General features: G+C 33.7%; 4 protein-coding genes across 5 annotated transcripts; 2 read left to right on the forward strand and 2 right to left on the reverse strand.

Annotated features, from left to right (window-relative positions):
- Nucleotides 1–8,457: 8,457 nt before the first annotated feature.
- LOC104906111 (cytokinin hydroxylase) lies at nucleotides 8,458–14,926 on the forward strand. Its single transcript, XM_010694829.4, has 5 exons — nucleotides 8,458–8,832; nucleotides 8,976–9,202; nucleotides 9,404–9,645; nucleotides 10,218–10,596; nucleotides 14,288–14,926. The coding sequence occupies exons 1-5, from the start codon at nucleotides 8,556–8,558 to the stop codon at nucleotides 14,705–14,707; spliced, it is 1,545 nt and encodes a 514-aa protein (XP_010693131.1). The 5' UTR covers nucleotides 8,458–8,555; the 3' UTR covers nucleotides 14,708–14,926.
- A 13,210-nt stretch (nucleotides 14,927–28,136) lies between these two features.
- LOC104906099 (RNA-binding KH domain-containing protein RCF3) lies at nucleotides 28,137–39,486 on the reverse strand. 2 transcript variants are annotated; one of them, XM_010694822.4, is made up of 8 exons: nucleotides 39,229–39,486; nucleotides 38,140–38,798; nucleotides 36,350–36,820; nucleotides 35,935–36,180; nucleotides 35,627–35,842; nucleotides 33,163–33,218; nucleotides 32,978–33,077; nucleotides 28,137–28,867 (listed from the first exon to the last, which is right to left on the reverse strand). In XM_010694822.4, exons 2-8 carry the CDS (start codon nucleotides 38,752–38,754, stop codon nucleotides 28,469–28,471), a joined length of 2,103 nt encoding a protein of 700 aa, XP_010693124.2. In that variant the 5' UTR covers nucleotides 38,755–38,798; nucleotides 39,229–39,486; the 3' UTR covers nucleotides 28,137–28,468. The 2 variants fall into 2 exon arrangements, with proteins under 2 accessions (XP_010693124.2, XP_010693120.2); XM_010694818.4 differs by having other exon boundaries at nucleotides 38,140–38,759; nucleotides 39,229–39,485.
- Nucleotides 39,487–41,647: 2,161 nt separating this feature from the next.
- Nucleotides 41,648–44,287, reverse strand: LOC104906092 (LOB domain-containing protein 41). Its single transcript, XM_010694809.4, has 2 exons — nucleotides 43,857–44,287; nucleotides 41,648–42,512 (listed from the first exon to the last, which is right to left on the reverse strand). Exons 1-2 carry the CDS (start codon nucleotides 44,044–44,046, stop codon nucleotides 41,845–41,847), a joined length of 858 nt encoding a protein of 285 aa, XP_010693111.2. The 5' UTR covers nucleotides 44,047–44,287; the 3' UTR covers nucleotides 41,648–41,844.
- Nucleotides 44,288–61,065: 16,778 nt separating this feature from the next.
- LOC104906053 (ribulose bisphosphate carboxylase small subunit, chloroplastic 1) lies at nucleotides 61,066–62,804 on the forward strand. The gene is made up of 3 exons (XM_010694757.4): nucleotides 61,066–61,315; nucleotides 62,163–62,297; nucleotides 62,395–62,804. Exons 1-3 carry the CDS (start codon nucleotides 61,139–61,141, stop codon nucleotides 62,623–62,625), a joined length of 543 nt encoding a protein of 180 aa, XP_010693059.1. The 5' UTR covers nucleotides 61,066–61,138; the 3' UTR covers nucleotides 62,626–62,804.
- Nucleotides 62,805–72,089: the final 9,285 nt, after the last annotated feature.

Here is a 72,089-nt window from a genome sequence, read left to right on the forward strand (position 1 = left end):
AAATTAGTATCTCTTTATGAGACTCAAACCCTTTTATGGGGTTTTTAGTTTCTGTTTTGGAAATCTCCTTCTCCCATATGGGAGTTGTGAGTATGGTTTTTTTGTTTTTAGGTATGAGAAATTATTCTCATTGGTTGAAGTTCGAGATTCAACATGAAGAATTAGGGTTTCACAACTTCTGTAAAATTATGGAAGACTATTGGAGTACGTTCATCCCAAAATTTCCGCATATGCAGATCGTATGCCGAACCAGAGCGAACTCACAGATTGCATTGCTTCAGATGAAGATTTTTATTAAGGCAAAATTAAGACAAATCTGCGATGTTTACATTTTTAGGGTGATATGTATTTCTATTAGAATTTTATGTTTTTAAGAAATGACTTGTAAGTGCCGTTTGGCGATATATTAATGAAATCCGTTTTTCTTTTTTTTTAAAAAAAAAAGTTTAAAAAATTGAAATCAGCACCTACGAGTCAATTTTTAGTCAACTCCCATTTCATTTTAGCTACCAAATCAGTAATAAACTCAAAAGACTTGCGATGCTCTCTTGTGCGCTCTTAAACACTTAACAGCAGTACTTTCTTTTTATAATGTTTAGCAAATTTTCTATTTTGGTCTCTTTAACGCTATCCTTAAAAGTTTCTATATTGGTCTCTGATTGACAATTGACACTGTCGCTTCTTTCAGCGGCCTGAAGAGCTAGTTTTGATTATTAGATTTATATTATAAAATACAATTTCATAATATTAACGTAACAACTCATAGATTCAAAACATCAACTTTAAGTTATTAGGTTTTCAGCAGTGAATGCAATTATCTACTCCAAGTTGGTAAAGTGTTAACCGTCCTTTGAATTAATGGTAATAAATGATGATGACGACAATCATGCATTAACGGCCCGTTTGGTAGTCGTTAATAAATTGTGGTAATGGGAATGAATTTTTAAGTGTAATTTTATTAGGGAAGCACTCTTAAAATTTTCATGGGGAGGCATTTTTTTCTCCATGGGCAAGCAATCTCACCCCTAAACTTGTGTTTTTGGCTCCAAAGGGAAGCAATTTTCATTACCACTCATTACCACCTACAAGGTGGTATTGGATGGGAATGAAAATTCAAGAAGGAAAGTGGACATTTTATGATAAATTAGCATTACCATGGGAATGGACAATGATATTTTCCACAAATTTATACACAAATTCATTCCCATTACCATCATTTATGACCAACTACCAAACGGGCCAATTTAGTTTTCCTTTGTTTTCTTTTCTTTCGTTTGTACGTTTTCCAAATCAATATCCATGGTAATATAATGCTACTCTATTATAAAACAACTATTTCATCCGTCTGTGAAATTCTACTCGACTACTGTAGATATACTTTAAAGCAAATTGAAGAAAACGGGTTAAAACTGGGTTCACTTGGTTTCCTTACTATAGTATCTTTTAGTGAGGAGAGGGAGTGTGTGTTTATTATATTCTAAAGGACACAAAGAACATAAAAAGAGGTGTAGGTTAAGGATGAAAATTATTATATATTTTTTGTTAAATGAGGAATAAAGTAAAGTGAGTAAACTTTTACAGAACAAATAGACTAAAACGGAAAATGAGTAGAACTTCACAGAACGGATGAGGTATTTAATTAATTTATTACTAAATTTTTCATTATCATCAACTAACACTTGGGAATATATTTTTTTATGGTATTGAGTGCTAATATAAATTTATGAAGAAAAACTACAAGTTTTGAGATAAAATTTTATTATCATGGATATGAATATGAAAATTTTAATTTATTACAGAATCACACTAAAAATCATGATCATTACCACTTGTTATGACCACTAACCAGACGAACCGTATGAGTAATAATCAAAGTTTGATACATGCGCCAACCCGGTAAGATATCTACTAGAAATAAATAATTAGTGCAAAATTATTAGTGACCATATATTTATTTATTTGAGAATCATGTTAACCATCAAGGAACTAAACACATAGAGATGGATATACATTTTGTTTGCGAAAAAGTTGCTCTTGGACAGGTTTGTATTTTACTTGTTCCATCTCGTTACCAAATTGTCGACATTATTTTTACAAAAGGTCTTCTTTTGGTCCTTTTTGAAGATTTTCTTGACAATTTAAATATTCGTGAACCTCCCGCTTTGCATGACGGGGTATGTTATAATATGTAGAACTAGAATTTTTTGCACGCAATGCGTGCTTGAATTATAATATGTAAATATGTGAAGGATTTAATTGTTATCCTTTCATATCTCTTGTAATTAGGTAGTTAGTCATTTGTTTCTTTTATGTAGCTAACATTTTGTATATCTTAGCAATTTGGTAATTGAATGAATCAAGGAAAGTATTCTTTTTCTTGGTATTTTCTTTTAAAGGTGAATCTTAGCGAGCGCATGATAGTGCGCAGATGTGTGTTAGAATTTGTTTACAATTCACTTTATAAATTTGTTTAGCTTGGTGTTTCCCCTTTGTAAAAAAAAAAGTATTCTTTTTATATAGAATCAAAATTTGGAGACTTTTTTCTTCCAAATTAATTACATATGATCTCATTATCATTATCCAAATTTAGTATGCGGGTCTCAAGGCCTTAACCAGAGATTGAATCCTCAGGAGAACATATGTTGGGGGTTGAACAAGAAGGCTATGGGTTGAGCTCTTAAATTGAGATAGGTGGGCCTAATCTAACATTCCTGAACCAAAAAAAAGTTTAGACATGAATCTTAGTGATTATTTGGTATACATAAAATTATGTACTCCGTAATCATTAGAAATTCTCGTGATTTTTTTTTTTGAGTTGTTGTTTGGCCTGGTTAACAAAAAGAGGGAAAAATAAAGGTAGTCAAAATTCATGAGAATTTAAAATTTCTATAAAATGTAGGAATTGATTTACCTATATGCTTGGTCACTCACAATACCTACATAAATTCCAATGTATTACAACTTACCTTATGAGTTATGACTACCAAACAACTTAGACTAATTCCTAGCAATTTCATAAAGGAAATAAATTCCCACAAATTATAAATTGTTATGGAAAAATAATTCCCATTGCAACCAAACAAGCACTTATACTATAATTTCATTTAAAGAATACTAAAGGTAGTGAGTGTTTCAGAATTTTCAGGTTGACGTCATGTATATGATCTTCTCTTATAAATAAAATATCAAGATATTTTAGTTATTTAATTATTTGCTCAAAATATTTGATGCATATACCATTTTTAATTTGCTTAATTAGAATGACAAGTTGATATGAGAAAGGGTTGTCAAATTATTTTCTTTTGTAATTTTTTTCATTCCATCAGATTATTATTAGTATTTTCAGAGGGGTACACCATCTTCCTCCCCTGTACCTTATATAACTAGCACTATATGAACGCGATGCGTGCGACAGTGTATTATCTTGTATTTGGTAGATAATTCAACAACTCTCCCTTTAAAAAATTATCTATGTTATTTTTTATTTAAAATACATATATTTTATACGCGTATTTTATGAGTAGTAGTTCAATTTGATTTCATTGTGTAATTGAGGTTTTAAGCATATTATGGTGAATAGTGCTTCAATAAAAAAAATTCTAAATTGATTTTATCAAATGATGTATGTTCATCTCTTTAATTATTTTTTTGATCTCAACTAATTGTGAGCTTCAAAAAATGAATATTCTCTAAGTTTCTCAATTTGTTTATGCATGTTATTTGAAACTGTTATTAGTTCAGATAGTAAACAAAATTTGTAAATCTTTATTCTTATAATTGTTTGAAAATTGATTTAGTCATCAGTTTATATTTTCAATTGTGTGTTTCCCCTTTCTACACTTTTTTATCTATGTCTTTTTGGTAATGTAGAGCTTTTCTTATTACTATACCCATATTTGTAAATAAGAAAAGAGTTAAAAAAAAATCTTGTCTTTATTATTTATTGTGAGATTAAGGATATATAAGTCTTTTTAAGGGGGACACCATAGCTCCCCCCTTGATTTATATAATAGAGATAGAGATAATAAAGGTAAATCTACCACAAATACAAGAATAATTACATAAATATACATAATTCTAACAATGTGAATTATTAAAAGAAAATTAAATGTTGTACCAAAATCCTTAGGATTATGTTTTTTTTTTTTTTTTGAAAACCAATATCTACTTCTCTTTGATTTGAAAACCTAAATAAGTACTTTATCTTCAATATCTATCTACTTTTCTATGATTTGAAAATCTAAATAAGTATTTGAAAAGCAAAATCTACTTTTTATTAATTAAAGGGAAAAGCTATATGCAGTCCTAAGGGATGTATATAAGAAGCTAAAAATGAAAATAAGTTGCATTAATTGATCATTTAGGGACTGTTCTCTTCGGCTTAAAACAGCTGAAGCTGAACTGAACTGAACTGAATTGAATTGAATTGAATTGAATTAAATTAAATTGAATTAAATTGAATGCAATAAATATATAAATAATATTTAAACAATAATAATATGAATATTAAATAAAATATAATGATAAGTAAAATAATGAATAATAATAATAGTATTTGGATATTTTTAAATGATAGTTATAAATAAATAATATTAATAATCATAATTAATAATTAATTAATAATAATAATGATAATTAATAATAATTAGTGTATATTATTTGTATTAATATATTAATACTCGATGATGATATATATATAATAACAATAATATCTAAGAAGTAAATTAATATTACTATTTGAATAATTGGATCTAATAATATAATAATATTTAGTAATAAAAATAATGATTGGGTTGGACCGCGAAAATTACATCATAGACCGTCTTGAAGCGATTTGATTGGTTTATGGGCTAAAAAACGTGGGTTTATTTGTGCTTTAACCTAAACCATGTTGATCCTAATAATAATAGTAATAATAATGAGTAAAGATATAATAAACAAAACGGTTTTTTCACCATATACCCCTGACAAATTTTTTTTTGCACCGTATACCCTTTCGACTTTTCAAATTCATCATATACCCCTCACATTCAGAAAAATACATCAACTTACCTTTTGACTAACGGCGTTAGACTTCCGTTAGTCATTAACCCCTAATCCCCTCTAATCCTAATTAACTAACCTAAATTAAATCCTAATCCTAACCCTAATCTAATACACTTTAACTAACCTACTGCCACATAACCCCCCACTGCCACATCACCCTCCCCCTTACCTCCACTGCCACGTCACCCTCCCCCTTACCCCCACTGCCACATCACCCCCACTGCCACATCACCCCCTCCACCCCCACCCCAACCCCACACCCAACCCCACCACTGCAGTCCCCCACCCCACCACCCCCGAAACCCCTGAAACCCTTCCTCCACCTGCATCGCCGCACCCCCCCCTCTTCCGCCACCCACAACACCGTACACGCAGCACAAACTCGCGAAAAATCCGGCAGCCACAATTTAACTTGCACAGCACTGCAAAATCCGGCAGCCGCAAGTGAAACTCGCACAGTAGCCGCAAAATCCGGTAGCACAAACTCGCGCAAACTCGCGTAGCCACAGGGGAGGGGAGTTGCGAGAAAAGGGGAGGGAGTGTTGCGTGGTCAGGGATGGCGGAAAGGGGGGAGGGGGTTGCGTGGTCGATGATGGCGGAAAGGGGGGAGGGGGGCTGCGTGGTCGGGGATGGCGGAAAAGGGGAGGGGGGCTGCGTGGTCGGAGATGGCGGAAAAGGGGGAGGGGGATGCTGGTCAGGGATGGCGGAAACAGGGGAGGGGGCTGCGTGGTCGGGGATGGCGGAAAAGGGGGAGGGGGCTGCGTGGTCGGAGATGGCGGAAAAGGGGAGGGGGGATGCGTGGTCAGGGATGGCGGAAACATGGGAGGGGGGCTGCGTGGTCGAGGATGGCGGAAAAGGGGGATGGGGGTTGCGTGGTCAGAGATGGCAGAAAAGGGGGAGGGGTTGCGTGGTCAGGGATGGCGGAAAGGGGGAGGGGGGCTGCGTGGTGGGGGAAAATCCGGTGGGGTGGGTGGGGTGCGAAAATCCGGTTAGGGTGGGGGTGGTGGCCTGGTGGGTGAGGTGGTGGTCAAGGGTGGTGGGCCTAGGCATGGGTAGTAGTGGTGGGTTGGGCTGGTGGGCTTTTAGGGTTAGGTTTTTGGGTTAGTTAAGTTTAGGGTTAGTGTTAGTGTTAGGGTTAGGTTTAGGGTAGTTAATTAGGATTAAATTGGGATTTATGGGTTGATGACTAAAGGAAGTCTAACACCGTTAGTCAAAAGGGTAAGTTGATGTATTTTTCGAAATGTGAGGGGTATATGATGAATTTGGAAAGTCGAAAGGGTATACGGTGCAAAAAAAAATTTGTCAGGGGTATATGGTGAAAAAATCGTAAACAAAATAATATATAGAAACAATAATAATAATAATAATAATAATAATAATAATACTTAATAGTAATGATATAAAAATAAATAATAATAATAATTATTATAATAATAAGAGTAATTAGTAAAATAAATTATACCAATATTATAATAATATTTAACAAAATCGTTATAAAAGAAAGGAGCTGAAACGAACCGAACCGAACTGATTGGAGCTGAACAGAACTAAACTGAACTGAACTGAAAATAAGATGGGGAGAACAAACTCTTAGGGCCTGTTCTCTTCGGCATAAAACAGCTGAACTGAACTGAACTATAGAGCTGAACTGATCTGAACTGAACTGAACTTATCTGAGCTGAACTGAACTGAACTGAACTGAACTGAATTGAATTGAATTGAATTGAATTAAATTAAATTGAAATAAACCGAATGTAATAAATATATTAATGATATTTTAAACAATAATAATATGAATATTAAATAATAATTATAATGATAAGTAATAATAATGAATAATAATAATATAGTATTTTGTATATTTTAAATGATAGTTATAAATAATAATATATAATTATATAAATTAATAATAATAATAATAATTAATGATAATAATGATAATTAATAATAATTATTTTATATTATTTGTATTAATATATTAATACTTGATGATGTATAATAACAATAATATATAAGAAGTAAATTAATATTACTATTTTAATAATTAGATTTAATAATATAAAAATATTTAGTAATAAAATAATGATTGGGTTGGACCGCAAAAATTACATCATAAACCGTCTTGACGCGATTTGATTGGTTTATGGGCTAAAAAAAGTGAGTTTATTTGTGCTTTAACCTAAACCATATTTCTCCTAATAATAATAGTAATAATAATGAGTAAAGATATAATAAACAAAATAATATATAGAAACAACAACAGCAACAGCAACAACAATAATAATAATAATAATAATAATAATAATAATAATAATAATAATAATAATAATACTTAATAGTAATGATATATATTTAAATAATAATAATAATCGTAAGAGTAATTAGTAAAATAAATTATACCAACATAATAATAATATTTAACAAAATGATTATAAAAGAATGGAGCTGAACTGAACTGAACTGATCTGAACTGAACTGATCTGATCTGAACTGAACTGATTGGAGCTGAACTGAACTGAACTGAAGAGAGCTGAACTGAACTGAACTGAACTGAAAATAAGCTGGGGAGAACAGACCCTTATTACATCGGTTGATGCAAAGTGTTTCCATAAATTCACAACTTATTTCCATTTTAAGTAGTGTATTTATGTCTTATATGCAATCCTAAAGGCTGCATATAGCATAATCCTTAATTAAATTGTGGTTTATTCAATTACCTCAAAAAAAAATTGTGGTTTATTCGATATCATTTGTTAAGATTTAATATTTTTCTTATGTGGCGCTCTCAAAATCATGAAAAAACCTCTGTAGTCACCAAATTAAACTTATATGGCTCAAAGTCTCTATGATCTTTGATTAAACTATCATTTATATAGGAAAAATTGACAATAGAGGTCTGAACTTTGGGTGATAATTTTTAAAAGGTCTGAATTATTGATTAATCTGTGTAGGTCCCAACTTTAGGGGGTCTTAACTTTTAGCGGGCCTCGACGACTTAAAATTGAAGATTTTTTTTAAAATCTCACCTAGTTCCCACATCCCTCCCTCAATTAACCCTTCTTATGTGACCCAAGTTTTACAAGTGATGACCTATTAAGCCAATTTTAAGTCACTAAGGCCCGCTAAAAGTTAAGACCCCCTAAAGTTGGGACCTACACAGGTTAATCAATAGTTCAAACCTTTTAAAAATTATCACCCAAAGTTCAAACCTCTATTGTCAATTTTTCCTAATATTAATCATAGTTGATAGTCAAAATCTTGACAAACATGAGATATTATACATTTATAGAAACAAATCAAGTATTATTATTCCTTTTTAATTCTGGATTTTTTTTTTCCTTTTGATCTCAATTTCCCCCCTAATTTTTTTAATATTTGAAAAAGGGCCCCACATTCTTAGCGCATGTTTTCTATATATATATTGCCAATATAGTTTAGTTTTTGCAAGAATCCATCTTTCTCTCTTACCCTCACTCTTTCTCCTTCCTCTCTCCAATCCCACCAAAACCATGGCCTTTGTAATAACAGCTTTCATATTCATATTTCTATCTTGGTTTATTAGAGTAACTTATGAAACCATCTCATTTTATTGGCTAAGTCCTAGACGCATCAAGAAAATAATGGAAAAACAAGGATTGCGTGGGCCTAAACCACGCCCTCTTATAGGTAACCTCTTAGACATGGCTTCCCTTATTGCATCCTCCACTTCTAAGGACATGCCTACCATCTCCCATGACATCGTCGACCGTCTCCTTCCCCATTACCTTCTTTGGTCTCGAAAATACGGTAAAATAACCTAATATCTTATCTGATCTTAACTTATCTCGGAAAAAAAAAAAAAAAAACTCCCGGCACAAACCGGGAGTATTAAGTATTTAAGTATATTATATCTCTTGACTTATTATATGCCTTTTTTACACAATATGCAGGAAAAAGATACATATATTGGAATGGATTTGAGCCTAGGATGTGTTTAACAGACCCTGATATGATCAAAGAATTGTTGACAAAATACAACCCTTTATCAGGAAAATCATGGCTACAACAACAAGGTTCAAAAAATTTTATAGGAAATGGTTTACTTATGGCTAATGGAAATGCTTGGTACCATCAACGACACATTGTTTCCCCTGCTTTTATGAGTGATAAACTTAAGGTATATAAATTATAAAGTGGTATAATTACCAATAGTACAACTTTTAGAATCCAAATTTTGTTTAATTTGATTGGTTTCTTTATCACCAATATGATGCCCCATTATCTTATCTTGTTCCCTTTCTTTTTGTGGATTGTATATAGTATAGTAGAAAAAATTAATCTAAGTGATAATGATATATAGTTTGAATATTTGATGCAGAGTTATGCAGGGTATGTGGTGGAATGCACTAAAGACATGCTCCAATTGCTAGAAAACACGTTTGAATCTGGTAAAAATGAGGTTGAAATTGGGGAGTTAATGACTAGTCTTACTGCGGATATCATCTCAAGAATTGAATTTGGGAGTAATTTTGAGAAAGGCAGCAAAATTTTCAATCTCCTCAATATTTTGCAAAAAAAATGTGCACAAGCTAGTAGGCATCTTTGCTTACCCGGAAGTCGGTACGTTAAGGCCTAAGGGCTTATTTGCTATCAATTCCAAGTTTTCCGATTTCGAATTTTCCGATTATTACACGAATTACAATGATTATTACACGTAAATATCATACTACAATTTTAATTTTTCCGAACAAAAATTGAAAATCGGTAATGATTCCGAATATCTTGAGAGGCTATTAGCAGTTATTAGTGATTCTATTCTCATTGACAAAATCTACCCTTTCTTAAATCAGAGGAAACGAGAATCTTCTTCTTTATTGTGCTGTATTACAATGATTATTACACGTAAATATCATACAACTTTGATTTTTCCAAACAAAAACATAAAAGTTGATAATCGTTCCAAATATTTTGAGAGTCTATTAGTTATTAGTGATTCTATTCTCATAGACAAAATCTACCTTTTCTTAAATTAGAGACAGCGAGAATCTTCTTTTTCATTGCGCTCTATTCGATTTTGTGATATTATTACACTTTAATCTTAGTTATTCCATGTATGGTCATTCCCATCACTCTTAGCTAGCTACTTTGCATCTACATTGATGCTATAATTAACAAATTTTCAAATTTTATAGGTTTTTCCCTAGCAAGTACAACAAAGACATAAAATCTCTAAAGACGGAGGTGGAAGGACTATTAATGGAGATAATTGAGAGCCGAAAGACGTGTGTTGAGATGGGTAGAAGCGAATCATATGGCAATGACATACTAGGGATTCTAATGAATGAGTTGAAGAATAAGAAAAGAGATGGATTTAGCTTAAATTTGCAACTTATTATGGATGAATGCAAAACTTTCTTCTTTGCGGGACATGAAACTACTGCCCTTTTGCTCACTTGGACTATCATGTTGTTAGCGAGTAACCCTGAATGGCAAGAAAAATTAAGAGAAGAGGTTGCACAAGTTTGCAATGGTGCTACTCCTTCCATGGATCATCTCCCTAAGCTTCGCTTGGTAAGTAGTACTAATTAACCAATTTCCTTATGTAACTTCTACTTTGGTCGCAAAATTATTACTTTCTCTTCGTATATCAATTCAAATATTGAATTCTCGTGAGCAGCAGGTGATAGCCTAATTAATGGTTTTGGCATCACCTCCGGTCTCAGATGTCAAGGGATCGAGTCTCACCTTTTGCAGGGAGGGATCCCCAATTTCCTCCTTTCTTTACAAGGGACATCATCTTACCTTTAAAAAAAGTATTAAATTCTCGTATAATACTATTTTTTTTTTTATATACGTTAAATCTTTCTAAACTATCCTTAACTAGAACATGTCTTCTAGTGATTGTAAAATCTTATTTCTCTCTTATGACTGAGGTTTAATTTCGATCCTTAGTAAGAAAAGGAAATTCTCTTTGTCTTTAAAATATAGTATTATTGTAGTGAGAATGAGTTGATTTACTATTCTCTTGATGGGATATGGACTATGGAGGCAGGAAAAAAAAATGAGGTACAACTGCCACTACACATTGTTTTAAGGCATACATAATCATTCTAATTTTTTTAAAAATATAGTCGTAGTTAGCTTTTTACTTTTTTAGCTTGGTAGGCCAAAATATGCCTTTTATTTATAATTATATAGTCAAATCTACTAAGAAAAAGGTTAAGACATTATGATATTGACTAAATAAAGTTAAAACAAAAAGATGACCTAAAAAAATTAATTTTTGCACACACAAAAGGCCAAACTCGTCAAAATCTAAGTTTTGACGGCTAAGGCGTTGACTTCTTGGGTAAGTGAAATTTCACTTAGCTCGATTCCAGTATTAGTGTAGACTGCAGTCTGCAGTACACTGAATTTTAAGGTCATTGGTTTTGGACATTATTTATTGTGCACTTTTCTTCCAAGAATCAACGTCAGAAAATTGTCTGTTCATTCAGTATTTTTCGCACGCTAATATTTTTTTCTCATTAATTATTCATCAATGTTATAAAAAAATTAATTTTAACAGATATTTATAATGGTTTTTCATTTTCTTATTATGTTTTTCTTAAATAAATGTTTTATTGATTTTTTAATTATTTGTTCATCATTATTTAAATATCTATTATATAAATATAAAGCAAAAGAAAGCTTGCGCTGAAATAAAGTGAAAGAAATTTGTGTATCAGATTCAAACGTTTAATATTAGCAAAGTGGAAGAATTTGATTTATATAATAGAGATTACCAAATATTAACCAACATTTAGGTATTAAAATATTATTAGTATAATTACTTATATGAAATTTAAGTTTTTAATTTTTTGTTCTGATTGTGTCATTCAAGTTATATTGTCAATTTAATTTTTGATTAGAGATTTTCCACACATTTAAGGGCATGTTTTCTTCGACATAAAAAGCTGAATTGAATTGAACTGAAATAAATAGTGATATGTGAGAGTAAAAGTATTGTCCAAAGCTGAACTGAACTAAACTGAACTGAATTGAACTGAAAATAAGTTAGAGAAAACAGGTCCTAAGAAGAGAAAATCAATTCCTTAATCTAATACTACCTCCGTTTCAAAATAAGTGCAACATAGAGAAGTGGCACACAGACCAATGTTCCTAGAGAGAGAAAGTTGGGGACCACAATAACAAAGAGTTAGGCCACTTAATTGAATAAAATATCTACCCATAACCATCCAGTAATTTTATATACCAACCCCTTTCATTTGCCATACACCACAACAACACCACCACTGACCATCGCCACCGCCACCGGCTTCTGCCGCCGCGCCACCACCACCAGCAGATGATTTCTTTCCCTCTCTGGCACCTCTGCCCACCGGAAAACACCCATTTTTCCTCCCCCACTCCCGAAACCAACAACTCCCCTTCGAAACCACCCCCAAATCACCACCATCTCCTTCGAAACCACCCCCAAAACACCAACATCATTTTGAAACCACCCTCGAAATCACCATCATCCCCTTCAAAACCACCAAAACCACCAAACCCTTCGAAACCACCCCAAAATCGCCATTTCAACCTCAACAACCACCACCATCGTCATTTTCTCTCTCTACCCACCACACCATCGTAGCAACATATCACAACAACAAAAAACCACCAGATCTAACACTACCGTCGAAGTGTTGAAATCAAACGTCGAATTTGGGGAAAGGTGAGGGAAGGAGAGGAGTTGGAGGAAAAGAAGGAGAGGAAAGAGAAAGAGAAGAGGATAGTTGAAAATTCTAGAAAATAGAAGGCAATACCGGTAGGTGGTGGTGCCGGTAGGGTGGTGTTGGTTTGGCGGTGGCGTCGGCGGGTTGTGTCGTCGGCCAGGTTGGTGCTGGTGGTGTTGATTTAGTGGGTTGAGTTGACAAGAGTGGGATGGGTTAAGGAGAGAAGAGGTGATGGGTTAAGTTGAGGAGAGAGAGAGAGGGTGGTGGGGTGGCTGAGATGAGTGAGGGGTTGGGTCATTTGGGTGGGTTGATTAATTAGTTGATTAATTAGTTCTATTTAAGTTGGTAAATGATAAGTTGATTATGTTGTTGGAGAATTAAGTAATGGCAATTCTGTAAATAAAAAGAAAAAATCTTTCCAATTTAAGCTATGTTGCACTTATTATGACATTTCCTAAAATGGGAAATGTTGCACTTATTTTGAAACGGAGGAAGTATGTGGTAAGTAGGAAAAAGAAAAGACCATTTTAATATAATGATATTTTTTATTCATTAAGAGTATATTAGACTTTTTTGTAAGAAGATACCATTTTCCTCCCTCTTCACTCATATAATAGATATTTATGATGAGTGACGAGAAATAATGAAGATTGGTTTTTCACTAAATTCGTAAGAGGGATAATTTGGAAAATTCACTTAATATATATAAATCTAAAAGAATTTTTCGTATTCACTAGTAAAATTGTTTTTCATAAACCGTCTATTCTTTGTCTTTCATATTACAATTTATGGACTAGCACTAAATAGAGATCGGTTTCTTAATAAACCGATATAAGAAAAGGAAATTTGATACTTATAAAAAAGAGAAATTCACAAGATAGGGTCCAACTATTACCCATTTTCTTTTATAGGTCCCAACTATGAATTATTCTTTAATTTGCAGGTCCTAAGTTTACCATATTGTGATTTTTATAAGTCATGAATTAATTATAAACGATTTAAAAGGTAATATTTTTAAATGTTCGCCCCATTTTATAGGACTTTGTCACTTGCTGAAAGTGTTCGAAGATGGTAAACATTTAAAAATCTTACCTTTTAAACCGATTATAAGTAACTCATGATCTATAAAAATCACAAGATAGTAAACTTGGGACCTGTAGGGAATAATCCATAATTGGAACTTATAAAAGAAGATGGGTAATAGTTGAGCTCTCTCTTGTGATTTTAAGATAATTCGATAAATATACGTATAATATAAAATCAATTTTTTTCTCTCTCGTATTCACCGATGAACTTGTTCTCCCTATATAATTTTATTATATTCAAGCATGTACAATTCACCTTATTCATCCCCTTTAACTTGTTTTGCACAAACATTGGATTTATGACAACCATATATCTAATGCATATTGATACTTTTTTAATCACCTTATTCACTACTATGTCCAAAACAATGTACTTAGCTTTAACTTTTTTTCTAGGGGAAACAATGTACTTACTTTTCAAATTCAACTAATACAACTTGTTAATTGTTTTTACAGTTAAGCATGATCATAAACGAGTCATTAAGATTGTATCCACCAGCCACACTTTTGCCTAGGATGGCTTTTGAAGACATTAAGCTAGGTGATCTCCTAATTCCAAAAGGATTATCAATATGGATACCAGTACTCGCAATTCATCACGATAAAGAATTATGGGGTAATGATGCAAACGAGTTTAATCCAGATCGATTTGCTTCAAAATCCTTTGTTTCGAGTCGTTTTTTACCATTTGGAGCTGGCCCTCGAAATTGTATAGGACAATCTTTTGCAGTTATGGAAGCCAAGATCATACTAGCTATGTTAGTTTCAAAATTTCGGTTCAAGATTTCAGATAATTATCGGCATTCACCTGTGGTAGTTCTTACCATCAAACCTAAGCATGGAGTTCAAGTTTGTTTGGAACCATTACATACATGAGCTTACACAATATTTCAAGCTAAATTTGATTCTTTGAGACATTAAATTTTCTTGGTAGATGTTCATGGGATGAGGTTTTTTTTTGGTGCAATGTGTTAGTTTGCACTTAACCTCCAATTTTTGTAGATGGTGGTTGCTTTCACACAAAGAAATGCGTACTTTAATTTGTATAAATGAGTGATACTCTTTAAATAAAATTACGAAGAGTTTAAATCTTTATTTTCGGGAAATATATACATTTTGGTTGATTCGACATAATTTTGACCTAATTCAATAAGTTTAATTTGCGTGGAGATTTTTTTTTTCAAAATTGGACCAAAATTTTAGGGTGTTGTATAGATTAGAACTTTGTCAAGTTCGGCTCAATATCAAGTGAGCTTCTCATTTCTGTCCAACCGAGCCAATGATCAATTTTGTCAACTTTGATTTTAACATAAATAAAAGTAAATTCTTCATAATATACACTAGCTACTAAGTAGAACTTGGGTTGTATTAGTACTTGAATAGTTTTCCTTTCTCCTTCGTGCTCTATGACCTCAAGGAACAAAATCGAGTGCTCTCTAGTTTTCAATTCGAATAGTCGCTTATAAATAATAAGATAAATTTGCGTAGGGTCAAGAGTTTTATTGGCTAAGATACTTAGCTGCTTGTCACTTTCTCTTTTCTCCTCGTTTTTCTTTTGTTATATATTTTTTTATAACTGCCTTTAATCTGAAGATCAATTGATGTAGTTGAAATAACTTAATTTTGAGCTATTCGATCAATAAGAGTTTGTAGAAAACTACATAAAAATTTATTTTTATATAAAGCCCTCTGTCGAAAAACAAAATTAAAGATAAAGCGTTATGCTTTCTGCTACCATTCCATTTATATATACTTTGTTGTTTATGTATCGTTTCATTTCTCTTCTACTTAGAATAATTTGTCAAGAATTATCTTATAAAATTATTTTTTGTGAAAAACTAGCTTTGGGCAAATTAATTTCGACAATTACCAACTTTTCCATTATTGACAATCTACATTTTTTGCTTCTTTTTTTTTTTTTTTTGATTGGGAAATTAAGTCAGCCCAAGGGCTAACCCCTAGTCAGGCTACTAGTCTTGTAGGAACTACCAGCGCATTGGCTGGTAAAGCATGCAATGCATGCCAAGGAAATATCCCAGTATAATGCTGGGGGTAAGGATCGAACCCCTGACCTCAGAGATCAGAGGGGAGTGCTCTACCACATGAACTAGCTCCTTATCCTTCTGCATTTTTTGCTTCTTTCTTTTCATGCTTATTTTCATCCAAGTTTTTCATTATCCTTTGAGAATTGATAGTAGAATGTGGTTACTTGGCAAATTTCTATGAAAATGATCGGGAAAAAGGTGAAAACAAAACGGTTAGCGCCGAAAAAATGATCAGTAGGTAGAATCTAGCCAACAATGACATCTTACAACGGTTTTGCTTTGAATAGTAGCTTCTTACAACATTGTCTTTATGATCAGATAGTTTTTCAACAATAAAGTTCTGCTTAGGTGGTTTTTCACAAATTTTAGTTTTACTTACCCTTTCAAAAAGAAAAAAAAAACTTGCTTTAGTTTTAAATTGGTAACATGTGTTTTCCCTAATTTCTTACTTTTATCTATTTATTGAAGCTACTCTAGCGTGTCTTGCATATGGTCATCTCATTTTTTTTCCTAAAATATTCATTTTTCCCATTAAATGATTTTTTAAATTAAATGGGTCACTTTTAAACAATGGGTGACCTTACACCTTAAACGAGTCACATCTACCAGAAGTTCTCCTCGAGGAAAAATGTTACCCCAACCCTCTCTTATCATAATTCATGATAAGATTGGTCTGCTATAACATTTTGTGGAGCGAATTAATCTTGCATTCCATCACAAATATATTCTCTAAAGCACAAAGTATCAACTTTTAGGCTTTCTCTCCTACTTTGATTTTATTGCTACAATAAATACAAGGTATTTATGAACAAAACAAGTAGACACGGCCACAGGTCAGTCAGGCTCGGTTCTGTAGTGGTTCAGCTCATCATGAACATGAACCGAACTACTTAGCTGGCATGTTCAGTCCGATCGATCATGTTCAGGATTGGATTTCCTCAAACCCGAACCATTTCATCCCGATGCAGTCTGGTCTGGGCTCGGGCTGGGCCAGTTCAGGTTTTTTTTTTTAGTATGTTTAATTTCCCGATGCGTGGAAAATTTAAAAGAACATTAATAAGTTGGGGTGAATAGGCCATTAGAAAAATAGTTTTCCTTCAGATTTAGAGGAAAATGTTTACAGAATAGATGAAAAAACTCTTTAATTTTCCTTTCTAAATCCTTTGTCCAATCAAATAACGAAAGATGAGAAAAAAAATTGCATCTGAAAAACGTTTTTTTTCCAAACAAATAGAGTTTAGAGAGTATCGACGTCATGCACATATTACTTTATGTGGATCCCCCACATATATAAAAAGATTATCCTAAGATCTTACTCATGATTAATTTAAGTATATAACTAAGCAGGATCATGGCTTCTCCCTATAAATACCTTTTCTTTCTAGTGCACGAGTGGATGTAAGCGACTGAAAAGCAGATCAAACATTAAATATATACTCCTAAGATCAATTGCAAGACCCTTGGCTCTTGCTATGGCCAAGGTGGGGTTACCCTCGACATGAAGGACAGAAGTTGGGTCAAACTGATCGATGACCCCTATAGTTTTAATTGAAGCAACTTCCACTATGATCATTTATAATTGCTTCTTGATAGCATTAATTAAGAGTTTAAACTATCTTCAACCAGATGTGTGATGGGAACTAATTATGTCCCATTATGATCACAAGCTCCCCACCATCGCTCTTAGCCACGCTAATCTCCTCTCCAAACATGATTAGAACAACTAAATATGATTAGATCAAATATTAACCGTTCATGAGAAAAGTATACTTTATATTCCCTTCGTATTTTTTTTAGATTGCTTAAATGAAATCTTGACGCTATTCAAAATTAGAGAGAATTTTCTGAATTCTTTCGAAATGATTTTTTGATAGATTCAACTTATTGGATACCAAATATACAAGTATTATTATTTCTTCTTAGTTTCGAAATTTAAAATACTTAAACTTGACAAATTAAAATATATATTATGAAAATAGTGCTATGTTTTACTCAAAAATTTTGTCTAATACTATAAATTAAGTAAGAGAATATCTTTTAATATCTTTTACTCTTTGCTGTTATTTTCATCTAATATATCTTGTGTGTTAAATATAATTTGCAATTTTATCAAGTTTTGGACTTTTGTGTTGCCTGAAGGATTGGGACATTACTAATAAATTTAAATTTATAACGTCCTATAAAAAAACTAGTAAAGAGTGTCTACTCTTTGTTCGATGTACTTCCAAGTTGCACATCGTAGAGATTGAAAAAAACTCCAAAACAAATCCGTGCGAATTTAATTTGACCTGAATAGGACAAAATATCATACTAATGGCAGAATTATGAGTGAACTCATGGGTCCTACATTCTATAAAGTGGAGCAAAAAAAAGATTTTTTTGGGAGGGTTAAAATGATATGAATTGATTAGAATCAAACAAGCAGTAAAGCACGCAGACAGTATTATTCCTCCTTAATATATATTTATATGTAGTTCTATTATGGACCGGACAATAACTAAGTTTCAGATTGTATATAATTAAGGTAGCTAAGCCTATATGTTAAACTGTGTTTAAGAATGCCTCGTGCAACCCTTTTGTTTTTGTAATGATGTAAAGTTATTAAAATAAACAACATGTCTCTACCTTATGTCCTTGAGACACTTGTCGAATGACGTTATGAGAGGTTGCATTTTATTGTTCTTCGCTTCTATCTACGATTCTAGCTGCCCTTCTCTGGACTAGATGACATTTTTAGTTCTGAATTCTGATAATGTTTTGTGTTCTTATATTAATTGTATGAGTAATAAGGTAGTTCATGATTTAGCTCGACAAATTTCTTTGGAGTTGAGTGAAACTATTTGGGATAGTAATTTTCCATAGCTTTGTAGTAGTTTGTGGTTCCGATCTAATGAAATAAGTTGCTCGTTTTTGTGGGTTCTTTTTTTTAAAAAAAAAACTTTTTTTTTTAAGAGAAAGTTGCGATCAAATCTTATGAAGTACTTCTATTATAAGTTGCGACTAACCAAAACTTCATATTTTCATATTGAAGCAACTCCTTTGTCAATTAACTAGTCACTATAATCGTGGAGGAGGATAACAAAACTGGATTTACAAAATTGATGCTTCATAGCAAAGCCATAAGCACTTACACAAAATTGGATTTTAAATCAACTGACGAGAGACATGGTGTGGTTTGCATGCGGTTTACAAATTTGGATTTAAAATTCTCAAAAATTTTAAGCACGGGTTCTTCCCTAGCCCTACTAGGATTGCTCTAATACATATTTATTGAATACATACGTGATGTACACACGTGCTATTTGGACGCTGAAAAGTGTAGATAATATTTTCGGGCACGCGAAAAAAATTAAAACCCCAACACCTATATGCTAGGGCGTCGAACAATAAACGTTCAAAAGTTAAGGGCTTTCTAATAGTGGAGAGTGTCAATCTCTCTGACATAGTTTTGCGTAAAAAGAGAATTTTTCAATCAAATAATCTGCGAATCAAAATCTTCTCGGAAGTATATAATAACTCATCAAAGAACTAATCTAAAATTGAAAATTAAAGATCTTAATTTAGGTATTGCTTTATTGCAAATAAAATAGGAAATGAATGAAAGCGACAACTATAGTTGATAAGCATGAAAGATTATATTCATACTTAAGATCATCTCTAAAAGCTTTATCAAATTTTTTAAAGTAGACTATCAAAATGCATTGGATTAATAATTTATAAGCATTAGCAAGCCACATTGTTGGAAAGATGTTACTAAGTGCTTGGTGACTTCTTGAAGCATTCACCACGACCCTAGGGATGGACTAAGGGAGTAGGGACCAATGCAGCAATGCTCCAAGCCTCCAATCATACTTTTGTTTTTAATGTCTGCGCGGGATCTACCGAGTGGCGTACAAGTTTGATTCGCTGCCCACGAGCTTAACATCTCTATTTTATTTGAGCTCTTAATAACTTTTATTAAAAATTTAATGTCACATTGATATATATATATATATATATATATATATATATATATATATAAGTAATTATGGGAAATAGTCGTAGCTATATGAAAATTTCGCGACAAACAATTTAATAGAATACACTTTTTTTTATGACAAACTATCTAACAAAAAGATAAAAATGGCGAATTTCGGTACAATAACTCTTTTTTGACGTTGACGCACATGTAGCATGCGAATAATTTTGATTTCCCTTTTTTTCTTCTTTTCCTATTTGTGTAACAGGATGAAAGATTAATTCATTGATTTAAAGTCATATGACATTTACAATAGTAGTCAAAATTAAGAAATACATATCAAAATGAATTAAATACAATTTTCATATGAAAAAACTACAATTGTTGAGGAGATCTTAACACTTCTAAAAAACCCTCGTCTTGCATATCGTTGTCTGATGTAGCCTTCTACAATGGGTATATCGATATTTTGCAGTTTTGAAATAGGTATTTAATTCTAGTGATTGTAAACACATTAAAGTAATGATATCTGTAGCAACCCCGCACAAATTATTGGGTCAACAAATCAACCTCTTAAATTATAACAAACCAAAAACAAAGTCCCCAAACTCTCATATGGAGAGAGATAAAACCCAATATATGAGTAGATATAACCCAATTAGAAAAATGCGTCATTAAAAAGAGACTAAAATTTATTAGAAACCGATAACATAAAAACTAGTAATAAAAGAAAAAGGGGGAGTAACATCGTCCAAAATGGTGGCGGTAATTCCTAGATTGAAAATCAGTGTTTTGAGAAAGAAGAGGGAGAAAAGGGGGAGACAAGGCGGATTTTTTCCGTCGATCGGCTATAGAATCGGCAGAGAGATAACTAAATCAATTAAAAGATATTAGGGATATCACGGTATAATTTTTTGTAAGAATATACCTTGAATGAGTTCAGCTTCAAAGGTGTTCGACGAAATGCGTAAGAGACGCAAGAGCTGCGCCTCGCCCGATCCACGCACAAGCACATCTGGAGAATAAAGTTCCGCCCGGGCGGGTCGGCGCTCTATGCGGAAAACGTGGTTTTGGCCGCTGAGTATAAATAGGTTATTTATACCTAGGTTTTAAACGCCGAATTAGACTCTATTCTCTCTGTAATCTGTTTTTCCTCATATTAATAAAATATTCTCTCTCTCTGCCGTGGACGTAGCCAAATTAGTGAACCACGTAAATCTGTTGTCTGCTTTAATTGTTTCTCTCTCACGTCCGTTATAACATTTTTTTTTTTGTTGAATGAATAAACATCATGGCAAATAAAGATATGATTGGTATCTCTAAGATAGATTGATATTATAGGAAATATTACCTTATGATCTATTCTACCAAGTGTGGGTAATATTAGGAAGTTATAGTCTAAGGTCAATTTCCTAATAAAAGTGATAAAAAAAAGTATTGCTCGACAAATATATAAATCAAAATATTGCATCGTTAAAAAATTGGAGAAATTATATAATAGTATATAAAACAATAAAAAAAAACACGGCATGATATTGAAATTTAGGAGTTTTGTGAAACTGATCGACTTATAACGTAGAACTTAATCTATTATCGTTTTGAACAATTTTCACTTGCTTCACACACTTAGAAATTAAAGATTATCATGTCGTTGGAAATATAATGTTTAAATAGCTAGGAATGAAATGTAACACTCCATAGTTTTTAAGTCATTTAAATTGGGAGTTACTAAACGCAACCCCACTTTATTAAACGTAGCCCTTTAAACTCTTATTTTCACCTTCTCTCTAAAAAAACTTATCTCCACAAAAAAAAACTTCTCTACTCCTCCTCCTATAGTTAGAGAGACATAAATTACAAAAAATTAATTAATAATTAAATTTGAATGTGATCTTCAATAGACAATAATTCTGACCCTTATGAACTTTAATCAGTTGTAAGTTACTCAATTTTTTTCCCGGAAATATATCAAATTGTGCAATATTAATGAAATAGTCGACACTATTTCATACAATACATAAGAAACGGTGCATACTATTTCGTGTAAATTAAACAAAACGACATAAACTATTTCGTGCAATATGTATGAATCATTATATATTGTTTCCATAAATTGCACGATGTAGTCAATCCCAGTTTCTGCATTTATTTATTGTGAAAAAGTACTTAATCCCTCTTTGACCCTACCTTTGCAGAGATAAATTACAGATGCAGTAATACACCAAAACTAAAAGAAAACAACATATCAAGCACTCTACAAATCCAAAATACCCTTCTCGTCAAACAAACCCAAAATACCCCATACAACATATCATGCTCTTGCTTGTTTGTTCTCGTCAAAAAAAAATAAAAAATTGGACGTCTTCCACGTACAAGTAGTTAATCTCAATTTGTTCTATTATTGAGAAATCTGATGAAAATTCGAAGGAAAATGAAAGATGAAGAAAAAGAGGGAGGAAAGAGGAGGTGAGAAAGGGAGTTACAAAAATAAAGGGTATTTAGGATATTTAGAAGGGTTGTATTTGGTAAAGTAAGGTTGCGTTTAGCAACCACGTTTAAATTTGAACATGCAAATACTTCGACAGACGCACTCCTTTCCTCATTTGTATCTAACAATCTTTAAATTGTCTAAGCCGTGCATTGAGTGTCCTGAATTTCTAAGATATTGCGAGATTGCAATGGACTCTAGAAGCTGCGACGTGCATGGTCAGTTAACTGATCTGTGGGTCACAAATGACAAGCTAATGAATCCACTAATAAAACCATGGTCCTATGGCTTTACGCATGAATTTGTGTCCATACATAACAAATGATATTTCCTTTAAAATTCACACTGTCTGCCACTCAATCTTCCTTTGTAATCTCATCGGCGTCACACCTCCGATTGTCGTCCGTATCTCGATTTTGCAATATAAATTATGTCAACATATCTCCATCTCTCTTTTTTTCACAAAATCTCATAGACATGCATTACCACTTTAGCAGGTAGTAATGTATATATTAGAGTAGATGTTTATTATATATAGGGTTTGTGATTTATTTATTTGACATCGTTCCATTCTCTTTATTATCAATTCTAATTTTAAAGGACCAGGAGCGAACTCTTTTACTATTATAGGGACCAAGATTAGCCAAGAGTAGACTCTTGATAATGTTTTTCTTCATAATTTACTCCATGAGGAAGTTTATATGCGCCAACCTTCGGGATTATTCATCCATCTAAACATGATTATATTTGTCGGTTATGTAAGTCCAGTTATGGTCTGAAACAAACTTCTCAGGTTTGGTTCCAGTTATGTCCCATATTCATTAGAGTTACATCTATTAGTTTCAAATGCAGCAATTATGTCCCACTCATAGGCCCATTACAAGCCAGATACCCCTCAACCCCCCCCCCCTCCCTAAAATCCCAAGCAAATGCTTGGGTAGGAAGTGAACCATAGACCTTACTAGAAAAGATGGAGAAGCTCACCACTTGAGCCAACCCCAATTTTTAAATTACATACAGAATTGTACGTTATTGATGCACCATTATAAAACGTCGGATACCTCAATAAATTACGCAGTCCATGTAGATTACACCAACTTGCCTATTTTAGTTGGATTCTATGGTGCTCTAACTTACACTTGGTAATAGTATAGCATCCCCAAATAAATATTTGGTACTGTGTCGAGAAGCATATAATGAACATGCCTTCTACAAGGGTTTTCAACCTTGCCATTTTAGTCCAACAAATCTTTCGCCATGATTCAATTGATACATGACCGCCTAAAAATTGTCAGTGAATCAAAATCATCCTAGGATTTGTAGTAAAATCAACCAAAAAAAAGATTTGGAATCGCACGAGCGGGCAACTTATCTTCTACGCTCACTGTCTCATTTTTGGTGTTTTGCTCGGCAGGGCGTGAACAGTGCTCGGCCAACCATGAACTGTGATCTCAATTTTCACGATTTTTAGTAATTTTTCAGTTCTAGAGATATTTCCTAAACTAATTAACAAACCTACTCATATTGATTCAGGGTTTTCTTGAGGTTATTAGATTTATTCTATATGTCCAATTATCTATTGTGTTATATATTAAAACCTCTATACCTTTTGTAAGACTTCTTAATCCTAAAAGTTCGCCGTTCAAGATTATAGAAAAACTCTCAGATTACCCATCTATGGACTAGATCACATCGACCAAACCAAGTAAAATCTTTGTATCTTTTATTCATTTTCTTTATTACTTTCTATCATACTTATTTTATTGTTAACTATTGATCCGCATTAAATTAAACACAACACCATAATACTACTTAACAGGATTGTTCTCGCTCTAGTGTTTGCTCATTAATTTGCTCAGCTATACCGACACCGTATACGGCTATACCATGTTTAGTAGTCTAGTGTTTGCTAGTGGTATTGCGCATGTGTGTTAAATCGTGAAGTTACAAGCTACAATCCAATTGATTTTCCCGCTCTTGCCCTTTCATAGTATAATAAGTAAAGTAGTTGAAATATCGTTTGTGGAATGCAATAGTACATTCATTCACCTTTCTACCTCATAAGTCATGTGATTTGGTGACATTCTCTTTTAATCATGTAAAAATAGAATTTTTATGTGATTTATTTCATTTTATTTTCAGTCATTGCAAAATCAATTCAGTTCAGATAAGGACTAATAAAATCTTATTAGTAAAGATAAGCAAAAAATTAAAAAAAAATTTACACTCACATATAAGTTACAATAAGTTCAAACAAGACATAATAAACTCATATAAATTAGATAAACCGAAATAAGTTAAAAAAGACGAACTCTTGATATTTTAATTTTTTACGTAATATTTTATAAGTTTGTGGGTATGAGGTGACATTTGCATCAAAATTTGAATCATGTAATGCTATGAGATCAGATATATCTATCGAAATCCCAGTATTTTATCAAATGAAATCTGACACCAATTGTGTTACTATTAATTTATTTTTGAATATATTTGATATCTAGATTTTTTTTCCAACATGATGATGCACAAAAATATATTCACTCTTTTTTTTCCGTCTGTTTCTTTTTAATCGGTTTCTTTTTAGTCTACTTCTTTTTAATCTACATAAATTACAGACTTTTCTCTTTAGTATGTTTCTTTTTTATCTACATATTGTTACTTTTTCTAATCTTGATAGTATATCTCATCTACTTTCTCTTCTGTTTTCACCCATGTCATCCACTTTTCAATGTTTTAAGTTTTTAACCCACTTTTTAGTTTCTCTGTCTCATTTTTAAATTCTCTCTCATACTTTTGTACGTTCTTCTTGATTCTCTCCCAAATTAAAGTGAGTAAAATTATAAAGAAATTGAGGGAGTAGATATGAACGTGTCATAATGAGGTTATAGACTAATACTTCAATTAACCTAAAATGACAAGGGATAATTGGGCTTACCATTACCTAATTTTAATTTAAAAATAGGCGGTCTCTTACAAGACAAACTCTTATTCGTTATACTATTTTTGTCGACATCAAAAGAGTATCCTACAAAAAAAGGAAAAAGAAAAAAGAAGCATCTTAAGATAGCAATTTATGAACCTAATTCCTTCTAATATCTACTTATGAACTTACTATCTATTAATATGCTGTTCTCTACTTTCAAAATCAGTGGTCATATTATATCATTGCTTCATAATTCAAACACCTTTTTAATAGTTGGCTCATTCCTACAATTTTAATTACTCATTTTTAATAAAGAGATAATGGTAAAAACAATCACAAACTATTACCATCTCTAGGAGATGTAACTGCTTATTCTGGAATCCTATATATGTGGTAATAATTATAGGAAGTATTTTAAATTTAAAAACAAAGATTGTAAAAAAGTGAATGAATATGCTAGGCGTGCTCAATTGGATAATATTTTCAGATTGATCGTGCTATTTGAAATATAATGATATTTTTTGGTATTAATTTGATTCTTTTAGGTATGTCTTTTTTGCCCCACTTCTTTTTTGGACACATTTATGTCAAACAAGACCGTAATCAAGCGTGAAGAGGTCAAATTTCATTTATTTCTCTTTTCTAACAAAAAGAATATACAAAATGAAGTTTCATAGGCCATTTTATCTTCTAGAAGCAGTCTGTTTTCAAATGGGACAAATAGTAAAGCAAATACTTATCGACTTTGTTTACTTATATCTTCCTACAAAGTAAAAAAAATATCATTGAGTAAAACTGACCCTATCCTTATCTGATAAACGATAATAATTCAAAGTAATTTTATATAATTTGTAAGCTAATGAAATCACGTTTGTGTATATATTGATGGAAATTTATCCCGAACATTGACAATTTATCATAAATTATCATTACTTCTTAATAACACCTCCAAATATTATAACAAATTAAAGATGTACATTAGCATCAAATTTTCCTAACAACATTACATACTAGATGAGCTGAAGTCAAACAACAAATAAAATCAACGAAAGTGCACATCACAGTCATACCCTACTTTGCATTTCAGGTGTGCCACTAAATTTAAATCTTCTATACAAAGAACTTAGCATCTTACTTTTTTACATGTTCTTGGTAAATTTAAGTGCATTTGATGTGCAGACTCAAATCATACTAGTAACTCTCATCAACATCTCATCTCATGGATTTGACACATGACAATGCTTTCCAAATTTATCGAAGAAAACTTTCCATATATGTAATAACTAATAAGACAAATAAGAAATATGAGTGTGGATGTAAATGACTGCGTTTCATGACAATATATGTAATCAGAGAGAACCACAAATAGTGAAAGCTTCACAATTCAGAAAAGATGGACTTTGTTTCTTGTTTGTCACGACGTATCATAATTCATAAGTATACCTACAAGGTTACAAATGCGTCATTGATAATTCAAGAGTCACAAGAACACTACCATTAAACTCGCTAAAGTGGAGGAGAATAAGTGAATAATAACGCCTCAATAGAGAAGGTGACGATGAATGTTGTAGAAATAGAGCACAAAATTAACGATACTAGTTCAATCCTGAAGTCCAATTCTAAGAAAAAATCAGAACTTATTCCATGCATGGCCCAATTTTTGTTTTTTGAATCGGAAACCAGAGGATACTTATTTGCATCCCACCCCATCAATATAGGGCTTGATATCGGTGGAGAGAACTTTGAATTACTATGGCTCTTCCCAAAAGCATGATTAGCATTCAAATTCTCAATCCATTAGAGACGATGGATTGTTGTATGACTAAATATTATCATATTCCAACGAAGATTAGACACTCTCCTGTTGAAGGGCATGATTAGTGTGAAAAAGCTCCAAGTTTAGCTTGAGCTACAGTATGGATTCTCAAAAGTTGTCTTGTGCCTCTTCGTTTGTAACTCCAAGTGCCTCGGTCTACTCGCCAGCGAAGTCTACTTTACAGATCACCAATTATTCCACCACAAAGATGATAGTCTACTCTTGATCCCCCTCCAAATCCGCACAACATGATGTTGTAAAGCGGAGAAGACTAGAAGTCCTAACCCTTGATTTTACAAGATGCGTGTTGGCCCCAAAAGGAGTTCATCTCGTTTTACTCAAGACATTTGCTATCCTTGTCAGAATTAATATTATGCCCCAATCCCCGATGTTTTAGTAGGCTTGTACATGTTAGCTTAGTTATGTAGTGTTATTATTAATGCAAATTTTTTCGAAGTAAAAAAAAAAAAAAATTCTCTACATTTCTAATAAACTTTTGCGCATTTTACAATATTTGTGATTTATCAATATTGTTATAGTATATTGCTCACAATGAGCATTAATACTTGTCAATTTTACGTATAAATGCAATAGCTCCTCACATACTCGAGCCCACTTAGTGACCTTAAGGTCACAACTTCGTTCCCCCCCCCCCCACTAGCCATCCCCCCAAATACTTTTATCAAACCTATAAGATGCCATCCCTCTGCAAATAAACAAACTGTAAAAACGTTCTGAGCGCTTGTAGAATACGAAGCACCAATATAGAACAGAGTTTTGGCTAAAATTAGTCATGGAGATATAACTAGTTTATGCCTTTAAACTATAAGGGTTTTCAAAGGATGAAAACTTTTGTATGCCATTGTTTGCAATCTCTTCTAATCTCGAAAAAAAGGCTAAACGGAAAAATTGTTCCTCAACTGAATGCAAGCAAACGCCAAGATTATTTGCCAGATTATTTTCTTATCAATTGATGGAAAATAGCTTTTCCAAATAGCTTGATTAGATCTGAATTCAAATTATCAGCTCTACATTATTATTTTTACCAATAATGTTCAGAAGCAGTAGACAGATATTATCCTAAATTTCAGCCAATCTCCACATCTATTAGGCTCAATTAAAAAAAAATCCGCCAATGATCTATCAATACAGAGATTAAACTAAGTATGCAGATCATAAAACTCCTAACACATTACAATAAGCTTACAATTTCCTTGAGCAGAACGGGCATGATAACGATAATCAATACAGGAAAACAAGCCCTGAGAAAATGAAAGAAAAAAAAAATTAAGACAAGAGTAAGAAGGAACGAAAAATCACCCTCTAAACGACCACAGTTGCATTACTAACTTCCCATCAAACTAATAAATTTCAGCTATATGGTACAAAAATGCTCAGAAATAGAAGTTAATATTGGTAGGAACCGTGGGCTGTAACACTCTGGTAAGCACTATGCTGAGCATTCATGTTTCTGTAGGGGCTCTGCTGTGCATTGTTCTGTTGATAAGGAATTTGATGGTGATTCTGATACGGACTTTGATAAGAAGTTTGCTGCGGAGGCATGCTGTGATATGAGCCTTGTTCTTTTGGTTCTGGATAGGATCCCTGATGAGGATTGTGCATACTGTGATAAGTGCCTTGTCCTTTCGGATCTGGATAGGCTCCCTGATGAGGATTGTTCGGCCCGTTATAATTATTATAATTAGCTGGTGGAGCAGGATAACGGTCAGAGCCACCACGAATGTCAACCACGGAATCAGACCCGCCATGGTATGGATCATGATGCTTCATTCTCATTCCAGGAGCCTGGATGAAATACAGAATAACATATTAATTCAAGACTTTATGTGAGGAACACATTAGTCAATCATATCAAAGTTCAAAGTGCTAGCTACAACAGCCAAAGCTAACCGACAGATTAGAATAGGTAGTCAAACCTGACCAAAGGTGCAGAATGCAATGTACAATTTTACTTCACAACTCCCAACCCATTTGGTGGGAGGTAATAGATAATGGTAATAGTAAATCATTTAAAGGCAAGTTTACAAAGAAAGTCTCATCCCAATGCTCAGGGTAATGCTTCTCCATCCTAAAAGGCATCTTTAACTTCATAAATTTCAATTTTCACTTCAAAGGTGGTATTGAGGGGTAAAGGAAATTTGCAAGGAAACATATGTTTGGGGATAAACTAATGAAGTTCCATTGCTGAGGAAAGTGGCATGAGTTTCTTTACAGAATTGCATACTTCCTATGTTCTAAAATAAGTGCAACACTATTAGAAGTTTCAAAATGAATGCAACATTACTTTATCATTGAGTTCTATCTCCCTCTCTTCATCACATGGGTCCATCTATCTAATTCCCTCTATCTCGCTCCTCTCCTTGGTTCTTGTGCCTCACCTCTCCCCTCATGTTGCGTGTATTTTTGAACAGAGGAAGCATAAAACCATTACTGTTAATACCATTTAGTACTGGCTAATAACAGGCCATACATAGTCACAAATTCCCAATTCTTCCAACATTTTATTCCAAGTGCTCCAACCCACTCGTGAGAATCGCTCTCCACACACATACATATATATCCCAGGAGCTAACAATACAAACATAAAGTTAAAGATTATTTCATCGTTAAGGACACAATACAACCAGGACAGTATTAATAAAGTTACTCTAGGTCCTTAAAAATAAAATAAAAATCATACTTAAGTCCTTGACGATAAGAAAACACAGACAACATTTCCATTTTAATTTTACACCGTTCTTCAATTTTTGGAATTTTTTAACTTTATAAGCCCAAAAATCATTATTTAAACATTATTCTTCAATCACTTACTCTTTATGCAAAAAAAAAACTAATATCCTATATTTTCCCGTAGGGCTATGCTAAATTTCAATGGTGCCTATTTTAGGGTTCATTTAAGGAGCAATTGATCGAAAAATAAAGTTTTAAATAATGATTAATTTTTTGGCTTAAAGACTGTCATAATTTTTAAAAGATAATTCGAAGAATGAAGTAAAAATAAATGGTAATCAAGTTCCCTTAAAAAAAAATGAAGTTTGTGGTTTATTCAGCAGTTACCCTCACACTTTTCAAAATTCACCAACTACCCGTCAGTTTCATAGTAATACATTAAAATGCCCTTAATGACTAAGAGTGGATAACTCGTTAGTCATAAATAATTCACCGCTCTAGCCCTAACCCCTAAAACCTAACCGTAATCCACAACCTGATGCCCTAACCCCTAACCACCCAATCACCACCACCTCCCCCCACCCCACGCTCCCTCCACCCCCCACCCCACCCTCCCTCCACCCCCTTCACCCGTGTTATGTTGTTTCTCCTTCCCCGTGCTGTTTATGCTGTCTGCCGCAGCATTCCTCCCCCTCCCCTTCGATTTCCGCCAACGTCGCAGCTCGTGGTTCAGACGACTCACCTCGTGGTTCAAACAGCTAGTCTCTTTGTTGGGGGGGTGGTGGGTGGGGGGTGGGTGGACGGGGGCGCAGAAATATGTAAGGAGTGGGGGAAGCGTGGGGGGTTGTGGAAATTTACGAGGGGTGGGGGGATGGTGGGGGGCTGCGGAAATCTGCATGGCTGGTGGGAGGGGTGGGGAGGGCTGGGTTAGGTATTAAATTAGGGGTTAGACTTAGAATTAGGGATAGGGGCGTAGACTTAGATGAACTAATTAAGGTTAGAGGATTTAATTAGTGTTAATGACCAACCCAGTTAAACGACGTTAGTCATTAAGAGCATTTCGATTTAATATCATAAAACTTAGAGTTACCTAGTGAATTTTGAAAAGTGCAAGGTTACCTCATGAATTTTTTGAAAACTCGAGGGTAATTGGTTAAAAAACCGTTTTTTATTGTTAAGGACCTAAAAGTAACTTTATTAACACCGTTATAACTAATACTTTTTCAAACTTCAGGTCCTTAACAATAAAAATCTCATACTTTAGGTTCTTGTTGTACGGTTAACTCCAAAAACTAGTTTGTAAGTACACTCCATTTAAGCTTTAGGCACTAACAAGGTTGACATGTCTACTTGTAATTTGGAAAAATTGACATTACGAGTCCCAATGGTCTTTAAAAGGTCTCAACTTTTGATTTTCTCATAACGATCCCAACTTTATAAGGAATTTTCCAAAAGCGATCCTTTGCCTTAATTATTCAATTACATTAACACATGATATTCTAGCATAAGTCTTTGCTTTTAATTAGCTCAAGTCAACTAAATAGTGTGACGTATCCAAGTCGGTCAATCTCCTATGAAGTTGGGAGTGCTGTGAGATAATCAAAAGTTCGGACCTTAAAAGCAAATCAGTCATACTTTGGATTGATGGTGTCATTTATTCCTTTTAATTTTTATATCCCTTAAATTCAGATAAATGTTAGATAAGCAGGGTGGGAAACCATAATTTCATAATTTTACATATATTAGGTCAATTCAAGAGTTGTACAATTGTAATAACTGGTAAGTCAACAGCCACATTTGTCACAAGTCAACAGCCACATTTGTTAGAAGTCAAATTGCTTGTATATATTCTCAGCCTAAACACTACCAAGTTCAAAGAGAAACATTTAGATAAGCACATTATATGGCATGTGAAAGGCTATGCTAGCTGCAGAACAAATCAACTCATCTTCCATAGAAAACTTTTCCAGACCATCCCAGCTTACATTTTACAACCCAATCAAATTACCTTTCAACTCCCTATGAATGAGCACAATAAGACATTACCTCAATGTAGGAAAACGGAGACAGTATGAGAGGTTCAAGAAAAGGACAATCTAAACCCAAAATTGTTGAAATTGGTAGTGTGTGTAAATTGTAATACCTTCTCATGAAGTTCAATTCAAGGATTAAGATTTTAACCTTTGTTTTTTCTTTTCAATTATTATTTATGAAACAAAAACCTTCAAGGACCATTTGGTTCAAATAATTGGAATGGAATGGTATGAGGACGGTAACCCTATGGTATGGATTGGAAACAAATACCTATTTTATTAGCTGTGGTCCATTCAAATTAGGGAATTTAGAATCATTAACAAACAGTGGAGGTATGAATCTCAATCCATAGAGAGTAGTGTAATGAGATTCAGGGGGTTTGGAAGGGATGAGAGACCTGTGGATATGAGATTCCATACCTGAGTTACCTCAACCAAACAACATTTTCATCTTCAAAAATATCACAACCGCTCAAGAAACTAATCTGAGCATTTCGCCTAACCTCCACGTTACTATAGAAACTTTCCATAAATAAAAAGCAAGAAGGCACCAAAGGTGAGCGAGCATTACCAAAAAAGAAATAGCCCAAAGCACTAATTTATGTCAAATCATTCGGTCATAATTCAAACCATATTCCCTGGTAGACAAAGTGAGGACACGTGTTCCAGCTAAAAAGACCTAAAATCAACCTGAATTTGGGGGTGACCAGGTCAGATGTCAATCTGATATTGATCACCTTGGAGGGCAGTAAGGTGCATAAAATCCCACTCTAATAAGAAGCTATGAATCCCATGCTTACAATAGCACAATAAACTTGAACACACAAAGTGATGCTTCGTTAGCCAGAAAAATGATACACCCTATTGTCCTATCCTGCAACCAGTCATCGAATTTTTACAGCTTAAAAGATAAAACATTATTTTGCCTTTACCTTTCCTCTTTACAATCTGGAAAAGACTAGCTCATGAAATATATATAATAAACGACTATCAGTTTATGAATTTCTCGAATGGACCAATCTATTCTGGACAAAAGGTCTACCCGTCCATTAACATACACCTAATCGACATTCGACAATGCGACTATTCTAGTTCTTAAACTGTGACACAATCTATCCTCAAACATGAAATAGACAAAAGGAACCCAAAATGCATTAAAGAGCTAGTTAGAAAGAATATTGCAAAAACATACCTCAGGAGTACTGCCGTAGAAACTTCCACCAGCTCCAGGAGCAGAACTTATCCCACTATTTGGGTAGTGAACCTCATTAGAACTATTAGGATTCGTGTACCTACAGAAGAGGGGGGGAAGCTGATAGGCAAAATAGAAATAAAACAAATAAATTTTACACTAGGCCAAGTCAAAATTAAAAGTACCGAGATGCACTTGGCTGGACTGGATAACTAGGAGCCTCATAGTCATGCATGCCACCCTAGGGAAAATCAAGAAAAGGGTAAGCAGTTAGTACTCATCAAGTTTTGCATAATGCATAACTACATAAACTAACAAAAATATTTTCTTTTCAAGTATATGCAATATATTTAGAATCAGAAACATCTGAGAATTTTGTCAACCGAGGGCACGAGCAACATAAACTACTCATTCATTACATTAACGATTCAACTGAAGGAAAAAAGCAGTGAGTCATTAATAGTGTTTCTATAAACAGAAGCAAATAAATAATTTCCAACATTGCACTGGAAAACAGACTTAGACCAACTCTCTATAGGCACAAGGCAAAATGCAGCAGTGCGCATTGTGACAAGGACAAGCGTTAGTTTGTTCAAGAAAAATATTAATTAAAAATCAAATAGTATGAAAATATATATTCACTAGATTTTTCATATAATGCACCACATATACCAAATGAGAGCGGGAATTGATAATTATCAATTTTATGGAAAACAAAACAAAAACAACTTAGATAAGCCCCTAGAACAGTGCCCCTTACGCGGAAGAACCTTGTGGTACTCTGAAGGCAATCATCTGATGAACATTGTGCCTCAGCGCTCGGGCTGTTAAGCATGCCATTGCAATTTTTCGTGCACTCTACTAATTTCTTTCCAATTTCCTTCCTCTCTCTCCCTCCAGTTTCTACCATCCAGACCACCTTCAACACCATCATTGCAGCCACTAGAATACTACCTCTGTCTCTTTTTAATCTACCCACTTTCCTTTTTAGACCATTTCTTTTAGATCTACACACTTCCACTCTATCTAAAAATGGTAACCTTTCTCATCATCTTTCCCGACTTTTTCAACCCATCTCATCACACATATACTCTCCCCTCAAATATTTTATTTTACTTTTGTACTTTTCAAAAGCAGATTTCATCATTTTGCCTCTCTCTCTTACTCTTGGGATTATCTTGGTTTTCCCCCGAAACAAAGTGCATAAATTTTTGTAGGAACGAAGATAGTACCTCTGAGGAAGCACAAACATGGGATACAACTTTTAAATGAACAAAAGTCGCACACATGCACACTTCCAGCATCGGTATTAAACAAATATTCATAGGCCTCAAACTATATTAATTTGAGTCGGACATGGGTTATATGATACGAATACATATTTGAGTCTCCAACTTGCCAAGGATATAAGATTAAGACACAAAGACACTTGAATTTGGAGACCAAGTACAGAGACAGGGTCTTCTAAAACTTTGCATACAAAGTTTACCAAGAATAAACTATACATCAAACATGAAACAAATTTTATCAATAAATTAAGGCTCACAACCTAATAGTAACTTGGTTTGATGCCAACTCATTTTTATAGAAAAGCACTATATATAAGGACCCCTTCGTTGCAGTCTCTGGCGTAGGAGGTGAGAGGCAATGACCCATGTACTAGATTTTTTTGTAGATGTTGGCATTTCTTTATCATATCCCCTCTTTAATACTTATCAAGTTAAAAAGTTACAGCACCATTAGAGCCATGCCATTAATGACAAATTGGCAGAACAAATGATGTCAAGTTCTCACATTCACCAAATTGCAGATTGTGAGCACAAAATTGACCAAGAGTAGGCTATCTTGCAGCACTGAACACAGTCAAGTGAGTGCCTACATCTCCAACTGCAACTCCGATCACTGTGATTTGGTGACAGAAAACTGTCTGTTAATGTTTCCCTAGGTTTGTAGCTCGGACTTTTTGGTTTTTATATGGATTAACTTGGGTGGTAATTAAGCTGATATGAAGTTCTAATAGTAATTCAAGTGGTAGCACAATTTAAAATACTTGGAAGTATTCCTCAAACATGATTATTATCTCTATCAACATGAGATAGTCTTAACTCTGACCTTCTGTTAAAAGATGGCTCCTTTACTAATTCAAAGTATATGGCCTAAAATCGACCAAATCAAAAACTAAAATAGCACTTATGGAGCATAGAAATAGAAGGCAAAGAATTAAAAAAAAAAGATTAAAACGTAACATGCATGCGCAGATTGCGGTCAGATACTGAGTAAAATTGTCCTACAAAAAAATCACAGCCCAGGATATAGTCATAAAATATCGTTTATCATGTATATCTACATGGTAAAGATAGACACATTATCTTTCTATATTTCCTTTATCTTGAATTAGCACCAGTGTCACATAATTCCCTAATCTCCCCGCGAGATGCGATCCGAAAAAACCGAATTATATTTGCTGTTTGGCTATTTTCAGCCCATTTTGGGCGAACCGCGAACCGAAAAAGCGAATTATATAATGAATTATGTTACACTGATTCTCACCATAATAAAACAGCGGCTACCATCCTCAACTGCAGAGAGTATGAGATACACCAAGAAAATATTCATAACAGGCAACCTTTCTAGATGGAGAGAATTTACCTTGACAGCATTGTAGCTACCAGAGGATCCCATACCAACTGGACCAGTTGGGGGACCTCCTCGAGGAAAACCTCCAATGGGACCATATCCTTGGACAGGTCTTGGAGGAGGTGGAGCTGGTTCTGCTGCAGCACTACCATCCCTCAAGCATCGTGCCCTTAGCCTAGATGCTATCTCTGCCAAGGCATCCTTGGCTACTGCAAAACTTCCGGACACCTAGAAAGATAGTTAGCATTGGCATGAGACCATTCCAAAGATAACAAAGCAGAGAGCCAAATCACCATTATACATTGATAAGAATTTCTTACCTGAACAAGCTCCTCATCTTCTGAAGCACACTCAGGCTTTTCATCCTTAGAATATACACGAATGTCTGCCTGTGTTCTCCTTCTCATTTCATTGATGATTGTACCTCCTTGACCGAGGAGGCACCCAACCTTATTAGAGGGAACTAATAGTCTTGTAGTAATTATACCCTTCTCAGATACCTCGCTTACTTTATTTTGAAGCAGAAGAATTGCATCAATGGTCTGTGATCTTTCGTTTCGCAATGTCTGAAACAAGTCACATGCAGCATTCAATGATGAGTAGCAACTAACTCTTTCAGGTTCACGAGAATTTAAAATGTTAAAAAACGATCTCATGCAGAAGAGGAATAAAAAAATCAATGGAGAACCAGAGTGTCTAGTAGATTCTTCCTTAACGCAGCATAGAATGGATTACCTCAAAAGCCGAAACACGAATAACACGCTCCTCTGACTGGTTAGATGCATCTTCAACATGAATACTTGTACCAGTCTCCTGCTGTAGCTGTCTCACATTGATGCCTCCTTTGCCAATCACTCCCCCAATCTTGCTGACTAGACATAGAATTTTCAAGGAAAATTCACCTGAAGGTTCAGCACCAGGCCTGGCCAGATCATCATCAAAAGCCCCCGGGTTAAATCCAGGATGGCGCCCATAGTCCTCCATCCAAGGTGGTGGTGGCATGTGTCGAGAAGGATCCCGTGGAGACCACATAGGGTCAACTCCACGAGGCGGAGGCATATTTGTCAAAGGAGGACCGGCAGCATGAAAACCTGGGCCTCGAGAAGGCAGGGCGAAATTCAAAGCTTTCTCTTTGCGTGGATTTTGATGTAGCAATGTTGAAACATCATATAGTGCTCTCTTCAGAATTGTAGGTTTTCCTTGCATCTGTTTCAAGGGCGAAAAAGGGAACATGAACAGTGCATAAACAACTACTCAATGGCCTCCTTGTAAGCATATTCCACACACAAAAAATAAATCCAGCAAGAAATTATATTGCTACCAGCAAATAAGACATCGACAAGAAGAATAAAAAACACACGCAATAACGACAATGAAGCTCAATAGACACAAAAGAAACCTAATTACACAGATGTAACTAAATGGCACAATTTTTCTATACCCTTTGTTAACATAAGAATTTTCAAATCACCAACTCCCAACATTACACTTAACCAAATTGAATACAGAGTAACATTAGATAGCAGTATAGCACTTCAAAGAGAGTCATATCATACACAAGGCAAACATATAGATCAAAGCATAGAAATGCTGCAAGTTCACACTTAGAAGATTACACAAGTATGAGATGATGCCAAAACAGAACCATCAAATGACCTTCACAACAGAAGAAACAACCATCAAATTTTACAGCAGCTAAACTTAGCTCTGGTAATGGTGTCACGTGCTCTAGTAAAGTTGGAGTGCACTGACACCTTACTGATTGATAAATGATACAAAATCACTGCTCCCACACATGTCAAATCTAGAAATCCTTATTCGATATGGCAACAGCAACTTAGCTTCAACTTTAAGTACTTACAGGTTACAAGAATAAGCCTTAATAAGGGATCAGACATATCCTTGGTCTTACCTAAACACCATAGAAGGATAAAACTTTGAAGTATTCAGGAGGGTTTTGGTTACCAGCCTCCAAAAGGCCAGAAGCCAGAGAAACAGGCACCTCCTAACACAGTCCTAATTAAAAGTCCAACCCAATTACAATAATCCCCACTTACTAAGCAGTGAAGGAGCTCAAACAAAAAGGTAAGGAAGACTAATGTCAAGGGCAATGATATGATTAAAGTTAAAGCACATGAGTTCACTATGGATACTTGTATAGTATATATAGCAAAAGAACAGAAAAACCGCACCCACATAAATCGAAAGTGATGGGAATGACTACTCCAACACACTCGCTTTGTCCTATTATGTTTTAGTAAGTCAACAATGCATCCTTATTAAAAAAACTATTCAAAGGAAAGTGCCAAAAATAAGTTATTCACATGTTTTCTTGTTAAGCTCAGATGTCAATACATTAAGTACATCCCTGTTTATAATGTAAAAGAGAAAAGTTACTTGATGGTACAGATGTGGAAAACCTGCAAATTTTCTGGACATTCCAAAAGGAAAAACGAGGAAATATTATGTCTGTGGGACAGAGGAAGTATATTATATGCAATAGGCTAAAGGTCAACCAGCAATACCTGCACAAGTTCATCGGTACGTAGGGCACATGAAGGAAGATGCTCAGACGGAAGCACGCGAATGCTGGCACCAGTCTCACTCCTCAGTTTCTGGATAACATCTCCACCTTTCCCAAGAAGACATCCTACCATGTTATTCGGAACAAGAAGCCGAGCAGTAACTATGCAGTTTTTATCTTCGACATCTTCCCCTCCACCCAACAAGTCTTCCTCAATAATCCTGTCATGAACTCTCAAGAGAGCTTCTTGAGCAGGACAATGTGATGGCATGGAGATCTCATTTCCATCCTCCGATTCTATCTTCGAGGCTTTGTCGGGTGGACTATAAATCATTATCACCCGCTCATCCGATCCAGGAATTGAGTCAGAAACCGTTATTTTCGACCTAGTCTCTTCTCTCAAGACTTTAATAATGCCACCACCTTTACCAATAACACTACCAATTTTTCTCGACGGGCAAAGTATACGGTAAACAGTGTCAGTTGGGTTAGGAACCTGAGTGTTCTCAATATTATCCTGCCTAGGGTTACCCCATTTTCCTTTCTTGCTCGGCCCCTTCTTCTTAAAGGCAGTGCCTTGACGTCCTTTAAGAACACCCTTTTTGTCCCCTTCCATAGCTCCTACTCAAAGCAAAACAAAATCTGCTCAGTCCCAAAGTCCTACGAATCGCAAAAATTCACATCAATCATCAAAAACACAAACTGCACCAAATTCTTTCCTACAACAGTACGCATAACTAACACAAGTATACAACCACCTCAAAAATCAAATTTCTTCAAATTACCAACAATGCATTCACACGGCGCATAACACGAAAAACAAATTAACCAATTTATTCAGCTCTTAAGATCCAACGCTAAATTATCAGCTCATTATACTAACTTCTACACATTTCTTAACAATCAATCAAAAAAAGAGGGGGAAAAACAACGTTCCAGATTTAAACAATTTAAGCAGAAATTCACCCAGAAATCAAAAAAAATCGATAAAATAAAACGTAAAACAAGCAGTAATTCGAACAAAACTAATAAAAACAAAAAATTAGGGTTTAAGCGGCGAAGTGAGAAAAATAGTGCGAGAAAATGTTACCGAAATGAGAGAGAGATAATGTGGAAAAAGGAAGAAAGATTGATTGAAACCCTCACTGAAGTGACTGCTACTCGTATGAATTCTCCATGTTCGAAGAATTCGATGCGAAAATTAGGGTTCTTTTTTCGTTTCGTTCTTCTTCTTTCTTTTCTTGTTTTTCAGTCTATTTCTAAATTTTCTGCTTTTCGATTTTTATCCCGTAAAATAAAATGTTTCTTTCTGGTTTTCTGCTGTGTAGAGTAATAGTGATCACAGAGGATCAATAGTATGGGCTTAGCCGCTTAGGTGATAAATTAAACTCCACGCCTTTTTTTGTACTAATGGGCTACCTGAGCTTCATTTGGTGAGCTCGTGACTCCTGCTGGTGTGATTTGTGTTTTATGTTATTTTATTGAATTATTGGCAGTTTTAAACTAAACACAAAGAAAAGGGAGTTCGACACGCGGACCGACCCACAGGACATATAGGCGAGCTCGTGTCTGGTCAAGCCTGTAATAAATTTTTTTGACTATGGCTGGCCCAATGCCCATGGCCTATGTAGCGGACAATAAATCGGGCTGGACCTTGAGCAGACTCGGACCAGACCGGGCTCAAAACGTATCGGGTCAGACTCGCCCTTATACTGCCCCGTCTCATTCCCACCTCTAGTTAGGACCCTTGATGTGCTGAAAATGGTTTAGTCTACGTGTGTGTCGTGAATTAAGATTTTAAAATGCATGAACTATGATACATAAAAACTATAATGAAAAAACAATATTTACAACTTTTATCTTTACCAATGTACCACTTTGACTATTAATAATTTAATTTATTAATTGATAAAAGTTGATATAATAAAAAAAAAAGATTCAGACAAGTCTAATAATATTTTACTTGATAAAATTCTTTTTTTAATCTAATAACATTTTTACATGATAAGGTGGAGGGATTCTATACTTGGCCTCGCATAAAATACAAATTTTTGTAGCTTACATAGCTCCTTAATTTCTATCTTTTTTGGTAATGGGTTAAACTTAAAAGGATTATAGCTTACATAGTTCCTTAATTTCTATCTTTTTTGGTAATGAGTTAAACTTAAAAGGACTGACAAGTGCTGAAAGTGAATAAAAAGATATGCAAATTATCCTTAAAATAAAAATACAAAACAACAATGATTATAGTAAAGGTTTATATCTCACAACCCATGAGATTGTGATATAAAATTTGACTAAAGACACTTTTGATAATAATTTATCTTATCCTATACGATTATTCTCCTTCATCTAGAAAAAACACAATATCACATCACATTATCCTTTTGAATACCAACTATATCATGTTGTCTTTTTAAAAACTAATGTACTCTCTTTGTTTTTTGAATTGCTATATTTTTTTAAAAATGGTTGTTTATTTTTAATTGCTCATTTTCCTTATTTAGAGTACTTGGCCCACCATAAAGTAATACTATAGTAAGTCTATAATATTTGTTTTTCTTTTTTTTTCCATCCAAAAGCACTTTTTCTATCATTTAACATTAAAAAGGTCAAAAAATACTATCCAAAAAGTTTAAAAGTGACATTACTGATTATATATACAGTAACGTAGCAATAAAAAGAACGCAGGAAGTAACTATATAACTATGTGAATTGTGAAGTAGGTCCTAATTTCGATCCCAAGCAAAAGCATGTTTGCTTTTGGGAGGATGAGATTGGATGGCGAAGGAAGTTTGGGCTCCAAAAAATTGGGGAGTAAAGTAATATGGATACCCTGATAATAAGGCTTCGACCTAGTTGCAAATATTACTAATCAAGAAAAAAAAAACTTGCATGTAACCCATGTGACATGAATGATAGAACTTAGAAGGCCCAATATATGGACTTATGGAAACAAACAACCTCTAGACGTTTCTACGTTTCTAGTCATTCACTCATTCTTACTTGCATATATCAGGAAAACAACATAAAACTTTCTCAACACGTGGGAAGAACCACAATTACGCCACTTCCATGTGAAACACTCATACCGTGGCTTAAGGACTTAGGGGGGAAGCAAACATTTCCACATCTCTTCTAAGAATATATGACAAATCTTCTTGAAATTTGAATTAATTTTTAGGCGTAACTGTTACATCGTAATTTCATGTAACTATCTATATAATTCATGTCATTTTGTTGGAATCTACGTCAATAAGTTGGGAATGTACGTGTGAGGTTCTATTAACCAATAAGTTTGGCATTTTACATATAAGATGCATTATGTAATTTCTTATTGATGTAAATATTTAACAAGATTTCTTATAATCAACGATGATATTAAATTCTTGTTTGTATTTAGTGATGCCAAACTAAATTAACTTTAACCTTCATGAGAAATTTGAAGCAAAATTTCTAAAACATTGAATTATAGAACACATGATTTCCAATCTTTCACTAGTCGCAAATATCCCAAATTTCTCTTTTAATATATAATACATGTGCCCTTTTTCACTATCTCTTATATGTAAACTTTTTCTTTTGTACATCCAAAAACCAAAAGTCCAAAACTGTTAAGAAGGGAAAACATTTCCAAAAGGGTACCAAAATTAAAAGAAAAAAAAAGAAAGAAAAACCCTTCATTAATATCTAAATCTAACATTAATTAAACAAGTCCTAAATCCAATCCACATAATCCTTGATCATTCCCTTGGCTAATCACACCACTCTTTGACTCGGTCCTCCCAACCGAGTCAAACCCGAACCCGAGTGTAAGCTCGAGCTCCACCTCACCATCATCACCACCGTGATCGCTATAATCTCCCCCCGCCGCAATAGCAGCATCAACCGTCGCCTCATTCGAGAACAAGCTCGTATCCGTCGTACTCGTAGGTTCATCTTGGTGGCTCACCGTAGAGTCATGACTCGTGCTTGACCCGGCCCCGTTCAACTCGTCCGAGTCACGACGAGTTGACTCAGTAACCTTGGAAGCCGCCGCCATCATTTGAAGAGCCGAGGCAGCATCCGCCGCCACCTTAGCCGGCTTCGACTTAGACCCGACTCGTTTAAACCGATTCCGACTCGGCTTAACTCGGTGCAATTCAGCTGTGGAGTGATCATCCTTACACACGTGGCGGATGTCATAAGCACCTTTGATTGGTGGTGGATTAGCGGCGGCTTCAGTAGGAATCGGCGTAATCGGCGCGCCTTTTAAAACGGCTTCAATAGCGTTTTGACAAAGCTGCCATTGACCTGACCAAAGTAAACCTACTGAACCATATATTGGATTTACCATTCTACCACATGCTTCGTACAAGAGTGACCTGAATATCGCTGCAAAAATAAACCAAAAACAATAATTAATACAAAGTTTAATTAATAATTATCATAAGTCCACTTGTTTAATTATTGCATTAAAACTTAAACAAGAAGTTTAATTATCTAAAGTACTTCCAACAACTTGTCCCACTTGACTAAAATAGTAACGTGGCAACCAACACATAAAATGATAAAAACTAACACCCCACCTAAAATCTAGCAACTACACCACTTTCTATTCCTAGAAAACTACTACTATTCTTAGATTTCCATATACTTATATATTTCTATTTGATTAGCATAATTATCTAATTAGTCAATCAATTTTGAAGACATACCATATAATTTAAGTTCTCTAATAATTATTTCACTTTATTTTATATATCGTATTTACAATACAGGTCTACGACTAGTAAAAGTCTATACTATCTTTTTACCTACAATATTACTCTAATATATGTATTCCATTATTTTAAAAGGTCAACAGGGAAAAGAAAAGTACTAATTATAAAAACAAATTTTATTTACCACCTTGTAGAAATATTTTACCTTAATGTATGGGGTTAATACTATGTTTAAAGGGTAGAATGGTTGCATCTTGCATGAAGGATTTATAGGGATAAAATGGTCAAACAAATATGATCATAAAAAAGATAAATTGTTTCGACACATAAATGAATAATTAGAATTTTACTAGATCATTCTAGATCAAAAAAAATGTTCAGATACATTTTTCTATAAAACTTGGTCAATTTACTTCTAATTTTTGGTTCATGCATAACATAAATCAGATCGAGTTAAGAATCTCATCCTCTAATTAATATTTCTCCCATAACTTTATCTTTCAACCTTTACCAAATAAAGTTAAGGTCTCATAAAATGCTTTTTTCATAAAATAATAACTACAACAAATGGATAAGTTATCACAACTTTCATAGAAAAAAAAGCGCTCAAACTCATTGTTGAAATAGAAAAAGAATGGAGGTAGTATTATTATTTCAATGTATACTTTCAAACACAACTTTTGTTGTAAATCAGTTATTAGGCTCGAGCTATATTCTACCCAGTACTATTCTCCTCCAAACCACTTAAATGTTTATTCATTTATTAATATTGAACTTTAAAATAATAACACCAAATACAAGTTATCAAGTGATTAAAACTTTAATACACCAATTTGAGATTATGCAAACATGAACTAAAACTCTATGAAAAAAGCGTCATGTGACCCACTTTTGTTCAGTAACGTCTTTTAATATATTTATATAAATTATATTAGCCTTTGACATGTACGATCAAAGATGCGTATTGGAGACCGTGAAAGAAAATAAAAAAAAAGAAGGGAATAGTAGTAATTACCAGGACGGAGGTTTTCAGGACCAGCGTTGATAAGGTTCATAAGACCAGCACGACCATAAAATTTGGCAAGAAAAACAGTAGCATTTGCTTGAGATTCAGGAGATTTAATCCACTGAAGACAAGGTCTTATGCTACAATCTTCACTGCAACCTTTGCGTAGTACTCGACATCCATTGCAACTCATCCGCATTTTCAATACTCCCTTATTAATTAACAATATATAATAATAATAATATGATCTTTTGATATATCTATATCTATATATAAAGATGATAAAGATGTATGTAAGTAAGTTTTTTATTGTTTGGGGTAGTGGGTTACGTTATTTGGGTAAGAAAGAAAGAAAGAAATTGGAAGTATGGAGAGAGAAAGAGAAAGAGAAAAGTGTTGTTTGGAGGAGGGAGAAGGAGAAGAAGTATGGAGATATATAAATGAGGTGAAATTTGTTGGAAGGAGGAGAGAGAAAATTTAAATGGGAAATACTTGCTGCTGGGTTCAGAAACCGCAGCTGTTTCCCAAAAACTGGTAAAGTGCGAGAGTGTGGTCATTCAATATAAAATTAATATAAATACTTTATAAAAGAAAATAAATAATTGACAGGTGGGACGTAGTAGTTGTTATGCTCTATTCCTTTGGATTTATTTTTAGTTAAGTTTCTCGCAATTCAAAATAAGGCACAGAGAAAAATTATTTCATATCGTACATGTAGATAATTTCTTATGTATAGAAATGTTACATTAATTAAAGAACTATTCCTGAGCAGCAGGTGATAGTCAGAGGTATTGACATCACCTCCGATCCCATAGGTCAGGAGGTCGAGTTTTACCTTTTGTAAGGAGGGATCCCCTTTTTTCCCCTTCCTTGCAAGTTGCAAAGAACTAAGAACTTCATCTTACCTTAAAAGAACTACTCCTATTCGTAGTTGTAATTGTTGAAAATTGTTTTAGAACAGAGAAAGTATTTTTTTTCCCTAATTGCACCATTTTTTATTTTACACTATTTTCTTATAATTGCAACATTTCTATTTTTAAGGCTATTTAACCTTTTTACTATTATTTCACCTACCCATAATCCAATTAATTGTCAAATATGTGAGCAAATGAGACTACTCTTTTTCTCGATCTCTTCTTTTCTTAGAACACATGGTATTGATAAGAATTGTGAAAGTTGTAATAATGAGATTATTATTAATATATGTAGCAACCGGCTAATCGAAATATTATTAATAGTAATATCTATTTTTCTAAATTTCTATTTTTTTAAAAAAAAAAAGCACATTCTTTTTTTGTGAGATTTTTTTCTAATAAACATTTCATATTTTATCTATAATTTTCATTTTAAAAAACTTTTCTTCTTTACTTTATTTTCTCCAAATTATTTTTAAATTTTTATGGATTTTTCAAAAAAATAAAGCAAATAGAACAAGTCCTTAAGCGTTGGATATATGACCGAAAAGGGTCGTTTTGAAGATTTCGGGGCGCCTAAATTTATAAAAGAATAAAGATAGAAGGTTGAAGCATTAAAGATGAAGGGTCAAAAATTAAAGATTGATCATTGACAATTTATTAAGGATGTAAAAAAGGAGTGATTTCCTCAAAAAATAAAGTAAATATATTTAAAATAATATATTATAAAACTCTTATAATTTTGAGGTCGTGTATTTAGGCTCTTTATACACCCTCATCTACCTTGTGTACTGTGACGATGGAAAATTAAAAAAAAAAAGTTTGGCAAGTACTATGTTAAAAAATGTAAAAAATAGAAAAACTTTTTCCACAATGTGGGAAGAGGGAGCTGAACCTTATTTGTCATATTTGTCAAACTAAGACAAACTTGGTACTATATTTATTTATAGCTTTGTTTTTATATACTTTTATAAAGGAGAGTTTTAAGTTGTCACTCTCTACAGAAAGGCCGTGTAATCTACTTTCCAATTTGATTTGTTTGGACTTGCGTAGATTTGAGCCTGTTGCCTGTTGGCTTTAGAAAGCCGTGGGCGCAAATAAAAACAAAGACAAAATATAGATTAATGTAGAACAAACAACAATTTGGTTGTTTTGTTTATAGCATTTTCATGTTAATGGTTTTATTAAAGCACATCTAATTGCAAAAACCAAAGGATACCTAATTAGTTGTTAGTCCGGACAATTACACTTATCATTTATCAATGTGAATTTGAAGTTTCAAATCAAATACTTGATAAAAGTGCGAAACAAAAAGTTGTAGGCATCAGATTATGCTCGGAAAATATCATTTCAATTCCTTTTAAAATATCTAATTAGTAAATTATACTATATATTATTCACAGTGTAAATTCGACTTCAAGATAATATATATATATAATTAATTACAAATAACATGATGATTAAATCTTGTTTTGAAATTTAGGTTAATAGGTAAAATGATGAACGAGGTAAACAAATGGTGTAGTAGTGCTAATTATGGTGGTTATAAAAATTTTAAGAGTTTATTTTAATATAATAGTATTGAGAGTCATTATAAGTATTAGCTTAATGATTATAAATATACTTCCTTTTTTTTAATTCTAACATTTTGTTTTTCACGTTTGTTGGGACACTTCTTTGAACGTCAATATCTCTAATTGCATATAGACGAAATTAATAAGACTCTACTTTACTATTTTAATTGAAATTTAAGGATAGAGAATATATTAAGCTTATTTCTTGATATTTATGAAGAAAGTAATTTTTCGAGAAAAGTTGGTTTGAAATGAAATTGTACGTATTTTCTAAGAAATGTGTATTATTGTTTTAATCTAGTTGATCATGCATGAAAGCTTCCACTTATCAAACTAAATAACACTTTATTCTTATACTTAGTAGGAAATTTCACTTTGCATATTTTCTTTGACTACCCAAATACAATACTTAGCACCTAATTAAGCACAACCCATTGTTTTCCATAAAACTTTCACTTGCTTTTATTTGTTTGTTGTTAATTCTGTTTGGGGAAATATAAAAGATGAGCAGTCTCTGAACACTATAAAATACTTTCTCCGTTTAAAAATAGTTGCACCATTTGTATAGTGTTTACTATTTACATCTTGTACTTTGATTGTCTTTTGGTGATTTATAATTCAGGAAAAACATCGACATACGAGATCTTCTTAGATTCATCTCAATGTATATTATTTTAATATTAAATTTTTATAATTTTTAATTATCGATAATTAGAGATGTTAATGTGTGAAATAATGCATTAGCAAACGCGAAAACATAAAATAGTGCAACTATTTCTGAACGAAAGGAGTATATTATTTTTTAAATGATTTTTTTTTTACATTTCATAAAAAAATAAAGTTGTTATGACATTTTTTTTTTTTGAAGAGATAGTTATGACTTATGACAACTCTAGTCAAGCTAATATGGACAATCTTCTTCGAGGATAAGGGATGTGATGAATTCCTGATATTCCCCTTCTTAGATACATATCACTTCGAGAGTTCATACATATAAGATATATTCCTCCAACCCATATTGTAAAATTGCACGAAGTAAATGAATTTGCAGTATGAAAACAAAATAGAGACCGCACGTAGAAAAACAAAAGCAGGGCACAAAATTCAATTTTAGGCCTGAGAGTGTAGAGTATCAATCTAAACAGTATATATCAATACATGGTGTGAACTTGTGATGCACTAACTTTTAAGACCATATATAATTGGTTCAAGAATAATGGGGGAAGGAATTAAACTATAGAGGACTAGAATGATGATAAAACTTATTATTTTTATTAGGTATTTTGTTTAAGTTTTGACATGAAACGAGTTAACATATCATCGCCAATAAGTAGATTTTACTACTTGAGGGAGAAATAAAGCGAATTAAGACACCAAATTAACGGGGTTCAAAATATAAATATATTAAAAACTTAACACTCTCCATTTCCTCAAAATTGTGCTTCAAGTTTTTTTCAAAGCGTCAACAAGAATTAGCTTAAGTAGTAAGCTATTTTATACTTCTTAAGCAAGGTTTCATATTCGAGCCTCAATGTATGCTAAAATTCTCGTTAGGACACTCACCCACCGCGACCCATATCGAGTCGAATATAGTCGAAGCTCTCGTCTAGTTTTTTTTTTTTGTTGTTTGCACCCGGTTCACCCTTCGGGCTACATCCGGATCGAGGCCAAGTTCGGGGTGGTTAGGTTCCATTATTCCTCTCCCAAGGGTGTTGCGGGGATTCGAACATAGGTCCGTCCTACCAAAGCCAGTCCCCATCACCACTGGACCAACACTTACTTGGTTCTCGTCTAGTGAACTATGCGTAAAGAAGTTCTTTTACAAAGTATTCACTGCATTTAAAATGAAACAGAAAAAGTAATATAGATAAGTATATGTTTACATACCACTATAGAAGTGGTTACAAAAGTATATCTACTCATACATTATAGTATACACCAAGGCATGCATGACACTTCCTTTCTAAAAAAAAAGGTACTCCATATCTCTAATTCTCTATATGCAATATTTGTTGTTGGTATCCAACCAAATGCATTGTACATGCATTAAGAAAAACACAAACAAAAAAACTCTTAGGCATGAAGGACACGTGGTAAAAGCAGAGAGTATTTGCCAAACCCATGCAAAATTACAAATGATTCCAAAAGTTATCACAAGATAGCGCGTGAACTACACGTGTCAATGTCAGAGTGCGGTCGAATCGCCACATAAGGTGGGAAAAAAAGTAGGGCCCACATCTCCAGCTCCTGGTTTTCGGGAAAGTATATAAAAAAAAGAATAATTAAATTTAGAATATTTTCCCTGGTTTTACCTGAGAAAACCGGCGACTGGTTTCTGGTTTCTGGTATCTGGTTTCTGGTTTTGAAGAGTGTGGACTGTGGGCGCCAATGAGAGGTATTTGATTATTTTATTGTTATAGTGGGGCCCAATTTCAAAGTGGTTTTCTTTAGGGCGGTCGTCTAAATTTGGTGCTTATCAGTTTATCCCACAAGATTGGACCCCATGTTTTTTCAAATTATTTTATTTATTTCAGCTTGACTTTATTGTATAAAACAATTTGATTGTTTCAAGTTAATTTTATTTACCCCTCAAAAAAAAAAAAAAAAAAGTTAATTTTATTTAAACCACTGATATAAACAATCATGTTAAAAATATTTAGGATCTTGCAAACAAATTATCTGAGCAGTTAGATAAACATTAAAATATTTCCTTAAATGATAAGTCTTGAAATGTATGATAAAATCACGCATCAATTAGTGTAATGAATATTTAGATTTATTTAATATTTTTATTTTTAATTATATTATCTAACGTTTCTATTAAAAAAAAAAATATTATCTAACATTTTGGGAGTCGTGAACACTGGTTAGCTTTTGTCGAAAAAGAAAAAAGCTAAATGAAGTCCTAAGAACTGCATATACTCCCTCCGCCACTGAAAGATCTTTCCTTTTTTTGTTTAAATGCGTTTTCAAAAGATCTTCTCTCTTTTACTTTATTTCCTTATTTGAAACTTTTTTCCCCTTTTTACCCTCTCATATCCCTATCATATGGCCAATCATTACATTATTAATTCAATTTTACTCCCTTTCTCTCTCTTACTTTAACCCATTTTATTTGTTTATTTATCTTAAACCATTTCTCTCTCCTACTTTACCCACCCCACACAAATGGATCTTCCTTGGTATCTGTAGGAACATTAACAAGGAATATCTTTAGGAAACAGATGGAATAAGAAGTTAAAAATGGAAAAAAAAAACATTAACTAATCACTTATTACATAAATTAATGCAAACTTTTGTCATAAATTGACAACTAATTTTCATCTTAAGCAATTTATCTATATCTTATATGCAACACCAAGAGATGCATATAGCAAAATCCAAAATTTAAAGTAAATTATTAGTTTAATAAAATTGGTTTTAACTTTTATTTGAAGTTTGAAAAAAAAAAGAAAAGGTGGAGTGCATATTTTATTTATAAATTATTGTGAGGGAAATAATGACTTTGCCTTAGATTTCGGTTGGACATGTTAGATTTGGGCACTAATATTCATATATTCTACTTATAATTTGTACTACTCCAATCCTACCCTCCGCATTTTGTTATATTGTCCAAGTGGTTTTACCCTACGGCTCCACCATTAGTCATGATTAATTGCGTTTACCATCTGTGTTTGTGCTTAATTTATTATGGGTCTCTCTCGTCAGATAGTAGGAGTTTAAATTGGGGATGACAATGACTCGAGTCATTTATATTTTTTGTATTGGATGAAGCCAATTAAACTTACAATTTGAGATGAGTGATTTTGAACTCAAAATCTAAGTTAACTTTAAAAACTTAATTTAAGTTTTAAATTATAATCAAACTAAATAAATAATCTTTAATTTAATGTTATAACATGTTCATTACTAGTTATTTGCCAAATACCTAGAGTTTTTCACAAAATGTTGTGCGATTTGTTTTATACTTATTAATTACACATCAACGTTTAAAATATATACAAATAAAATAGTTATATCATGTTGATCAACATGTTCATGAGTAGCGGTGCTTATCTAGCGAGCCGAACCCGAATAACATTGGGTTTGGCTCGAGCTCGTTTAACTTTTCATGGGTTCGGCTCGACTCGTGAGCTCGCCGAGCTCGACTTGCTCGTGATTAGAATTTGCGGCTCAATTCAACTCGGCTCGTTTAGTCTCGTGACCTTAGTTAATATCTTTAAAGAAATATTTAATTTAATTTTTTAATATATATAAATAATTTTTTAATATGTAAATATTTTTTTAATATAAAATAATAATCGAGTTGTTCACGAGCAAGCTAAGACTTATAACTAAAATATCTAAAATATTCATAATTGTTGTATTATTTAAAAGTCCATCTGAATTACTACCTAGTTCAACTTTCTTTTTTACTAAATAAACATATCAAACATCTTGGCAATTCTCTAGAATCAAGAAAGCCAAAAGTAGTTTAAGCAAAACTTCAAGAGTGACTTAAGACGCAATCTTTGTTAACAATATCAATGGGCAGATCATACATGTACGATTAGGTACCCACAGTTTGTGACGTTATTATCTCAAATTATGATTGTCAAGAAAACCCAAAACAAAACAACCCCCTCCAAGATGAGGAGAGGTGGTAGATCAGTGGAGTACCACATCGAATTTCATTCAGTGTATTGTTCAGGGTTCGAATTCTCATCCCAGCAATATCTTGGGGAATTTACTTCTGGGTTGTTTAGCCTTGTACGTACTCAGCCTCGGAGCTGGTGTGTTATGCAGGCTAATAACCTAGGGATTGGTCTTCGAATCGGACCAATTATCTTTCCTCTCCAATAAGATTTTTTCTTTTAAAAAAAATATGATAATCAACTACTTAGACATGCATTTTGGTAGTTGGAAACTTGTAGTTTTTGACCATATTCGCTCTACTTTAACATACCATGGGAACACTTGAGAGATGACATTTTAACAAAAGGGTTTTATTTCAACGTCACTAGCAAAAGTAATTATGATAGAATTATCATGCAAGTTGATGATATTTAAATTTGTCATTAAGGATAATATAGGTAGTTGATGCTAAGTTGGTAAGGGGAACAAAATAATGGAGAACTTTATAATTGAGTGCTAGCAAATAGCAATTAATTAGAAAATAGTGGGAGTAACGAAGTGCAAAACCGAAGCAGCTAGCTAAAAAGCATGTTTTAGCGTTAATGTAAATTTGGTTAATCATGAGTCATCACAACTGAGAACCAATCAACTCTAAAATTAAAGAAGGGTATACTACAAAAGTACAAATTTAAAAAGGGTACGTCTTTGTTGCTTACATTTTCTGTGGGGAGACGTATATAGTTTCAATTCTCAAATTTCGGGGAAGTAGTTTAATGAAATAGGGTTGGTCTTGGTTTAACTAACTAGCTAGGTTGGGCTTATATAGTTACTCACTTCGTTTCATTTTAATCTAAACGCTTTGACATTTTACACAATTCATAAATTTTACTTTGACTATCATTTGTGATTTATATGCGGATGAAAATATAGTCATGTGAGATCTTGTTATAGATTCATCATAACATGTATTTTATCAATATACTACCTTCGTTTCTTAATAAGTGCAACATTTTTCTTATTTGGAATAGTCACAATAAGTGCAACCAAGCTAAAAATGGTAAAAAAAGCTCAATATTATTTATTACAAATATGCCACCAAAAAGCAAGAGGGGACCACAACTTTTTTGTTTCATCACTTGAATTACTCTACTTTATTGTGGTCCCAACTTTCTCTCTCTACATTCCTTGGTATTCCCCCACTTTCTCTATGTTGCATTTATTAAGAAACGGAGGAAGTATATTTTTTTATAAATTTTACAAATACAAAACTAAAGATATATGTCCTCAAAGTTTTGCACTGGCATGCGTGAAAAATGTAAGTGTGTAGATTAAAATGAAACGGAGGGAGTATATTCGAGATATATAACTAGTCTTGTTATGTTGTTTATATAGTATATGTTCCACAAAATTCTTCGTATTTACATTTCACATGGTCCATGGTACACACTTTTAACAATTAATGTATTTATAGCATATTAGTGAACATTTAGAAAAAGCGGATATACTCAAATATGCATTGAAATAAATTTGAGAAGATTTCAAAATATTTTTGTTATGTATATATGCACGATAAAGTACAGTTAGAGTTTTTTTTTATAACTTTAATATGACTATATGAAAAGTAAATGAAATTTATGAGATGGAGGAATTATATGCTAAGAATAGAGGAATTATATTAGAAATGACAGTTGGGAGCATTGCCTAGGTCAAGAACTAGCATCGCCTAGGTCAAGAATTATATTTTGTTGTTGAGGTTGATTTAACTAAGCATTTATATTCACTCAAAAAAGAAAACTAAACATTTCTATAAATATTCTTCACGATATTTGCAAAACTTTACTTTTTATAAGCCATTTTACGATAAATTACCTTAAATATTTCGTCTATGTCAAAAACTAATCTCAAAAATTGTTTCCAAAGGTTAACAATATTGTATAATGATCCTTGTGCATTGACCAAATTTTTCGACATCAAATATGCACATCGGGGTCATAAATTTTTCAAGGTAGATTTTTTGAAAAAAGGTGTAAGATTTTATGAAAAAAATACAATTATAAATGAAAATTCGGAAAACAAATCCATATTTTTAATATCTTACTATGTGATAAGATCTCCTTCTAGTAAGTTTGACAAATGGAATGAGTTAAGTAGTAAAGTAGTCATGATTTTATTAATCAGGAACCAACGATAGATAGATAGATAATTGACTTAGGTTATTACTTATTAGTAAAGTTAGACAAATGAAAAAGGTAACGCACTAAATTGAAATAGTATTAGGATTTAGGATTAATGTAATTATGGCTCTTCCTGGTTGAGTGGAAAGACCTAATTCGCTGTCTCTCCAAACTCTCAGCAGCCGTCTATTCCTTCGAATAATTCAAGTATTATTACTTCGCTTGAATTCTCTTTACGCGGATGCACGACGCGTGTAGAAAGTTATTGAGCAAATTAAGATATCCTACTAGACCTCGGCATGGGTGGGGCCGAACCTGTTTACGAGCTTGGAGCAATGTTGGGCCGGGTCAAGACTTGTGAGTGGCGGACTGTTCAAACTTTGTCCACGAGCATGCTGGTCGGGTTCGTGCCTCATGTGAGCTTGACCCATATTTTATATTGTTTTTTTTATTATTCGATGTTTTAGACTAAAAAACAAAGAGAATGGGGGTTCGGCACACGAGTCATATAGGTGGGCTCGTGCCTGGACGAGCCTAATAAAATGATTTTTTTTAACTGTTGCAGGTCCACGTCCCACGTAGCAGACAACGAGCCATGCTTTGCACGGGATCGGACTGGGCCGTCCAAACCGTGTCATGTCAGGTCTCGTGCGGGCATATCCCCACCTCCAGATCAAAGGGAGTATATCAAGTAGAAACAATAAATGTTATGTCCACTTTATCATTTGTTTTTATCAGAAAAATTAATTGGGATAAGTTTAGTTCAAAAAAAAAAAAAGTGTGACAGTCTCACAAACTAATGTCCAATAAATACATATAAAGTCTAATAAGTATAGATAAGTAAAAATAAGTTAAACATGTCTTAAATGTTTTAGCTCGGATAACATGAATCATCATTAAAAAAAAGTCTTCGTGACCTATGAACAATGTAAATGAAGAAATAAGTTAAAGAGGGTAAATGAATAGAAATGAAAAAGCAAAAGTGAAAGGAATAGTAAGACAGGCGAAAACATAAGGAACAAGCTAAGAAATCGAGTGATGCATAAAGATAAAAAAAACCCAAATACTTCATAGTTCATAGGGGAGCAATAGTAAAATTATATGAAAGTTCAAAAAAGAAGTTAAAATAGAAGAAAAAAAATACAAATATGAAATTTATACTTCCTCTGTTTTTTTAAGTGCATCGTTTACTTTGTATCACTATTAAAAAATATAATCAAGTGAAATCTTGTTAGATTTCTCCCAATGAGAATTCCAAATATCGTAGAAGACAACTCGAATACCAACTGGGATCTATTATTGAATTCATTTGATCCGGTAGTGCATATTTTAGGAACGTACAATAATACCAAAGTCATTGGTAAGTTGTCAATCCCTAAAACAGACTATATGTAATTTTAGTTTGTCTTGTAAGAGACCGCCTACTTTTAAATTAAAATTAGGCAAAGCTAAGCCCAATACTAAAGCCCAATAGTGACTAGGTTAATTTATTTCGGTCACTAGTTTAATCCATTTAGTTACTAGGTCTACTTTTATATTAAAATTAGGCCGTCTCTTTTAATAATTTGTGATGTAATTTATATGCCTTACATTATGGGCATGCATTTTCCCATAGGTTTCTATTGTATCAATGCATGGACAACTATCTCCCCAGCACCTAACCATGCATAACCAGTCAGTCAGGGTTCTAATAGAGACGATGGTTTACCCTGTGGCAGAGTTAGCGGCTCGAGTCCGTCCTTTGTAACGATCAAGCTAAGACTGATAACTCCGTCGATTCATACAATTGTCCATGTACCGATAGAATATTAGACAAATACTGCAACCCCTACTTCTTCGGGTGGAACACTAGGTTGATTAGATACTCGTAATACTGCCAAGATATCAGGTATTCAGGGTTTCATACTCAGGAGTATAATAAGTGATCAATTTGTAATCTTTAACACCAGCTTAAATCTAATACTTGTTTTAGTCTCTGTTTGTGGTGACATAAGCCCCTCCCTACAACTTCAGTTTTAAATTATTACAACAAAGCAACAATGTTTACTCAACATAAATTATGCCATACTGAAACCTTTTACAGGAATCTTTCATAAAATTCTCAATTAATTTTGTCAACTAATCAAAATGGTTGGTTAATTGACCATGTATTTGATTCGCCAAATACATCATTATTGTATACTCTTTTATATATATGGCACAATGCAAGCATAACCATTGTTTTTTAAGTTTTTTAATTTCTTACCCCCCTTTGAATAAAAGAACGACTAAATAATTAGAAATGTAGTCTTGACAGCGGTATGTGTTGTATATATACATCCTAAACATGGAAATATGTGAAATTACATTATGAAAAGGTAAAAGAATAGGCTAGACATAAATCTCTATATACTAAATAATACAAACTAAGTCCTAATTTGATAGAAATTCCGAATCATAAAAAATATATAAGTTAGAGTTTGGGTTCAATTTTCGTAGATAATAAAGAAAGAATTGTGTATACTAAAAGACAAATAAAAACATTTCTCGAGATTTTTGGTAATCCATTTTATATTTTTAGAATAGGTGGATTGAAATATCAAATTCAATAGAAATAAATAATTTTAAAAAGTAAACAATTGAATTGGTTTCCTCTGGATGGTACCAACAAAATGGATTATAACTCCTATTTCTTATTTAATTTAATGGTTGTAAGCGTCGTAAAAAAGATGCGTGTAGAAATGAGAATCGAAGATATTTTAAGAGAAATATATAAATGATTAAAAAATATGATCAGTTTTGTAAAATATTACTATGGTTCGAGAGAAAACAAGAGTATCTACTTGAAACTTCAGTGGAAGTGTGTTGAATCAAGAACAAATAGTATATACCTTTTATTATGGGCGCTTTATTCTCTGTCCACTTATGAAAGGTCGGAGTGATACAATAGGCATTGCATGTGATGCGGAGAGTGTTGCTTGCTTCACATGCACCCTTAACTTGAAATAAATCTCGAAAAATGGATAAATTCCTTTTCTTTAGGAATACATAACACACTCGTCACTCCAAAAGGGATGAGTAGAAAAACTTATTAGTTATCAAAGTCTAGATCAGTAGTCATTTTTTTTTTAATCTTTACTAGCTTGTACATAATTAGAGATATTAAAGTTCAAATAATAAACATATCGACAAATGTGAGAAAACAACTGTGTAATTAAAAAAATAGAGGAAGTACTTCATATATCATACTACCACTATATCTTTTTAATCAACAAATAGTTTGACTTTCACGCAGACCTTTAATCATTAATATCTTTAATTCCGAACAAATAACAAAAATTATAAAAAGTTGATATTTGAAAACTAAATGTTGAGAAGAGAAAACAAAAATACAATATTCCATATGATTGTGTTTTTCCTTAGGTATATAATAGTTAAAATAAAGTATATAACTAACGTCGTCATAGTATAAAGTGGCTCGATCAAGGAAATTTGTTTTCGCCATATTGGTCGGCAAGGTAACAAAGTTGTGGATTGGATGGCATTTAGAGGTCACTTCTACAACTCTTCCATTAATTTTTTCCTCGATTTTTCCCTCTTGATTTGTAAAGATGTTAGTTTTAGATTGACATTCGAGATAACAACATTGATCTAGTTTTTCTTTCTTTGTTAAAAAAAAAACAAAGTGACTCGATCAATAAGAAACGAAAGTGGTAGATAATACAAATACCTCTACAGTCTTCAAACTTCAAAGACAAGACCAAATTTCACATGCATGCTACATGCAAAGAATATGATACTGGTTCATGCATGTGATGTCCTATACGTAGATTTTTTTTCTTATAAAGGGCAGTGCTGGTTCATGCATGCTACAAGCAAGTATTACTTGGATTTAAGGGACTAACTGCCATTTTGTTGGACTAAATGAATTCTTGAATAGACATAATCAACGCACTAACACGTTACGTAGTAGAGTAGGAGGGAAAAAACGTACTATAAGAAAAAGGTTGTCATTGAAGTCTTGTGAAAACCTGCGTGATTGAACAGTGATTAATAATAGTAAGTTCCTAATTTTATATTGAGTACATGCTGGATTGGTCCCTCGACTAAGGGCTTGGTCTTTTTGGCATAAAACAATTGAACTGAACCGGATTGAACTGAATTGAACTGAATTGAAATGAATAGTGATATATGAGATATAAGTATTATATTGTCCATAATTGAATTAAATTAAACTGAACTAAATTGAATTGAATTGAAAATAAAGTGGGGAGAACATACCCTAACTAGTGACTTTTAGGGATGACCTTTAAAAGACTAAAACAACATGTGTAAGAACTAGTAAGTAGTAACTTCATCTTTATAAGTTTGAACATTTATCATAGAGCCTAATAAACAAATTTATCAAAACGCCTTTTTTCATGTATTCGTTATAGAATAGTTTCTGAAAATATAATTTTGATATATGTTGTCAGGTGCAGGTTTACTCATTAAGGAGTGGGTTCAAATGAACCTAATAAAATTACTAAAAACTTATAATAGTCATATAATATAGTGGAAAAATGTAGAAAAACAATAATGCACCCACTGCGATTACATTATTGAAGAAAGGCTTGAAAGTTAAAATGAATGTGCAACTCACTTTGTCACAATTTTAATAGGTCAAACTATTTAATATTTTAGTAATTGAAATTGCTCTATTAATGCTAATGCTTGAAAGTGGGTAATTTTGAGTACATTCATCCTACATGAAAATGTACCATGTACATGGTACATTTCAAGACTAATTTTTATTTGAAACTCTCCTTTTTTAGTATATTTTGCTCCTTTGAAATTTTTCAAATGAGTAATGAGCAAAAAAACAACCTTAGATTTATTATACTTACGATACATCCGAGCAAAGCGTGGATTATGCACTAGGCTGCACCATGCTCATTGTGCACCCAAAAAGAACATACAGTTTATATAAAAGAACACAAACTTTTTTCAACAACTTTTCTACGTTAAAAAAGAACACACGACTTACAATTAAAGAACGTGTAAATTTATATTTATAAAAGAACGAAGGTTATAATGAAAAGAACATATAATATATGAAAATCTACACTTAAGGTAAAAGAACATATACCTTTTAAATTCAAATTTTAAAAAGAATCTTTAGTTGCAAAATTTAAGGAAGCAAATAACAATTATTTTTTAAAATTATAGACTCAAAAAATGATAAAACGACGTAGTTTAGAAAAGGGTGCACCATGCTCTACATGCACTTGGGTGCATGTACTTATTTGCGACACCCGAGTGCATGATAAATTTTTCGGGGTCATTCCTTTAATTTCTTATTTTCTTTTTATAAATCATTTCACTTACGGAAAGAAATTATCAAACTCATTAGGCAAATATAACGCATAACCAATTATATAGCAGGTGTTAAATCCTTTAAAAATAATAATGTAAGTATTTTTTAATTGAAATACAGAGAAAGATAGGTTTTTTTTAATGAAAGGAATAAAGTAGAGACCGATAATAATAATAGCAGGATTATATTAATAAAATTATTACTAATATGACGCAAACAAAAAAAATCACTTCCTTTTTTCATTAAACTATTACTTCATAATTCAATTAAATTCAATATTTTTTATTCTTTATTCTCTCATTATAAGACTATTTTAGAGTAATTGTTTCTTGTGGGTCATTTGTTAATTAGCTCTTAGTTAACAAAAAAATTGCATTTATGTTGTTTAATTATGTAAATACTAAAGTGTTATTAGAATATGGAGCGAGCATTATATGTGATTTTCAATTTTTTGCATTAACCTTGACCTTGACTTTGACTTGAACTCACTTAATGTGAACTCTAGATTCGCCATTGTTAATATAATGCTGCTTTTAGAGTTGCAAATAAGCATTAAATATATTTTTCGAAATAAAAGTATTTGAGGAATTTATGACACAATAACTCATCAATTCATATATTTATTGTTATTTATTGCTTATTATTCTATTTTTAATTTATTATATGCAACCCTACTGCACAGGAAAAAAGGTGAAATATCATCAAAATATTGAAAATTGAACATTTTCATATTGCATGCAATTGCATTCATGTAGTCGATAATAGTCGATTCCTTATCCTAGAGGTGATCATGGGGCGGGATGGGCCGTGCCTAAAAAAATTTGCCCATTGGTCGTGTTGGGCCGGGCCAAAATTCATGTCAAAATTTTGTGTCCGAACCCGCTATTTCGAGCCAAAATCGGAACGACCCAAAAAATAGACAAAAAAGTCATTTTTGGCTGCCAAAGCCCGCCCAAAGCAAAAAAAATTCGGACCATACCCAAATATGGGCCAAAAAAATCTGCACAAAACCCGCCCAAAAATCAGGCCAAGTCGGAACGGGCCAAAATGATCAACTCTACCTTGTCCTCATTTTATCCTTTTCTATATGTGCACAAATTAAAAGAATTTTGTTGAAAAAGAAATAAAACAAAACGGGCTTAAGCCCAAAAGACTAGTAGTATTTGAGACGCTTCCTTTTCATTGCATGTATGTGGGTTGTGGCCCATTGCATTGAACCTCCAACGCTGAAACAATTTTATTGGTGATTTCATTTGTCCATCCTTGACCACAACCAATGACTATGTATGGTGTTGGGATTTGGGAACATGACTTGTAATTTTTCATTCGTTTGTTTTCTAATTGGACCATTATTGATGTTTTTGGTCAATTATTAAATGCTAACAACTAGCAAAGAAAATTAGGGAAAATATATAAAAAATAGAGATATGTTGATGGATGAGGAGAAATATAAAGATTTCACATGAATGTTTTTTTTTTTTTAATGCGATTCACTTGTTTGAATGATTGTAATAAAAGCTAGTACGTTATTGTTTTTTTTTCTCAAGCCTCAAATAATTTGTAGCATTTTATTGCTTTTTTTACGGGAAAAATATAGGTTCGATTATATTACATTTTGTTGCTTTTGTGGAAAAGAATTGTGATTTTTTTAAAAAAAAATTCTAAAAATGATCCTCCTATTAATTATATGATTAGTTAATTTTACGAGATTAAATTGTTTTGTTGATGGGAATTATTCAATACTTAGAATTTAGGTTAGATTACATAATCAATTCTAAATATGACCTCTTTTTTTTAAAAAAACATTGTCTATTATTATTTATCCAAAATAGTGCTAACTTTAGAAAATGTTTTCCAAAATGAGTCTTGTATTATTTAACTGATAGAAAACTATGTTAAACCTATTTTTGAGCAGAACTGAGTTTGTTAGTCGTAACTCATAAGCCACTCACTCTTAATATTCAAATAATCTTTCACCCTTTTTCTATGTCCCCTTCACTTAAACTTATAATTAAAAGAGGTAAGCACACACAATGCTCGAGGTCGGACTTTGACCGTTAACATTACTGTTTCGGGTAATTATGATTAATGACTCCGTTGCATATAATTTCTAAATCCGCTACTGCTACTAGGTAGTTAAAGTTTTTTTGTCTGATGGTCCTAGCATCTCCTCAAACAATCATAAGATACAAAATGGAAATTACTTGATATGCACACAAGAAAAATCCAATTTTCTTTCTGTACGTAGGCATGGCCTCAAATTAATTCCTAGCTAAACAAATCAAAAGATAGTGGTAGGATCCCATTAATTCACCACAATCACACAAGCTCTTATCATCTTCCTTCCCAAGGATTAGATAAGATATGGGTTTATCATATTTATGCCACGTGGCATTTATCAATGGTGATTAACGGTCAGGTAGTTGAAATCAAAATTTAACAAAATTTTATACTTTAACCTTTCTTTGGCTCCTAAACTTGTGTGTGGTTTGCTGAAGTGTAATGCTATCCCCTAACAAATCAACGGCCAAAATTATTCTAAAACCATATCCACTTCTTTAAATGACCTATTGATTTAAGTTATATCCTTATATAAAGGAACCTGTTCTAGGGGAAGTTGTAACTAGAAAAAAAGTTGTAACACATATAATAGTAGCAAAGAGGAGAAAGAGTGACAAATATGGCTTCCTCAGTTATCTCCTCCACCGCCGTCGCCACCGTTAGCCGCACCCCGGCTCAAGCCAGTATGGTGGCTCCTTTCAATGGGTTGAAGTCCACCGTAGCCTTCCCGGTCACTAAGAAGAACGATGACATTACCTCCCTTGCTAGTAACGGTGGAAGAGTCCAATGCATGCAGGTATTGCTATTAATTCACGTAATTAGTGTTTTTTGAGGTCATACATCATACATGTAATGTAGTCTATAGATATAGTACTAAGAAAGTGTTAGTTATTGACTATTGTATCCGCATTCCAGTTGACAACATTGCGTTGCTATTATATAATGACAAGTTATAGTGGGTAGATTTATCATTTATGTATCTAGTGACACACGATATGAAGCGATGAAAATTAATATTGGACAACTAATAGAGATTGGATTGGAGGGAGTATTTACTAGATTATATACATATTTAGTTCGAATATACTAATTAATTGTAGAATTAATGTGTTTGTTAAGGTTATACACTATGTAGATGTACAAAGGAAGTGTTACTTATTGTATCAGCATTTGAGTAATTGCTATTATTTTGAAAATGACAAGTAATATTGTATTGGTATAGTTAATTGATTAAGAATAATATAATGTCAAAGAATATTAATTGTGGACAAATATTGAAAATTGGGTGAAATACTAGACTAGAATTGTTTGAATATTTCTGTTGATTGGTATAGTTTTAAGGGGCTCTATAATGATTTGACCCTACAAAACTAAACTTACATTAGTGACTTATATCATTTGGTATTAGGTGAAATTGATGTAGTTTCAGATCTAGAGTTGATCTTCATTAACATGCTGTGGAAAATTGAATGAAGATGAAATTTATTTACTCCATCCTTGTTTGATGAAATACTCATAAGGCAATTAACCATTTATAGGTTAGGAATAATTAAGAAGTGAAATTGGATACTTTTATAATGTTTAATTCGACAATAATATTTAGTAGAATCATAGAATTTACATGAATGTTGAAAATGTTGCAGGTATGGCCACCACTTGGCTTGAAGAAGTTCGAGACCCTCTCTTACCTTCCACCTCTCACCACAGAGCAATTGCTGGCCGAAGTCAACTACCTTCTAGTCAAGGGATGGATTCCTTGCTTAGAATTTGAAGTCAAAGTAAGATTTATTCTCTTAAATCACTTACTGATCCGAAATAATAATATGCTATTTTTTAACATTTCGCCAAATATTGTACTATTTGTATATGTTGTAGGACGGATTTGTGTACCGTGAGCACAACAAATCGCCAGGATACTATGATGGTCGCTACTGGACTATGTGGAAGTTGCCTATGTTCGGATGCACTGACCCAGCTCAGGTGGTGAATGAGGTTGAGGAGGTCAAGAAGGCTTACCCTGATGCTTTTGTTAGAATCATTGGGTTCGACAACAAACGTCAAGTGCAATGCATTAGTTTCATTGCCTACAAGCCTGCAGGCTACTAAACTTAATTTAAGAAAATTTGTGCATTATATAATTAGGCGTTGTTACTCCTTTTGATGTTCGAAACTTTTTCCCTTGAACTTTCGGATGTTTTAAATGTATAGGAATGTTGAGCATTGTACTCTATGAGCAATAACAGCTTGTTCCTAACATTTTCTTTATATTTTCACACACTTTCTCATTTCAGAGTCGAAATTTCTCTATTTGTTGGTGGTTATTAACTACGATTCTCTTGCTTTGACGTGTATTAGTTGTTGCATTATCCCAAACTCTCACATATATCAGTATATGCCATGCTGGTTATACAAAAACATCTTTACAATACGTTTGTATACTTTCACATTATGGTTTATTTCTTATCAAAGTTTTTGTACACTTTTGCATATTATGTGGATAATTTTACCTGAATTGATCAAATTTCATTTGGGACTAATATACGAAGCATATCACCAAACTTGTGGATTATTCGTTAATAAACCAAACTTGAAAATTAATATACGAAAACATCCCAAACTTGAGATTTATGGTAACAATTTCTCCTAAAACAAAATGGAAACGATTTAAATGACCCGAAAACAATATTGGATACACCACATTTATGTAGGACACACCTTGATGTACAATTCAGGATAAGTGGAAAACAATAATGTTTCTAGACCAAAAGAATACTGTTACTAGAGAGATATGTCATATGTGGAAGTGGAACAGACCAAAAACTCAGATTTAAGCCACCAAAACCTGCTGAAATGCTAGCCAGGAAAGAAACACATATCCTGTCAAAAAAATGAGAAAGAAACACATAGGAGTATAGGACTATAGGACAGCTTTAAGGAAGTTAAGGCCTTTAAAATTGAAGTCAACAAAGCAAAATAAAGAAGGGAATAACCAAATTTTGGAGTAGAACATATTGATTATTGAAAAAAAGAAAAGAAAAGAAAAGAGTTTGTATAATTTCACTTGATCTTCTTATAAGTTAATAAATCAAGTGATATAACTATTGCAACTTGCTTGTTTTTCGCGTTTCCTCCAGGCGGGCATTTTGAACATGTTCATTGCACCCTAGTCATAGTTGGTGCTATTTATAAGATGTTAAAATTTATCTAAATTTAGTTGAACGTGTCATTAAACTTGAAACTTATTTTTTTTAATGCGAAGAGAATGCATGTGTGGCTATCTTCTTTTTGTCCTAGTTCATTCCCCTCTGCTAATCTAGTCATACTGCTCTTAAATTTTCGTCATAGTTGGAATTTTATACTTATATGTTGTACTTCCTCCGCTTCCAAATTTTTTTCTTACTTTCACCAATTTACTCTCAGATGGAGATTCCAAATAGGAATACAAAAAAAAAGCGAAGGAAGTACAATACAATTAAGTCCAAATATAAGAGCATCAATAATTACGATTGATCATATCTTCTCCCTCCTTACTTCATTCTTGCACATCACTTTCCACCCATTTCCCATTTATCGTAAGTAAAATTCAGCAAATGTTGTTGAGAGTCATAGTCCTATAGGACTATAGGCATTTATGGATTACCTGCCAGCCCACTTCTGTAATGGTCATGGCCTCTTTTATTCTGTTTTGTCCTAGGAAGAATGTCAGTTATTTTGTCTGCTTGTGAAGGACATGTGGCATGTCTTTTTATTGCTTCCTTTTATTTTGTAACCTAGGGATCCAAACCTAATGCCACTCTATTTAAGAAAGTGTGCAGCTTGTTTTACAAAAAAGAAGAAATGAAATGAAAAGAGGCGCTGGGAATTGAGCTGAAAATATCTCACCATTTGTTTACTACTATTCAGCATTCATGACAATCATTCTGTCAACATGGTATCAGAGCATCCAGGTATTATTCAGCTCATTTTTTCCACTCTTTCTAACCTCTTGTTAAAGAAACCAAGATAAAGTTTCTATCTTTATCGTTTAAAAAAAAAATAAATAAAAGCCTCTAGCTTTAGGAATACTCCAATACACCCAGGTGGTGAGTAAAGATCCTGTCTTTTGCTGCATATTCCTTAAATATTCAAACTCTATCTTTCTGCTCCTAAAATGGTCCCTGGAATAGACTCTAGTAGTCCTCTTTACCTACATCCCTCAGATGGAACAAACTCCATCACTGTTGAGAAACTGGAAGGAGCTTCCAATTATAGGTCTTGGAAAAGATCTTTTGAAATTAGTCTTGCATCAAAAAGGAAATTAGGCTTTGTCACTGGAAGTGTAAAGAGAGACACAACTGAAATGGTGAAGCAAGAAGCATGGGACACTTGCAATAGCATGGTAATTTCATGGCTAATAGGGAATGTAAGTGAACCTATTAAAAAAATCTGTAATGTTCTTGAATACTGCTGCAGCTATCTGGATGCAGTTAGAACATAGATTTTTAGTGAGTAATGGATCTAGGAAGTATAGTCTCAGTAAAGAGCTATATGAAACTAGACAGGAAGGAAAAAGTGTAACTGAGTATTACACTGAAATGAGAAGCAGATGGGAGGAGCTTGAGCAACTCAACTCCCTACCACCCATTACCACTGTAACAGAAGAAGTAAATGCTTTCATCTCAGCCCTGAACCTTCAGATGGAAGAACAAAAATTGTTTCAATTCTTGAATGGCCTTGACAGCATGTATGCAGTGCAAAGAAGTCATCTGTTAATGATGACTCCTCTACCCAGTGTGGAGACAGCATGTAGCTTTCTGCATCAGGAGGAAAATCAGAGAGAAATCCTAAAACCAGTTAAGGAAGAAGCAGAAAGTGCAGCAATGTTGAGCAACAATACAGAACAATCTTGTAGTGTGTGTGGAAAAACTGGTCATACTAAGGAGAGATGTTGGAGAGTAGTGGGCTATCCTCCTGGACATCCAAGGGCTGGAAAGGATAGATTCAAAGAAGGATACAATAGTGGCAGAGGTGGAAGATGGAATAAAGGTGGAAGAAGTAACAGAGGTGGACGAAGTGCTGCAAATGTAAAAAGCAACCTTGATACAGGAACCAGTGGAGGAAACAATGTGAGTGGGGGAACATTCACACCTCAACAACTTGAGCAACTGATGAGACTTCTTCCTACACCATCAAAGGTCTCCAACTCTGAAACTGATGATGAAATGGACTACAGCTATGCAGGAATGGTGACATGCAACTTTGCTGATTCTGTAAAAAGTGAATGGATAGTTGACTCCGGAGCCTCTGACCACATGACTGGTTGTATTGATATGCTTGAAAGGGCTACTGAAAGTGGGAAGGAACAGAAAATAAATCTCCCCACAGGTGAGACATCTGTTATATCTCACACTGGTGATGTGAAGCTTGGGAATGGAATGAAGCTGAGGAAGGTGCTGCATATACCCACATTCAAGCATAACCTATTATCTGTTCAGAAACTCACTCAGGATGGAAATGTAAAAGTGGAATTTTATCCAAGCTTCTGTGTAATACAGGACAGCAAGAGTTGTGAAGTGAAAGGTGTGGGAGTGGCTCAACATGGGCTATATTTTCTCATAAACAAACCTGTTAATGAGATAGTGAAAGATCTGAAAGGAAATCAGCTTGATATTGGTGTATGTAAGGAAGATTGGAAGAAAAGCAAAGCAATGCAAGCTGAGACAGAAATCAAGATACCTTCAGCTGTGACTGAGGTGAGTAAACTGACAGTCTCTACATTATGGCATAGAAGACTTGGACATGCTCCAATGAAAAGATTGAAGAAGATTCATGGATTGAAAGGATTCAGAGAAGATAATGCAGATGTTTGTATAACTTGTCCCATGGCAAAATTCACTAAGCTACCATACACTCAAAGTGAATCTAGGGCCAAAGATGTGTTTGAATTGGTTCACATTGACATATGGGGTCCCTACAGGGTGCCCACTAAGCATAATCACAGATTCTTCTTGACTATGGTCGATGACCATAGCAGGGTAACATGGATACAGCTGCTAAGACACAAATCAGATGCTTATGAAGCAATACAAAACTTTGTTCACATGGGAAAGAAACAGTTCAGCAAGGATGTGAAGGTGATAAGGTCTGATAATGCACTTGAGTTTGATGACAAGAAGTGCAAGCCATTTTTTGCAAATCTTGGAATCATACATCAAACCTCATGTGTAGATAGACCTGAACAGAATGGGAGAGCAGAGAGAAAACATAGAAATATCCTTGAAATGGGGAGGGCCCTGAGATTTCAAAGTGGTCTTCCACTGAAGTTCTGGGGAGAGTGTGTAATGTGTGCTGTACACATCACCAACAGATTGCCCAGCAGCATATTGGGAGACATAAGTCCTTATGAGGTACTGTTCAAAACTCCTCCAATCTATTCTCATTTGAAAATTTTTGGCTGTCTGGCTATGGCTAGTAACCCCAGCAGAACCAAGGATAAATTTCAAGAGAGAGGTGTTCCTTGTGTTTTTCTGGGCTACCCACAGAATCAAAAAGGTTTTAAATTGCTGAACCTAAGCACAAATCAAACATTTGTGAGCAGAGATGTTAAGTTTCATGAAAGCATCTTTCCATACAAGATATTTCATAGTGAAACTAACACTCAGCTACAAAAAGAATGTGTGATTCACACTCTTGATGAAAGTGACTGTGACACTATTGATAATGAACATGAGAACACTGAACAAGGTACTCATGAACCTAATGAAACACAACCTGTCCTTAGAAGGTCTGCCAGGACTGGTCAAGCACCAGTATGGCACAAAGACTATGTGACAAGCAACCCTACCACCACTAAAACACCTCAACTTATTTCCCAAACCATAAACACTACACCCTCAGCCAACTTCTCCTGTTTCATCTCTCACAGCCTTCAAACAAATGAACCCTCTTATTTTAAAGAAGCCATTAAACACCCTGAATGGGTTCAAGCCATGAATGAAGAGCTTGATGCTCTGGAAGAAAATAATACTTGGACTATCAGTCATCTCCCACCAGGAAAAACAGCCATAGCATGTAAATGGTTGTACAAAATTAAACATAATGCTGATGGAAGCATCAATAGATACAAGTCCAGGCTTGTAATCATGGGGAACAGACAGAGATTTGGAGTTGACTATGAGCATACTTTTGCTCCTGTTGCCAAGATGGCCACAGTGAGATCTTTATTAGCTGTAGCTTCTCTTAAAGGATGGAAACTACACCAAATGGATGTTAAAAACGCGTTTTTACATGGTGATTTGCAGGAGCATGTTTACATGAAGCTCCCACCTGGATACAAAGGAGCAGGTTACAGAATGATGGTTGATCTAGAGGGGGAGCAATGCAAACCAACTGCAACCACCCTTGTATGTAAGCTTAATAAGTCCCTCTATGGACTTAAACAAGCTCCAAGGCAATGGTTTGCCAAGTTAAGCTGTGCTCTAATCAAATACAAGTTTGTTCAATCAAAGTCAGACTATTCCCTATTTACAAAGAAGTCTAATGATGCTCTCACTGTGATACTTGTGTATGTGGATGACCTCATTATAGCTGGGAACAGTGAGTCAGCTATAACTTCCACAAAAGAATTTTTAAATGGTGAATTTCACATGAAGGATATGGGTGTTCTGAGGTATTTTTTGGGTATAGAGGTGGATCACTGTCATGAAGGGATCTTTATATCTCAAAGAAAATATGTTCAAGATCTTCTCAAGGAATACAACATGCTCAAGTGCAGGCCATTGAAACTGCCAATGGATTCTCATGTGAAGATGACAACCCAAAGTGGAACTCCTTTGCCATGTGCTGAAGTATACCAAAGATTAGTTGGAAAACTAATTTATTTAACCCTCACCAGGCCTGACATAGCATTCACAGTTCATGTGCTAAGCAAATTCATGCACCATCCAACTGATGTGCACCTCCAATCAGCCAAGAGAGTCCTTCGATACCTGGCAGGTTCAAGCTCTCAAGGTATTCTGCTTGCAAACTCCTCCAGTGCTCAATTGAAGGCATACTGTGACAGTGACTGGGCTGGTTGCCCTAGTACTAGAAGGTCCACATCAGGATTCTGTATTCTCCTTGGTGCCTCACCTATCTCATGGAAATCAAAGAGACAAAATGTTGTGTCTAGAAGCAGTGCAGAAGCTGAATATAGGTCCATGGCCCTTGCCATCTGTGAAGTAATGTGGCTCAAACAATTACTCAGAGACCTAGACATCAAAGATATGGGGAAGACTCCTATCTATTGTGATAATCAAGCTGCTCTTGCCATTGCAGCAAACCCAGTCCATCATGAGAAAACAAAACATGTGGACATTGACTGTCACTTTATCAGAGATAAAGCTCAAGATGGTGTTATCTGTCCTACCTACATTCCCTCTAAACTTCAACTAGCAGATGTTCTTACAAAGTTATTGCCCACTAAGCAACATGATTTTCTTCTTCACAAGCTGGGAGTTCATCTTCCTCCTCACTCTCAGCTTGAGGGGGAGTGTTGAGAGTCATAGTCCTATAGGACTATAGGCATTTATGGATTACCTGCCAGCCCACTTCTGTAATGGTCATGGCCTCTTTTATTCTGTTTTGTCCTAGGAAGAATGTCAGTTATTTTGTCTGCTTGTGAAGGACATGTGGCATGTCTTTATTGCTTCCTTTTATTTTGTAACCTAGGGATCCAAACCTAATGCCACTCTATTTAAGAAAGTGTGCAGCTTGTTTTACAAAAAAGAAGAAATGAAATGAAAAGAGGCGCTGGGAATTGAGCTGAAAATATCTCACCATTTGAGGATAACAAATGTACATTGAGGATAACAACACCTAACTAAAACATAACAATTCATTTTTTTTTTAAAAGTATGTGCGTGCTTTGATTGGAGGATTTGAGAGGAAGGGGAGGAAAGTGATGACTTCATCTTATGTGGGATAGAAGGAAAGGAATAGTTTAAAAATGGGAAATCTAATTTTTCTCCCTTCAATAAAACAACTCTGATTTAAAAGACAATACAACTCTGATTTATGTTAGAAATAGTAATCTAGAAAAATCTAGTGTAAAAATCAAGATAAATTTCAGAGTTATCTAAATAATTATCTATTGTAACTAAGGCATATTATAGAAAAATCTAAGAATGAAGAATCTAGAATAATCTAGTATCAGATATTATTAGATCATATAAAATAAGTGTATAATATTGTAGATTAATATATATCACTCCTATAAATATGTGTTAGCATTGTGCGTAGGAGTGGAGTCATATGTACTTCCTACCACATTCATAAGCAAGAGTTCTCTTATGGAACCTTGCATATCACATGTCATATGTATTTATCCCAAGTTTGTAATATAACAAATTATTCCAATCAATAAAAATTCATAAATTACAAAATTGGTCCCTTAATTTTAATTTCCGCATGCGCATGTCAAAAATTTCTATCAGTTTATTCTTCCCCTTATCCATTAGACAATCATACTAACTAACTACAAAATTGACCTAAGATCTATCTTATCTCAACTCTCAAGTACTAAATCTAGGTCTGAACATACTAATGTGTTGTTCAACTCAGTTCATTCAACTACTTTTTTCTCACAATTTTAAATCAAATTACAAAATTGGTCCCTTAATTTTAATTTCCGCACGCGCATGTCAAAAATTTCTATTCTTCCCCTTACCCATTAGACAATCATACTAACTAACTAAAAAATTGACCTAAGATCTATCTTATCTCAACTCTCAAGTACTAAATCTAGGTCTGAACATACTAATGTGCTGTTCAACTCAGTTCATTCAACTACTTTTTTCTCACAATTTTAAATCAATTCAATTTAGCCCAAAAGAACAGGGCTTAGAAACGCACACCCGACCTCCAACTAGGGATGACAATGGGACGGACCCGACCCGACACGTTTATTTTTTACAGACCTAGACCTGCCCCAGATCCGTTGGATCTAGATTTTTCAGACCCAGACCCAGTTCGCTGGGTCTAACGAGTCCACAGATCCTAATTATGTCCTTTTAGTTTTAATTTTTCATCACATTTTTTAATATATGTAATTAAAAATTTTCGCCCTAATATATATAGTTCCTGCATCGATGCTTAAAGCATTGTCTAAACAAAATTTTAAAAATTAACTCATAAAGTCTTAAAATGTTACAAGTCTTTGATGGAGTTACAACACTAACGAGTTCACAAAATCACAACTCATAAAACCTTAGAATTTAGGTAATAAATTTTTTTTCTAATATGTAAATTAGTTTACGGGTCAGGTCTGAGTCTAGCATATATGGACCCGGACCCAACACATGCCCTCTGAGATCCAGACCCGACCAGACCCATTAGGTCTAAAATTTATGGACCCAAACCCTTATAAATGGATCGGGTCCTAGCGGATCGAGTCGGATCCAGGGCTCATTGCCATCTCTACCTTCAACCACATAACAGTGGTTCTACCTGAAATTATGATATTAGTACTAGAGTTATATCTCCATTCAATTCCGTAATCATATTATTAAATTTTGTTGTCCTAATTTTTTGATTCAAAAAAGTAATTAGGCCAAGATGATTTTGACTTTAAAGCTTATGAACAAAGCATACATGGCTAAGTTAAGATGGAAACTAGCCCAAGGTCAACCCAATTTGGCCCATAATGTATCATGTCCAAATATATGTATAGAAATCGTGCCACAAAATTCAAGAATGGTTCTGTCATTTGGAGAAATGTTGGCCTAGGCTGGGATGTCCTAAGTCAGAATAGCATCTAGAGTTTAGGGAATGGTCTATCTATAGATTTCTGGCATGATGATTAGCTATCAATTGGCTCCCTTCGTCACTGGATCCACGGCCCCCTAGGTTATGAGGAAAGTGTCAGGAAAATCCAGAGTATAGTAGATACATCTAGGTAACTGGGACTTATCTCCCTTAACCATTCTCCTTCCAAGCCATATTGTCAGTCGTATTCTTAGCTTGCCCCCTCCTACCCAAGACTCCCCGGAGGATATCCTCGTCTCAAAGTTTGTCAATCATTAAGGATTTGTATTAAGCTCTGCATATGCCTCCCTCCTGCCCCAGAATCAGGATGTGACAGACCTGGATCTGGAAAGGAAATATTGAACCAAAAATCAAAATTTTCATGTGGCTACTATGGCCGGACCGTATTTCCCATAAACACCTCCTTGCTATTAGGGGAATTGTTCAGGATTCTGCTTGCCCTAAGTGTCAGGACCGTTCCGAGCATGACGCTCATATCATGAGGGAGTGTGCGAAGAGTAGTGAAATTTGGAGGTGTCCTGGAATGCATGTTTTCCCCATAAGGGAATTCCGGAACTGGATCTATGAGAATATTTCGTCGTCGGAAACATATTAATAGATTCTCTGGGGGACTGTCTTCCCTTACATGTGTCATGAAATTTGAAAAGATAGGAATAGTTGTGTCTTCCATGGCCGAGAACCTTCGCCTTTAATGGTGCTATGATTTCGGGCTTTGGGTCATGCTCGAGAATACCTTGCAACGCAGAGGATTAGTAACACAGTACAATAACCTGCTCCCATGGAGTTTG

Source organism: Beta vulgaris, chromosome 2 (genome assembly GCF_026745355.1).
Source record: "Beta vulgaris subsp. vulgaris cultivar EL10 chromosome 2, EL10.2, whole genome shotgun sequence".
NCBI classification, from domain to species: Eukaryota; Viridiplantae; Streptophyta; class Magnoliopsida; order Caryophyllales; family Amaranthaceae; genus Beta; species Beta vulgaris.

Excerpts from the sequence above, each read along its gene's own strand:
- LOC104906111 (XM_010694829.4), top strand. The coding sequence starts at position 8,556 with ATGGCCTTTGTAATAACAGCTTTCATATTCATATTTCTATCTTGGTTT. Across the intron at positions 8,833-8,975 it reads TCTTTGGTCTCGAAAATACG|GAAAAAGATACATATATTGG; the intron begins GTAAAATAACCT and ends CACAATATGCAG. Across the intron at positions 9,203-9,403 it reads TTATGAGTGATAAACTTAAG|AGTTATGCAGGGTATGTGGT; the intron begins GTATATAAATTA and ends TATTTGATGCAG.
- LOC104906099 (XM_010694822.4), bottom strand. The coding sequence starts at position 38,754 with ATGGAAGGGGACAAAAAGGGTGTTCTTAAAGGACGTCAAGGCACTGCC. Across the intron at positions 36,181-36,349 it reads TTCGTGTTTCGGCTTTTGAG|ACATTGCGAAACGAAAGATC; the intron begins GTAATCCATTCT and ends GACTTGTTTCAG. Across the intron at positions 35,843-35,934 it reads AAGATGAGGAGCTTGTTCAG|GTGTCCGGAAGTTTTGCAGT; the intron begins GTAAGAAATTCT and ends CTATCTTTCTAG.
- LOC104906092 (XM_010694809.4), bottom strand. The coding sequence starts at position 44,046 with ATGCGGATGAGTTGCAATGGATGTCGAGTACTACGCAAAGGTTGCAGT. Across the intron at positions 42,513-43,856 it reads TCCTGAAAACCTCCGTCCTG|CGATATTCAGGTCACTCTTG; the intron begins GTAATTACTACT and ends TTATTTTTGCAG.
- LOC104906053 (XM_010694757.4), top strand. The coding sequence starts at position 61,139 with ATGGCTTCCTCAGTTATCTCCTCCACCGCCGTCGCCACCGTTAGCCGC. Across the intron at positions 61,316-62,162 it reads GAAGAGTCCAATGCATGCAG|GTATGGCCACCACTTGGCTT; the intron begins GTATTGCTATTA and ends AAAATGTTGCAG. Across the intron at positions 62,298-62,394 it reads GCTTAGAATTTGAAGTCAAA|GACGGATTTGTGTACCGTGA; the intron begins GTAAGATTTATT and ends TATATGTTGTAG.